We start from the raw sequence: 71,878 nt of genomic DNA, 5'->3' as shown, positions 1-71,878 counted from the left end.
CACCATACACTCACCATACACTCACCATACACTCAAAATACACTCACCATACAATCACCATACACCCACCATACACTCACCATACATTCACCATACACTCACCATACACTCACCATACATTCACCATACACTCACCATACATTCCCTATATATTTGACTATGGTGATCACATCTTAATGGGGTATCCATCCGATATCTAATATGAGAAGTGTGATTAGGAGAAGTAGGTGCTGGAAAGCAAAGCCCTGCTTGCGAGCGGAAGAGACGTGTCCAGCCTCAGTTCCTCGAGGCCCCTTGCCAATATTTGTTCATGTTCCCTCAACTGAGATCTCAGCCCGGCTGAATTTTGTATGAACACAAGCTGCGGGTGATGTCATTCATTGAGCCGGGGACCCGGGGTTTGAATCCCAGTAATGAATTGTGAATGGGAACAGATTAGTTGCAGGCAGCAACTCCCTAGCTCCCTAGCTCCATAGCTGGCTTCTTGAACGGTTGCCATCTCTCCTGGGGAATGGTGTGTGGAGCCGGGCGCTCTTTATTCTACACTTGTTAGCACGTGCACTTACCAGGTCAGTCAGCAGTCAGTCAGGCTGGAAACAAGGAAGGTTAATGAGTCCATGAGATGTTGGCTGAGCTGTTTTGGGAGTCAAAACCACCATTGTGAGTGATAATTATGCAAATAGATATAGGATAAATCAGCTATGTGCCAGTATCGGGTTAGATTTATTGCAAAAGCAATATAAGCTAAGAACACAGTGGTTCATTGTCTACATTGTCTTTAAATCTAGTCACCTACAGTATGTGCATTATTTCTTTGATCACAAGAAAGGTACTGTTTTAAGGGCAAGCATTGAGTAATTTTCTAAATATTTTCAAAATGGTCTGTTTCTGTCAAGTGTAGTTTCTGTACAAATAACTACTGAATGTCAATAATATACCTGTACATCTTTGATGCTTGATATGGTTCCTACCCGATTTACACTGAATGTATAGATCATGCTCATTCCATGACATTGTACCATGTAAACCGCTGTGAAATATCTTTACCATAATCCTAAATATTGTATTTTCAGCTGTTTGAAACTGGTGTAAAAAACCGAAAGTAAAAGACAAAAAAATTAAATTTAAGAACAGGAAGCATAGAAATAACGCACAGAGAACAGATCTACCGTATCTTAGACTTGCTTTCAATGAGAATGACAGATCTATAACATACATTTCTATATGAATTTGGGCGGGTCTGCCTAAAATGCAGCTTTAAGTCGTCGTAGTAAACAACTTAGTGACTCAGCTTAAAGAAATAAGGCGTAGTAAGTCCTCTTTCTTTAGGAACAAAAAGTGTGGCTTCAAAGCAAACATTCCAACATGAAATCCACCTAAGACCATAATAGCATTTTGGTATTCCCACACAAGTTTCTTTAAGCCCCGTTAATCATGTGCGTTGTACAATCTTTTTGGCGACTGCGTTCTTAACTGGTGAAGTCACTAATACCAGCCGATTAGTGGATTGCTTGTGAGGCTGTGACCCTAAAATAGCATGGCTGCTCTGCAGCTGACCCACAATAAACATGCATCAGATTGACCTATTGGTTGAGCTGCTTTACTATCCAGCGTGTGTATGGATTTCTATAGAGGCCATGCAACCTCGATGCACACAACGCGTCTTTATGTCTTTCACAGAAGCATACGATTACCAATAATTAGGAATGTGGAGTTAGTTAATAATCAGGTGGTAGAGTCAAATTCCATTACTCTTTCACACTGACAGGTCTTCGTAGATCCCTGGGCTCCGGACTGGTACACAACAACGACCCTGTGTGTGTGTGTGTGTGTGTGTGTGTGTGTGTGTGTGTGTGTGTGTGTGTGTGTGTGTGTGTGTGTGTGTGTGTGTGTGTGTGTGTGTGTGTGTGTGTGTGTGTGTGTGTGTGTGTGTGTGTGTGTGTGTGTGTGTGTGTGTGTGTGCTCCTATTCCCTATAGCCCCTTACATACATCAGCCAGACAGACTCTGCAAGACACAGTAATTGCTCCCCCTAAACGTTGAGGCAATCAGCAGCTCAATCAGGCCCCAGCGTTACTGCGTAGTACAATGGGAACTGCACTACTCAACACAGGAGGAGCACTCTGGGGGCCCCCAAATCTCTGGAACTAATGACTGTGAATATGTGGCCCAGAAGTATGTGCCCTAAAGAGATGCAGCTAGCTAAGCAGAAATATGGAATCCTGGGGTCGGATTCACAAAACCTTCTTAAGAAGACATTTCTTCTTCACTGCCATTTTTTCCCTAACTATAGACTTAAGAAGAAAGTTAAGCAAAGTTGCTATTCCTCAATAACGTTATTGGAAATGTTCTTAAGGTTTTTCCTAAGTTTCTTCCTAAGAAAAAAGTTAAGAAGAAATGGGATTCTTGAAAATAATGCTTTAGGATTTCTTCTTGGAAATGTACTTCAGGACAGCTAAACCCTTGTCTTGTGACGAATGGATACTTTTGGAACCATGAACGTTTTCTTGCGCCACAGACCCAGTTGGCTACCAGATTTTTAAATACAGCAAGAATACAAATGAAACATTCATTATCTAGCTAGCTAGTAATTAACAATATATTACACTATTCTAGAAGTGTTAAATAGCTAGCGCTATCTCGTCAATTTGCAAAGAAGCACTTGGCTGACTTAGCTAACGCTAACGTCGTTAGCTATGTTGGCTATAATGTCTTTACACGTTAGCTAGCTAACGTAGCTAACTAACTTACCGGTTTGTCCTTCAGCTCACCTTCTTCTTAGCAGCCGACTTGATGTCGGACCACTTGTTTTTTACTGCGTCACTGTCCCTTGCCATACCCCCGACGGCAGAGACTTAGCCACTCTCGCCCATCCTTTCTTTTTGGTCTCTGCAGTGACCCCGCAGTTATCAAGTCTCCCCAACAGCAACCTTTTCCTGGCTGCTATTTCCTCCACCATCACTTCAATCTCTTTTCTTGGTTATCCATGTTTGATTTTGATATAGCTAGTCTGATGGCTATAATGTGTGAAAAATAACGAAATAACCAAATCCGATCATCCCTGTCACATAGGCTTAATTATTGGTTTTAAGCATGCCACTAATGTCAATGCCACATAAGAAGATTTTTACTAAGTTCTTAAGAAATATATTTCCGAAGTTCATAAGAAAACTACGAATTCCGAAGAACATTTTGAGGAATTGCTTTTACGAACTATCTTATGACTTTCCTATTTTTTTCCTTAAGAAACTTCTTATGTTTTTTCGTAAGTAATGTTTTGTGAATCCGGCCCCTGGAGGCAGGCAGGCAACACCCTATAGAAAAAGAGAAAATCCCCCAGAAATACACTTGTTGGAAATATGAACCCCTCACGCCCCACCTAGCTACCCGGGACTCCAGGGGCATGCTGGAACCTGCCTGGGCAGAAGCCAGTGTGTACAGTACATGGAACAGTGCAGATCTGTATCTCCTCTGGGCCCTCTCAGTCAGTCAATGTTCTTCATTCTGCCAACGGAACACTGCAAATGGTTCTGAGGGATTCTAGAGCTTCTAGAGATGCCACACTGATACTGTATGTATGTGTCCTTAAATAACATGGATGTCAGGGTGAAGACATGTCTGCTGTGACCTAATTTGAGAGAATTATAGGTTTCAGGCTGCTTTTGACACCTCTCTGGTCGATTACTAAAATGGTAGTCCTACAAAACCTGACCAGAAGATACTGGAAAGAGCAATTAAGCCCCACTGTTATGTACTCAACGTATGTGCGCTGACCTAGATCTCCCTATATACAGTATAAAACAATGGAAACTTACAAAAACAATGTGTTGGTGATCTTCTAGTAAAACTAAATTATAAGTGAATGTAATATATGTATTCATCTTTACTAACCAATGAAATGCAAGTCATCAGTACAATCCTTGCAAAAAGAAAAATTATTGGTATGCCTCGTCTCGCTTCTCTGTGACCTAGAAAAGAGGAACAGCATCAGCCTTCATCAGGGAGAAAAATATCCGCTACTTCACGGTATTTTTATGAATTACTCTCATTATTTAAGGTTACTGATCTACCGTGAGAGACGTGTCACGGCGCAACGTACTGCATTATCTAAATCTTCATAGGACCGCTGGCATTAATATTTATGAGCAGGACAGGCAGACGTCATTCTCATGAGCTCTGAGCAATATTAATATTCTAATGAGGCTGGGGAGGAAAGGAATGGAGGGAGGGAGGGGGGAGGCTGTCTTCACTCCCAACAAGCAACAAACGTCCTGCATCAATATTCATGAGGGAAAGATGCTGCGACGCTGCTCCGTGTTTCCATCGGCACCCAGGCTGTGTGTGCGTACGTGTGTGTGTGTGTGCGTGCATGCACGTGTGTGTGCGCATGTTTGTTGCGGGGGGGGACAATTATCCTCAGTGGTCCCACAGTAAAAGCAACACACCATCTGTAGAATTTAGCAGAATAACGTTGTAGCTACTCTGCTAGGTCACAAAAGTAAAAGGACATGCTACAAGCCTCCAGAGTGGACCACGTTTCTCTGCCCATGCTTTTACTAGAACACATTGCACGACTGTCCTCGTTGACCGCCATATCCCCTGTTAGGATACAGTCTAGATCTGCACTGTCTAGGTCAATCACTTGGTGTTATTTCTCTATTCTTCATCCATGTTAATTGAATAATTGATCAAAGCTGCAGAATAGCGGTAAATGTTAGCCTGTTGTCATTCATTCCTCTGCAACGGCGTTTTCTCTCTTCTTAGATGCCCTCTTTGTCAAGGCTGTGGTTCAATAACAATGTGAAGGTCATCTGTTGGTTCATCATCAGCACAGCCCATGTGCTCTGAACAGACTAGTGCACACATCACGTTACCGACCACAGGCCACAGGGTTTGTAAGGGGTAATGACCTAAAGGTTATTTTCAGAGGTGGAGACATTAGCTATGCCTTTGAGATCATTCTTTTCTTATCGTACCAGCTAGCAACCTTCTCCCAACGTTATCCCACGTACAGCCAAGTGTTTGGGACGGGTTGGTTGAGCATCTGACTTATCATCTCATCATCTTGAGACCTGGGCTGAAGTGGGCTGAATGTGTGGAGCCTGACTGGAGAAGATAAGTGTGCAGGGCACTGATGCTGCGCGGGGATGGATGGCTGCAGGAAAGAAGCTTTGACTAACAATTTGATCATTGTGTGTGAATTCAGTGTGTGTGTGTGTGTGTGTGTGTGTGTGTGTGTGTGTGTGTGTGTGTGTGTGTGTGTGTGTGTGTGTGTGTGTGTGTGTGTGTGTGTGTGTGTGTCTCAGGTTTTAATGGATTGCAGTTCTTTTGTTGCTTTAATGAGTCTGTAAAAACACAGTCATTACAGGACTCTTCGTCTTGTGTGGCCTGACTGGCCTGTCTATGTGTCTCTTTAACAGACCGTTCACAAGTTAAACATTTTGTCTGAAAACATCACTGGGCTACGGTGGTCAGACAAAGACAGATCTGCCCAATGAAACTCAAAGAAGAGGGAACCGTTTAGATTTATGAACTATGAATCGTTGTGTGTTGATGCCTTGGGTAGAAATATCTAGAGATGTACATATTTTGGTAACTGAAGTGGAACATTCCAGTCATTCCCGGTAATAAACTCATGAGAACGAGAGCCAGAAAAGTGGTGACGCCGTTTGAAACAAGACACTTTACTTCTGCCCATAGCTAGTATCACTCTGTCTCTTTGAGATACAGTATGTCAATGGAGTTTGCTGGTATTTTTGGTCATGTGCAAGATGATATCATAGGAAAAGATAATCTTGTCATGTTATTGCCAAAAGTTATGCGTCAACCAATTCAAGCTTCTGTGAATTGGTCATGCTCCCAGCAGGCTTTGCGGTGCCAATGGGAAAAGATGAGCTTCAACCACTTGCCGCTTATGTCAATACATCACAGTCAATGGGAAAAGATAAGAGTCAACCAATTGATGCTTATGTCAATATATTGACGAGTGTCATAGGCTTGATGCGAATGTCAATACATCACAGTCAATGGGAAAAGATGAGTGTCAACCAATTGATGCTTATGTCTATGCATTGATGAGTGTCATAGGGTGTACGCACATGTCAATACATTTACAGTCAATGGGAAAAGATGAGTGCCAGCTAATTGACGCTTATGTCAATACAATGCATTCAACAGGAAAATATGAGTGTCAAAGGGTTGACGTTTACGTCAGTACATTGCAGCGAGAGGAGGGAGGGGAGAGAGTCAACAGACAGACAGAGGTGGGAGAGAGGAGGGATTGAGAGGAGAGGAGAGAGGGAGAGATAGAAAGAGATGAGAGGACGAGGAGGGAGGGGAACGAGAGAGGGATAGGGTAAATGAGGGAGGGGAAGAGAGAGGAGGGATGGGAGAGAAAGCGAGAGGAGGGAGATAGGAGGGAGAAAGAGAGAGAGAGGGAGGGAAAGAGAGAAAGGGAGAGAGGGGAGAAGTGGAGGGAGTGAAAGAAGGGGACAGAGAGAAGAGGAGGGGGGTAAAGAGGAGGTAGAAAGATAGAAACAGGAGGCAAAGAGAGGGAGAGAGAAGGGAGAGTGAGGGAGGGATAGAGAGGAGGGAGAGAGAGAGAATAGAGAGACGGGGAAAGAGAGAAGAACTGTCTGTCTGTGAGTCTCATCTTTTCCTCTTTTCATCTTTTCCCATTTTTTTTATTTTTTATTCAATTTAATTAATTTTTTACCTTTATTTTTACAGGTTTTTCTCATTGAGATAACATCTCTTTTCCAAGAGAGACCTGGTCCAATAGCAGCAGGGAGAACAGCGTTTCAGACAAAACAACTTACATACACTAACACAACATTAAACAAAACTACAAACACACATACAGTACAAAAAAAACATTTTACATTAAAAAATGAAAGTCTTGACTAAAAACAGCTGGCCTATTAACAATTACACTCTTCTATGATATATACATTGATCAAGTGTTAGATCAAACTAGATCATCAAATCAAACTAGATCATCAAATCAAACTAGATCATCAAATCAAACTAGATCATCAAATTTTAAAATGTTCAGGAGAGATTTCCAGGACCACGGAGCTAAGTAACTTAAACTATTTCTACCATGACCTAATTTTTGGTACTGTTAGAAGCAAATGAGAATGGGACCGTAATTGATATTTATTTACCGGCCTGACTAAAAATGGAATTGAATGGAATGTATTGACATAAGCATCAATTGGTAGACAGTGTCAACCAATTTCCCATTAACAGCAATGTATTGCTATAAGCATCATTTGGTTGACGCTCATCTTTTCCCATTGCTACCGCAAAACCTGATGGGAGCATGGCCAATTGACATGAGCATCAATTATGTTTTGAGGCTGATAATGGGCTGACATGGAATGTCCCATCTTCTTAAATCCTTTTCCCTAACTAGGAATTATGTTTATGCCTTCAGAATGTATTCATACCCGGATGACTTATACCATTTTTGTTGTGTTACAGCCTGAATTCAAATTGGATAAAATCAATTTTTTTCTCAACCATCTGCTCACAATACCCCATAATGACAAAGTGAAAACATGTTTTTAGAAATGTTTACGAATGATTAGAAAATGAAATACAGAAATATCTAATTTACATAAGTATTCACGCCCCTCAGTCAACACTTTGTAGAAGCACGTTTGGCAGCGATTACAGCTGTGAGTCTTTCTGGGTAAGTCTGTAAGAGCTTTCCACACCTGGATTGGGCAACATTTGCCCATTATTCTTTTCAAAATTCTTCAAGCTCTGTCAAATTGGTTGTTGATCATTGCTAGACAACCATTTTTAGGTCTAGCCATAGATTTTAAAGTAGATTTAAGTCAAAACTGTAACTCGGCCACTCAGGAACATTCACTGTCTTCTTGGTAAGCAACTCCAATGTAGATTTGGCGTTGTGTTTCAGGTTATTGTCCTGCTGAAAGGTGGAAAGCACACTGTACCAGGTTTTCCACTAGGATTTTGCCTGTGCTTAGCGACATTCCGTTTCTTTTTCATCCTGAAAAACTCCCTAGTTCTTGGTGATTACAAGCATACCCATAACATGATGCAGCCAACACTATGCTTGAAAATATGGAGTGTGGTACTCAGTAATGTGTTGAATTGGATTTGCCCCAAACATAACACTTTGTATTCAGGCCAAAAAGCTAATTACTTTGCCACATGTTTTGCAGTATTACTTTAGTGCCTTGTTGCAAACAGGATACAGTACATGTTTTGGAACATTTTCATTCCGTAAAAGCTTCCTTATTTTCACTCTGTCAATTAGGTTAGTATTGTGGAGTAACTACAATGTTGTTGATCCATCCTCAGTTTTCTCCTATCACAGCCATTAAACTCTGTAACTGTTTTAAAGTCACTATGGGCCTCATGGTGAAATCCCTGAGCGGTTTCCTTCCTCTTAGGCAACTGAGTTAGGAAGGATGCCTGTGTCTTTGTAGTGACTGGGTGTATTGATACACCATCTAAAATGTAATAATAACTTCACTATTGCTCAAAGGGATTTTTAATGTTTGCTTTTTTATTTTTAACCATCTACAAATAGGTGCCCTTCTTTGCGGAGAATTACAAACATCCCTGGTCTCTGTGGTTGATTCTGTGTTTGAAATTCACTGCTCGACTGAGGGACCTTACAGATAATTGTATGTGTGGGGTACAGAGATGAGGTTCAACTCTATTATTGCACACAGAGTGAGCAACGTATGTGACTTTTTATGGACATTTTTACTCCTGAACTTATTCAGGCTTGCCATAACAAAGGGGTTGAATACTTATTGACTCAAGACATTTCAGCTTTTCATTTTGTATTAATTTGTAAACATTTTGAAAAACTGAATTATGGGGTGTTGTGTGTAGGCCAGTGGCCAAACATCTCAATTTAATTATTTTTAAACTCAGACTGTAACACAACAAAATGTGGAAAAAGTCAAGCAGCGTGAATTATCTCTGAAGGCAGTGTATGCCGGTATTCACATGGAATGGTGTTTTTCATTTTTACATTCCTATCCAAGAAGGGGATTATCAGGTGAAGCCTCGTAATTCTGTCCCATTTTCTATGAAGAAGAAAGACAGAAAAAAGAAGAGAACGACAAGGGAAGTAGGAAGGCCAGAGCCCATAATCATAGTGCATAATCGACGGGCACCTGTGTTCACTTTAAAGTTGTCTAAGAGAGCGTTATCTCTCTCATAATAATAGTATTGAATCCTCTTTTGTTCCTGTGTTCTGTGAAATTATAGACATGTTTTATGTTACCGCATTCCATTGAAGGGCACTCATAGAGCGTGTATGGTTCATTCATACATACACTCAGGGATTTTCAACACCGCAGGCATCTCACTGACGTTCACAAGAATGTGTCTGTTGTTGTGTATAGATCAATCAAGTGTTTTGTTGAGAACTTGTTGTGAACTTTGACTGTCTGGCGAGAACAACATTGACTTGTCCTGTCACCCTGTCAAGGCCACACCCAGCCATCTCAATGAGGTTGGAGTGAGGAGGGGGGAGAGGAGGGGTTAGGTTGAAGTGACGAGGGTGAGTTTGGAGTTAAGAGGAATGAGAAGGGGTAGAGGAGGGATGAGGTTGGAGTTGGGTCAGGTCACTAGGGGTCGATGACAACGTGTTATGGCTCTTCAGCTGTTTCTTTGTTGTCTCTTGCTTTAGCTATAAAGCCCCTTGAGAGGGGAGCTGAGTCAATTCCATGAAACCGAAGAGCATTTCTACTGTACAGAAGAGGCCATGTGTGACATATTTGTGGATATTGGGGTAGTTTATAGTACTGAAGGGCAGAAAGGTCTTGTGGCATGCAAGGTTTTTCTGAGTGAAAATCACATACAGTATTTGTCTCTAGTAGGTACATTTTTCAATTTGGCATTTTGACAGTCAAAACCAATAAACCAAACAGTGATCACACCTTTATTCAGGACAGCCTTTCCAGGGCTGATGGGCACGTACATGTAAAAAGACGATCTGTAGGTTGTGACTGGTATACGGTTTGATGGGTTCAGCTAAATGAAAGCCTGTAGCTATTTGTCCAGCCACAGCTGAACCTATAACCAACTCGCTGAGTGATAAGTCTTGTATATAGCCCACAGATCAATTGCATAAGTTATGGCTAATAACTTCTAACTAATATATCTTCAAAAGTTATTGGAAAATGGAACGCCTGACTTATACAATAAATGTCTCAAGAGAAGGTTTAATTGACTGGCATGAGCTGGTGAGTACGCTGTCATAGAAAGTTATGCTGGTATGAATTTATGATCTAGAAATGAGATTAGCGAATCACCCATACCATAAATCAATATACCTGTAGCAGCATATGCTTGGCTTTAGCTGTATTCATGCCATGTGATTCTAATCGGATCATGCTGTCAGTTAGTGTCAAAATACAGCGCTGGCCTATCTCAGCCTGCCTAGCTCAGCATGCTTAGCTCAGCCTGCCTACCTCAGCCTGCCTAGCTCAGCCTGCCTAGCTCAGCCTGCCTATCTCAGCCTGCCTATCTCAGCCTGCCTAGCTCAGCCTGCCTGTCCTCACTTCGCTACAAGATGTTCAATTTAGCTAAAAGCATGTGGCTGTTCAGTCAGTCAGTTTTGTGCAGCAAACTAGCGTAGCCTGAAGCTCTGTTGTGTCATTAACATTCCTGTAGCTGAGGAGAGGTGGCTCCTTTAATGTTTTGAATGTTCTGCTACATGATAAAACAGCTCGGCCTGTCACCTGGGACCTGAGCGGCACACTCCATACCCCCCTCCTTGTCCCCTCCTTGTTGAACTGTTCCTGGAACTACACCTCTCAACACTCAACTCTAACAACTAGTTTGTGCTGCCAGTAATTTAGAAAACATCTCTCTTTCTCACTCCTTCTCTCTGCCTGTCTATCTTTCTCTTTCTGTCTCTATCTCTGTCCATCCTCCCCCCTCTCTCTGTCTTTCTCTCTCTGTCTCTCACTCTCTGTAATTTAGGAAACATCTCTTATTGTTATTTCTCACTCCTCTCTCTCTCTCGCCTTCTCTTCTCTCTTTCTCTTCTCTCTTTCTCTTTCTCTTTCTCTTTCTCTTTCTCTCTCTGTCCTTCCTTCCTTCCTTCCTTCCTTCCTTCCTTCCTTCCTTCCTTCCTTCCTTCCTTCCTTCCTTCCTTCCTTCCTTCCTTCCTTCCTTCCTTCCTTCCTTCCTTCCTTCCTTCCTTCCTTCCTTCCTTCCTTTCCTTCCTTCCTTCCTTCCTTCCTTCCTTCCTTCCTTCCTTCCTTCCTTCCTTCCTTCCTTCCTTCCTTCCTTCCTTCCTTCCTTCCTTCCTTCCTTCCTTCCTTCCTTCCTTCCTTCCTTCCCTCTCTCTCTCTCTCTCTCTCTCTCTCTCTCTCCACCCCCTCTCTCACAACACCAGATTATAACACTGACTCATCCCTTCACTGCCAGATTGATAGACGGTCTGTTTTTATCTGAAACATATTAATTCACCCGGCTGACAAAAACACTTAATTCCCTTGGCAGACAGTGCTAGATACATTTAAAGTGATTATCTTGTTGATGGACGTGAGAGACACAGCATAGTGTTTTCAAGAGGCCCGGGCTGTCATGTGTGGTCTCCTGGCATTGGTGTGTGTGTGTGTGTGTGTGTGTGTGTGTGTGTGTGTGCGCGAGCACATGTGTTTGTGCATGTGCAGTCCTGCCCTGTCTGTCGCTCTCACTGATTCTGATGTGTGAGGTATTTTGTTCACCCTCAGGTTAACACTGAGTGGCGTTCTTTAAAAACACTACTGCAAAACAAACGGGAGCCTATAGGTAACCAGATCTGATGCTATCAGCTAATGTTGTTGATTGCTTCTGTTTACCAATCACTGAGAGTGTGACCTAGGGCCAACCACTTGAGCCCTGGAGCTCTGCCCAGATTCACTCTGCACTAATTATTGTGTGTGTGTGTGTGTGTGTGTGTGTGTGTGTGTGTGTGTGTGTGTGTGTGTGTGTGTGTGTGTGTGTGTGTGTGTGTGTGTGTGTGTGTGTGTGTGTGTGTGTGTGTGTGTGTGTGTGTTTGTGTGTGTGTGTGTGTGTGTGTGTTCGAGTTTGAGTGGTCACACGTTTAACGACTAGATTAGAGTTGGCCACTCCTGCCATATCTTACATATTGAAGTAGCCCCCACAAAGACTCAAGAGAGTTCCAACCTAATTCAGAATAAGACATTTTATTTTTCAACAATTACAAAGAACAAAATATTTTAAAATCATATTTATATCTTACATCAGCTGTACAGAGATGACGTGTTTTTTCTAAATGATTCCGGAACAAGAACTGAACTAGAAAACCGAAGAGTATTTAAGTCGATGAAAAAATATTTGTCAATACAAAGTAGAAAAAAAGACGTTGAACTGATAATGGAATCCATAATATTGTATCCTGATGCAGTGTTTAGGCCTTTTAACTGGTCACAAAGTATTTTACAAAATAATACCATGGCCTCTTATAATAGCAACAAAAAAATCTTGGCCTCTTTGGTTCCATGATTAGGTATAATACATTTGAACAGAACTCAATTTGCTTTCTATAAAAATAACTTTTTTTCCAATGGCAGTTTCTTTATTTTTTAACTAATCACGCAACTTTTCAGTGCAAATATTGTAACTATCATTCACTTTGAAGAGGAAGCAAAAGATTACATTTCAAGTACTGGTAATAGTTAATAACTGTAACTAAAAGTTCAGTTTGTCTGGTGTCTGTGGGTCAGTACTATACATTGCATAGCTCATGCGGCACTTATATTTAAAAGGATTGTGAGCAAGGGTCGGTGTACCACATTGTACTCTTTAAAGGCATTTCAATCTGCAAGTGCTATTTAATGTGCATTAGGAAGTGCTATGCTGCACCAGGACTTTAACCAAGCAATATGGTAACTCTTCGCTTTTGATTTTCTGACTGAAATGAGAGGGAAACTGGTTGTGCTACAGCTGTTGAAGAAATTAAACTCTTCCCGTTAAAAGTGTGAACGAAAGAAGGAAGGATTCAGAAGGAAGTAACAGAAGGTAAGTGTTTTTCCCCTATTGTCACTGTTTCATATCACAGCCTAAACTCCCAGGTTTTGATGACAGCTTCAGCATTCGCATGGTGTGTTGGAATGTATTTTTATGTTCTGCTCACTCTGACTTGGAAGCCATTTTCATTTCTGGATGCTGGCCCGTAAAATGAAAACGGTTTTATATAAAAATGGAATCTTGTGACACATCAACAAGATGTATTTCTTGTTATAAGTGCTGAAGTTGTACAAGAGGTGAGTTATCAGGGCTTTCACTATACGTTTTGCAGTTATACTTTCTTGAAAGAGGCATGGTTGGGAATTGTCTATCAGCAAGTGCACCTCCTTCATAATCTCAGGCTCTTTTCCACCTTCGTCAGAGTATCGAAATAGAACTCTCCATTTTCAGGATAGAAATGGCAATCTTGGAAATATATATAATGTGAAGTACCAGTTAGTTCCAATCCCTCTGATAATGACACCTACATGATTTGGGATTGAATCATATGTTCACATGTTGGCAAAAGAAAAAAGGCTTCGACCAGAGAATATTATTAACAAACATAAATATATATACAAGTGTTTGTTCAGGCATATGTGAGAATGAGTGTGTAGGATATGCGTAAATGAATGAAGTTGTGTGTGCATGTGCGTATGCCTTATGTCCATAAATATCACTTTGATTTCTATAATTAATTTTGGAATATCTTTTTCTTGTTTACAAATGTTCATAAACGTCCACTTGAAGCACATGCAGTCTCAACTCAAGCACATCCACACTCCTCCACGATCATATTGGGTACGTCTCTCTTGACGATGTTGTATTCATCGTCGAAGTAGAGCATTGACATGGTGCTGAGCTTGGTGGGGATGCAACAGGAGTTCATGGAGCCGGGGCTCATGCCTCTCATCCGATACTGATTGACCACTGCAGTGTGGAAGGACGACGCCGACCCTGGCACTCCCGCCATGTACGCTGGACAGTTGCCCTCGCAGTAATTCCCAAAGTACCCCGACGGCGCGATGATCCAGTCGTTCCAGCCGATGAGGCGGAAGTCTATGTAGAACTGCTGTCTGCAGCACAGACTACTGCTCCCGTCACACTCCAGCCCCCTCTTCCTGATGCGGTGCTTGTTGTCTGCTTGCCGGGCCTGTACGACTAGAAACGGCCTGTGGGACTCGTCGTTCTGGTTCACAAGGATCGGTAAGACCGCCAGGTCCTCGCAGCCCTCACAGCGCACGTCCAGGTTCTGCCGCCGGCCGCCCTTCTCGAACACCATCTGGATAGCGTTGGTCAGGGGGAAGGTGTGCCAACCGCTCCTCTTCAGCTCGACACGCTTTTCCACCAGGTTCCACTTGCTGCCCAGGCCGGGCTCCTGGTAGTACACCTTGACTGTGACCTTCCTCCGCTGGCCCTTGTCCAGGGTGTTAGGAAGCAGCCTTAAATACAGCCACAAGGTGGCCTGGGTCACATACAGGTGCTGATTTCCCTCGTTAGAGATCAGGAAAAACAGGCTGGATTTAGATGATACCAGCTCATCTGGGAAAGACAGGAACAGAACAGGAAAAGTCAGTTAAAAGTCAGTTTAAACCTATAACGGTTAGTATGGCAATGCTAAAAGAGGAGACAAACACACAGATTCATTGGCTATATGGTGGTAACAAACATCTTTCAAAAACCTTACTGCTATTGGACAAAGCGTCAAGAAGATACTACCACACTGGGTGGTCCCAAGCTTGGATTGTTGGATGAATAGCTGGACAAGAACTGGGCACATTGGGAACAGTTCAACAGTTTGGGATTAAATTGAGATAGACGGTTACTATGGCCTCCCTGGTTATAGCCTGTCTTAATGTCATCTTTATCTGGCCTGGGATGTAAACAGAGTTTGTACTGGTACTAAAGGGATTTGGTGGATGGGTGTACACTGGGAGACAGCTCTAACAGAGACACTCAGCCTCTTCTTGGTCCAGGACCCGTATTCAGAAAATGTCTCAGGGTGCTGAACCAGGATCAGTTTTGTATTTTAGACCATCATGAATCCTAGATCAGCACTCCTACTCTGAGACACTTTATGAATACAGGCCCTGGTCTTGTCACATAGGCCTACATGAGGACTGCAATGACAGCGCAGCATCAGCAGGTCTGGAATCAGTTCCAGCTGGCCCTTGCCTATAGGGAGCCTTGACAGTGACAATGACAGTACAGATCTGGGATCAGGCCCACTTGAAGTTGCCCCTGGCCCTGAGTCAGGCTGGGTATGGGGAAGAGGGCTTATCAGAGCCAAGTACAAAGGCTCAAAGGCTTTGCTGTGAATACTGCAGAAAAACGAGAGCTTTGAGCCTAAATGCTTACACAATGCACAGTAATGTGATGTAAAGGAAGCAAATGCATGGTAAAGCCAGGCACATTGAGTGAAGAGGAGCACAGCTTCACTGTGGATTTATGACGAAGGAAAAAAGGAATTTACATGAAACTAGCTGGCCTTCCCAACAACCCAACTATCACCACAGAAACCTTTTCTGGCTGTACAGTGTGTGCCAATGTTTAGTCGTTATTTGCTTGTGCCATATTGTTTTCATGTGTGGGTAGGTTCAGGTTCGGGTTAGGGTCCGGGTCCAAAGTCAAATTCAAATCTAACTTGCACTTGTCACATGACATGACCAAAACAACTCCTACTCTTCCACACTCTTCAGTAGCTAAGGCAGTAACTGAAACAGATGGTTTCTCCCCAGTCCTCCAGTGAGAGTGAAAACGTCTAACCTGAGAGACCATCAGCAGCACTCTACATGGGTACTCTGTGACTGACTGAGCAACATGCAGCTGTCAGGTGGAGGAAAGTGGGAAAAACGCACACGTCAAGGGTCACCTCTCCAGCCTGAACACTGAGCTGTGCTGCCTGCCTATCTGCCTGCCTGCCTGTTTGCTTGCCGCCCAAAGTGAGGGGACCCGACCTGGGCGGGCCTGGGCCCCATCATCAGGCATCAGCTATAATGGAGGCTGCCCTGGCCTGCCCAGCCAGTCTCCATCTGCACTGCCTCACACATCACAAGACAGGTAATCTCCTTGTTATTACTCAACTCAAAGACTTAGTCAACAGACAGCTATAGACCACACTCTGACTGTACTAGCACCAGGCCATGGGTGGCAGCACAGCTGTCAAGACGTGACCAACAATAAGCAAAAAGCTAAGACCTAGTGTCTCCTGATTTGAAATGGATGTTCTATTTATCTTCTGTTTACCAATGGATGACTGTGATATATTACTGTATCGGTTATTTCTTCTTTCAACAGCGGAGGCGGGAAGAGGGGGGCTTTGTGGTCCATTTTTCACTCTGTGAGTAAAGAGGGAAATTGTCTCAGATGGAACAGGATACTCAAGAACAGAATACTCCCCAAAAAGACACATCCAATCAGAAAGTGGTTTGTCAGGTGATCTTATGAGAGCACCAATGCCGTATACAGCATTCTTTCTTTATCCTTCTCAGGAACAGAAACAGAGTTGCAGGGAAAGCGTCTTTAGATGCTATCACTATAGCTGACATCGTGGCATCTTTGTCAGGCAACTGCTGTAGTAACCGTACGCAACAACGGCAAATACAAGGTCTAACATACAAGCATGATGAAGTCAATGAGTACTGTGCAGGCAGTCCCACTCTAGGACTATATAAGGGAGATGGTCCCTCACACCATGCATTCTAATACGGAACAGTCAGTGGCAGTGAGTTCACCATTCCAGTTCACTCTACATTCAGCATGCATGGTCCTGACACAAAGCGCTGACCTTATGTAGATGTACAGCCATTCTAAAGCAGCCCTGATTTCAGGTCAGCTTGTCAGGGATATTCAGCTGTCCCCGTAGGAGAACCCTTCTGGGTTCCATATAGAACCCTCTGTGAAAAGAGTTCGACAAGGAACCCAAAAGGGTTCTACCTGGAACCAAAAGGGTTCCACCTGGAACCAAAAAGGGTTCTCCTATGAGGACAGCCGAATAACCCTTTTAGGTTCTAGATAGCACAATTATTTCTAAGTGTTTGAGAAGCACCAAACAGGGTTGGTTTTGATCAGCTAACCAAATCACTGACACTAAGAGAGATGCGCAGCCGGTTAGAGAAACTCTGGGGTGACTTAAACTGCTGTAAGAATAAGAGGCAATAAGAGGATTGATTTGAATACACGTGGGCCCAAGCAGGTGGCATCATTGATCATTTCCAGTCCCCCTTCAGCATCTCTAAGCAAATTGTTCTGTGAGCTCTTCTCAGTGCCACGACCAGCTGGCAGCAGCTACCACCCTGGGTAATACTGCCAACTGGCAAGGAGGGCAAAGAGGCACAAGGAAGGCAACCCAACTGAATCTACACAAATATACAGTACAAAGTTACAGAGCTTTTGTGAATAATGTGAAAATATTATGGGGCTTTTCAAATCTTTTTGGGATTGTCCATATCATTCCTTCTAATGTGAATGTGATATTATACCTACCCTTAATCTATTCTATGCAAACCATGGATTGTACGTGTTGTTTTGAAGATGAGTGCTATGAGGCTGTTATGGTGACATTATTTATGAGTCTCTGGGGTGTGAACCTAAGCCTGAGGACACACTTTTTCTATGCTCACACTCTAACAAATGCTTGGATGTTTGGTTGACCTAACTGCTGGGTTGCAGGTGTTGGGTCACGTTCTTTTCTTTAGAAACCGCTGGGTTATTGACGCTGGGTTATTGACGCTGGGTTATTGAGATATGACCCAGAGGATCAGAAGACTGGAGGCATCGTTTAGTAAGGGGCGTGGCATTCAGATAGTTCTTTTTAGCCACCTGAGTAAATGTCATTCCTGTTCATCTGTTCTGTTGAATAGCTATCACATGCTATGGTTAAACGTGGACTTCTTTGTAGCTTTAATGATGCGTATAGAAGTGTACAGTATATAAGCATCATTCCCTGAGTTCCCTAAAAGCCTCTGTAAATCCCATCGTTGAGATACAACAAGGTGGTATACCTTATTATAATATGTCATGAATAAAAACATTCTTTGCAGTATGATGAACATGATGAACAGGAAGGACATTTATGATGTTAGATAAGGTCTCTGACACTAACAGTTGTCCTCTCAAGAGGAAGCTTCTTACTGTGACCAATGCCTGTAGCATGACCCAGGTTATCACTCAACCAACTGGAGCGCATACCAGTAGTGTTGGATCTGTGACATCCGCTTGTATTGATCATCTCTTCGCTAACGCTACAGAGCTTCGCTCTAAAGCAATATCAGTTCCCATTGGCTGTAGCGACCATAACATTGTGGCAATAACAGGGAAAGCTAAATTAGCAAAGGCAGAGTTATTTATAAGAGGTCATACAAAATGTTTTGTTGAAGAAGTAAAACATTGATGTTGGTCTGATGTGTATAAGGAGGAGAATCCAGATGCAGCACTTGGGAGTATTTGTAAAATGATTCTTGCCAATTGTTGACAAACATGCACCTGTTAAGAAACTAAGTGTGAGAACTGTTAGAGCCCCCTGGATCAATGATGAATTGAAGAATTTTATGGTTCAAAGAAATTATGCAAAAAAAGTGGCAAACAAGTCAGGCTGCTCATCTGATTGGTTGACATACTGTACATTGAGACATTTTGTGACCAAATTTAACATTGAAGTTGATGGGTCATTTATAACGAAACCTTTTGATATAGGCAATGATTTCAATGGCTATTTCAACCTGTAAAGTAGACAAACTGAGAAGTGAAATGACAACATTGAACAGTGAACCATCATATTTGTGTATTGAAGATCTAATATTGAAAGAGAAGGATTGCAATGTTAAATTTGGTCAAGTTTGAGTACAAGAGGTTGAAAAGCGGTGGTTATCCATCAATAATGATAAGGCACCAGGTACAGACAACCTAGATGGGAAACTATTGAGAATTGTAGCAGACTGTATTGCCACCTCTATTTGCAATGTCTTTAACCCAAGCCTAAAGGAGTGTGTCCACAGTCGTGGAAGGAAGCTAAAGTAATTCCACTGCCTACAAATAGTAAAGCACCATTTGCTGCCTGTTCTTAGTAAACTAACGGAGAGAATTGTGTTTGAACAAATACAATGCTATTTTTTAAAGAACAAGTAAACTACTGACTTTTAAAATACATATAGGGAAGGGCACTCAACTTGTGCTGGACTGACTCAGGTGACTGATGATTGAATAAAATAAATGGATAATAATATGATAGTTGGAGATGTATTATTAGATTTCAGTGCAGCCGTTGACGTTATTGATCATAATTGGTTATGAAAAAACTCACTTGTTATGGTTTTACATAACCTGCCATTACGTGGTTGGAGAGTTACTAATTCAATAGAACTCAGAGAGGATTTTTCAATGGAAGCTTCTCTAACATCCGATATGTAAAGTGTGGTATCCCTCAGGGCAGTTGCCTTGGGCTGTTAATCTTCTCTATTTTTACAAATGATTTGCTAATTGTCTTACAAGAAGCTAAAATCACTATGTATGCTGATGATTGCACACTCTACGCATCAGCACCTACAGCCAGTGAGCTCACTGAGACTCTTGGCAAGTAGTTACAGTCAGTGCTAGAATGGGTAATAAACAACAGACTGGTCTTAAATACATCTAAAAACCAAAAGCATTTTATTTGGTTGAAAGTATTCTCTTAGACCTAAACCTCAACTGGAGTTGTGCATAAAGGGTGTGACCATTGAACGAGTTGAAGAAGCTGAACTCTTAGCAGCAACATTGGATGATCAGTTATCATGGTCAAGTCATATTGACAAAGTTGTTGTGAAGTTGGGGGGAGGTATGTCTGTTATAAAAATATGTTCCTCATTTTCGAAAACAAAGATCAACTGTACTAGTTGTTCAGGCTGTGGTCTTGTCCCATCTTGATTACTGTCTGGTAATATGGTCAGTTGCAGCAAAGAAAGACCTAGAAAAGCTGCAGCTTGCTCAAAACAAAGCAGAACGCCATACCCTTAAACTGCATACACAGAACTAACATCAACAACATGCATGATAGTCTTTCATGGTTGAGGGTTGAGGAGAAATTGATTACTTCTCTTGTAGTCTTTATAAGAAACATTTGTGTGTTGAAAATGCCTAACCACTTGTATAATCTATTTGCATACACTTCAAACAGACATACCGCACCAGACACACAACTATGGGTCTCTTCACTGTACCCAAACCAAACACAGATTGAATGGATAGCTCAGGTATGTATAGAGCCGTGTCATCATGGAATGCTCTGCTACCAGAGGTTACTCAGGCAAAAGAAAGTCTAGCTTTAAAAGACAGATTTAAAAGACATATCGTGTCACAACGCCTCTCCTATTTCTAAATATCTAATTTAACTGTACTCCATATAAGAATATTGATATGTACAGTTGAAGTCGGAAGTTTACATACACTTAGGTTGGAGTCATTAAAACGAATTTTTCAACCACTCCACAAATTTCTTGTTAACAAACTATAGTTTTGCCAAGTTGGTTAGGACATCTACTTTGTGCATGACACAAGTAATTTTTCCAACAATTGTTTACAGACAGATTATTTTACTTATCATTCACTGTATCACAATTCTAGTGGGTCAGAAGTTGACTGTGCCTTTAAACAGCTTGGAAAATTCCAGAAAATGATGTCATGGCTTTAGAAGCTTCTGATAGGCTAATTGACATCTTTTGAGTCAATTGGAGGTGTACGTGTGGATGTATTTCAAGGGCTATCTTCAAACTCAGTGCCTCTTTGATTGACATCATGGGAAAATCAAAAGAAATCAGTCAAGACCTCAGAAAAAATGTGTAGACCTCCACAAGCCTGGTTTCCAAACGCCTGAAGGTACCACGTGCATCTGTACAAACAATAGTATGCAAGTATAAGCACCATGGGACCATGCAGCCGTCATACCGCTCAGGAAGGAGACGCGTTCTGTCTCCTGGAGATGAACATACTTTCGTGCGAAAAGTGCAAATCAATCCCAGAACAACAGCAAAGGACCTTGTGAAGATGCTGGAGGAAACGGGTACAAAAGTATTTTTATTCACAGTAAAACGAGTGCTATATCGACATAACCTGAAAGGCCACTCAGCAAGGAAGAAGCCACTGCTCCAAAACCGCCGTAAAAGAGCCAGACTACGGTTTGCAACTGTACATGGGGACAAAGTACTTTTTGGGGAAATGTCCTCTGATGTGATGGGAAAAAAAATAGAACTGTTTGGCCATAATAACCATCGTTATGTTTAGAGGAAAAAGGGGGACGCTTGCAAGCTGAAGAACACCATCCCAACCGTGAAGCACGGGGGTGGCAGCATCATGTTGTGGGGGTGCTTTGCTGCAGGAGAGACTGGTGCACTTCACAAAATAGATGGCATCGTGAGGAAGGAATATGATGTGGATATATTGAAGCAACATCTCAAGACATCAGTCAGGAAGTTAAAGCTTGGTCGCAAATGGGTTTTCCAAATGGACAATGACCCCAACCATACTTCAAAAGTTGTGGTAAAATGGCTTAAGGACAACAAAGTCAAGGTTTTGGAGTGGCCATCACAAAGCCCTGACCTCAATCCTATATAAAATGTGTGGGCAGAACTGAAAAAGCGTGTGCGAGCAAGGAGGCCTACAAACCTGACTCAGTTACACCAGCTCTGTCAGGAGGAATGGGCCAAAATTCACCCAACTTATTGTGGGAAGCTTGTGGAATGCTACATGAAACGTGTGACCCAAGTTAAACAATTTAAAGGCAATGCTACCAAATACTAATTGAGTGTATGTAAACTTCTGACTCACTGGGAATGTGATGAAAGAAATAAAAGCTGAAATAAATCCTTATCTCTACTATTATTCTGGCATTTCACATTCTTAAAATAAAGTGGTGATCCTAACTGACTGAAGACAGGGCATTGTGAAAAACGGAGTTTAAATGTTTTTGGCTAAGGTGTATGTAAACTTTCGACTTCAACTGTATATGTGAATAGTGTGTAAATTGTGTTTTAGTTGAATCTTGGTGTCTTTCCTATATATAAAACTATTTTTGTTTTGAATTTATTGTAATATTTTATGTTATTCTTGTCTATTACTGTTCTGTACTTTGTCATGTATTTGTAGGTTTCTATGTGGACCACAGGAGGTTGGTGGCACCATAATTGGGGAGGATGGGCTCGTGGTAATGGCTGGAGCAGCATAGGTGGGATGGTATCAAATATAACAAACACGTGGTTTCCAAAAAATGACAACTGTAAATTTGACAAAACCTGGATCCCTTTTAGCCATGACCATAGCTAATGGTGATCCTAATAAACTAAACTCATGGGTGGCCAATAAGATTTAGCTGAAAGCCATGCCCATAATAAGACACGCCTCCTGAAAATAACCTAAGGGTTACATTCAAAAAGGCCCAGCTGCTAGGTACACCCAGCATGAGAGTAACAAATACCCAACTGATGGTTAAATTAACCCATGTTTGGGTAATCCCAACAAACCAACATGTTGGATTATTCACCCAACCCATCTGGCTGGGTCAAAATAACCCAACATGTGTTCTGTCCACTAGTTAACCAGCGCTGGGTTACCAAATAACCCAAAGTGTTTGCAGAACAGCTTGGCGAAAATAATCATTTAAAACATCTATAAATGATAAACACAAGCAACATTTGGTTTTGTTTCGCTTTATAATTCAAGCTATTTGACTGAATTTTCCTGTGTGCATGGAACCCGCATCAGATTATTTCTGGTTTCATGCTCCCTACCCTTTAAATACAAATACACAATATTTAGAAAGTAGGCGACTACTGTGCCTACTGTAAGGAATTTGTGAATGTATTGTTTTCAAAACACAGACGGCTTTCTGCTCTTAGCGGGTCCGGGGATGATGCGCGACATCACCTTGATCAACTGTGTGGTCCAAACTTTACGCACCAGACCCAGCTTGGTCTTTGCGTAAAAGTGGTTTTATTTGTTGTTTTTTCCCGTAATACAATAGAGTAAACGGTAGCTTGCCTATAATATACAATATTTACACACCTGTCTCTGCGAAACTGATTATCTCCGAGCTTTCCTCCAGCACGTCATTGGCATTTCTGGTCGCGTGTCCATCCAGATTCGGGATTTCTACTCTCCCATCCTCGCGGACTTTACCGGCGTGGAGTTTCCGAAGCGCAGTCACCATCGCCGCCTTCGGGATAGGATGGGTGATGTTGGGTCTTACCCTCATCTGTAACCTGCTCAAGATATGCCTTTTCACCGCCTCCAGAAAGTCAATGTCCACCCGTCCCGATTCCTCGGGCTGACCGATGCCACACGAAGTGCAAGTTTCCTGAGCTACGGTTTGCGTCTCCGTTCCCGGCAAAGGGTTCAAGGATCCCGGCGCCGCTTCTTTGCAGCGGACAGTCAGCACACAAGCCACAAATAATGCCACTTTGATTATACAGTTAATCATTTTCTTTATGAAGAAAAAAAGTCGTGATATTTCAAGTGCAAGTGCCTATAATTCGTTTTCTACAATAAAAAGGTATGCAAAATATTGATGTCAAATGTAGACTTGGCGTTTTTAAGAAAATACGATTACGAATGAAAATAAATATAAAGTTGTAGAATCCCGTTAGTCCGTATACATTTGCAAGGAGTCCATGCAATAATAAATATTTCACTCAATTCAGGCGTTTTGATGGAATTAAATATTCCTTTCACCGTAACTTGAAATATTCCCTTTATTTCGTGTCTGTGTTCATTCCCGATGTCTGTCACTCAGTTGACTTCACTTCAGGGGCACATTGGGAGTCAAGTCCGTTCTGCTTGTCTCAATGACTTTTCTTCACCCTTTCAAGGTAACACAATTTAAAAACCAGTAGGCTACCATTATCCGTCAATTGAGTTTCAGTTCAATGCCTGACGTATCATGCCATGGTTTAATTGAACTGCAATCCGCAATAACCATCATTTAGAAACGAATAGAAGAGGACAAACTAAACGAATAGAAAATCACCCATTGGTTGATAAACTCAAGTCAGGATATTCCATAGATGGAAAAAGCTGAAGGGTCGGTCAAATAATAACTTATCGCATATTGTAGCATCCAGTTTGTCATTTGCTTTGGACTTATTCCTTCAGTTTTTGTTCCTGTGTATCCTTATTAAAATGCATCTTAATTGGTTTTGAATTCCCGATATGAAATTGCCCTGATATACTTGAGCGCAAAGAGGTCTGATGATCGGACGAACCTTTCTCTTGCTAGGTCGATGTAGGAGCCCTCCATAGACTGAAAGTTTTTATACAAGGAGTTGAAACCACGTGGGACGTCCCACCAACTAGACAGACTCCTAGTATTTGGTAGGAGATTATGCATAGGCTTAAGGTAAACTATCCTCCTTAGCTCTCCTGTCCAGAGAAAATGCTTATGGCCTATGGAAAACGAATTAGGAGAGATAAAAAATGACTTAAGAATTCGAGTAACCAATTGTTTACCAGACTGACTGATGACTTGTGCATAATGCATTGATTTGCGCACAATATATAGAATCATTAGCATAGGCTATCTTTACAGTGGAAACGATCTACTTTAGAAATAAGAACGAGGATTACATCAATAAACTTCCATTATATAATTAATTAACATTTAATATGTTCCTTATAAAGCCTGTAGGTCTAATAGTCTAGACAAGGCCATGTTTTAATATAAAACATTTCCATCAACACATGCTATCCAAATTCACTTTTTATGGGGGGGCTTTTTCATGAATTAAAAAAACAGAAAACGTTTCCCCTGTAGATGCTTCTAATGATTTTTTTTTAAATGACTGGTACCGACAGATTTTTGACAGGCCTTTCTTGTTGTGGCTCAAGCATGACAGCATGGCGACCATAAGCATCTCCCAAACAATACTGGTTGTATTGGAAACAACACCAAGGTAATACAGATTTAAGCTCCAAAGATGACACTACCAAAGGCACCACTTTTATTATTTGAAGTGACACAAAAACATTGAGCAATTCAAGTCAGAGCTCTGTTTTGTCGTCACTCAAGTGAATTATATGCCTAATACATATATCACATAATACATTTGACCTAACATTGGCAACACCGCAATTTGTGAATGCCCAACATACTTTAACGCAATTTTTTTTAGGTGCGCTCTCCCAATAGTATAACAAACAGATCAAGTTGAAAGTTGTTAAATGCTGCCACCCTTCTTCTAAATATTGCAACTACACATTGCATGAACCGCACACATTTTTTTGAAATCTGCATCCAGGCAATACACCGATAGGCCTGAGCCATATAGTTTATATAGGCATATCTAACAGTTAAAAAAAACATTAATTTACAGCATAAATCATGAAATATGCTGGATAATATTGAGGGAAAACAATGCACATACAATGACTGTGTAGGCTACTATAGATAATTAGGTGTGATAAATTAAAACGTTTGCACTGTTTCTAATTGCCATAGGTCTACAGGCCTACAGACCTATAGCCGATGTATTTGTCAAATGCAGGTCTGTGCAATTCCGGTCCTGGAGAGCAGAAACACTTTTGGATTCTGTTTCTACCTGTAGTTAATTGCAATTACCCATAGTGCCTCATTTATAAACGTTGCGTAGGCCTACATACAAAATACATAGGCTACCCATAAACAAAACTGAACTTGACCTGCGAATATTCTTAGCTTCCCGCAAAGTTAGACCATGCGTACGCACAGTTTCTAGTGGTTGAAGTATTGCGTTGCCAGCAGACAAGCAGCCGAGTATTTCGTGCAAATGTGGGATATGATGAAGTGCTTCTTCATAACAAAAAACCCTATAATATAATATATATGATTCAGTTACTTGCTGTTAGTGAGAAGAGTGAAGATCAATTTCTTTGAAACTTTGCATTCTAAAATAGCTATTTCCTATGATCATTGCAGAATCAATTATTCACCTTTTCTGACTGTGATGGTTTCATAGTCACGAAGTACTCGCTAGGCAGGGGCGCAACTTTGGTTTTAGAAGTCGGGGACATAATTTATTTTTATAATATTTTTTTTTATCCAGTCGGATCAACAGTCCAAACAACCTAGCCAACCTCTCGGAGGCGTCTGCATGGTCCTAAAGCACTCTGTTGCCTCATTTTGTATTACATTCCAATGATAAAACCTGGGACAAAAATGCAATTTCAGAATATGGGAGGGACGTCCCCCCTGTCACCAGTGAAAGTTACAGCCCTGCTCATAGGCCTATTAGGCCTACAACCCCCCATCTCTAATTTAATTGGATCCACTTTATAGTAGTAATTAGATTTCAAGTAGCCAATTTTGCTCCATGCGATCCGATTCGGAGCGCAGTTTAAGGATAGAACAGGCGGTTCACCTTTTCCATTTACGTTTTTTTAGGCTAGGCTACTGTATATCTGAATACCCTACTGTAATTTCAAATGCCTCAAGTAAACAACATTTAATTTATAAACATAATACATAATACATATTTTCATGCAGAATAAATTCCTCCCCACCTTTCCTGGCCATGTTAGGTTCATATTACAGAAGAAGTTTTAACCTACAACAAATTACCATGCGCATCTCTCATTTAATTGGGCCTATTAGTTAGGCTATTATTTCAAGTGTTTTGCTCTATGCATCCAAAAGGGAGCGTGGTTTATAATATAGCCTACAGTAGAATTTAAGAGATGAACAGACAATCTTTTGCTTTGAAGAGTGTAGGATACCACCGTAAATAGGCCTACTAGGTTTTACATTTCGTCGAGCATACTAGACAACGTTTCAGAATTTGTGGGCAGTGCAGCATATTTAGGTTTGGGGAAAAGTAAATGCAAAACATTATTGAATTCAAACGATCTGTTTACAGGTCCACAACAATTTGCAATTGTTTTTTTTCTTTCAGAAATTGTCAGATACAGCAAATGTCACTGTAAAGGTTTTAAACATTCTGCCAACACCTCCAGAGACATTTGATCACATTCACCATTGCCATTTCCTTTAGAAACTGCCCTGGCCTGATTGCAATAAAGAGAAATAGTAGCCTAATGGAGTCTTTTTGTAGGCACTAACTCCGCCATGGTTTTCCTATGAGGAAAATGAATGGTGTTTTTGGAGGGTTTTTGGATAAACCCCGAAAACAAGGACACAAGCTTATGAGATCTTATACGTTTCGCTCTTTGAAATAATCTTCACTTTTTGTGAGTTTAAAAGAATTGATGTTATAAAAAAAGCACATAAAGAACATAAAGGATTCATAATTCATAAAGGTTATGTTAACTGCTATTATCTCATAGAACAAAACGAATAAGATCTCCTAAGCCTGTGTTAACTTCTTATGGCTGCAGGGGCAGTATTGAGTAGCTTGGATGAAAGGTGCACAGAGGTGCCCAGAGTAAACGGCCTGCTCCTCAGTCATAGTTGCTAATATATGCATAGTATTATTAGTATTGGATAGAAAACACTCTGAAGTTTCTAAAACGGTTTGAATTATGTCTGTGAGTATAACAGAACTCATATGGCAGGCAAAAACCTGAGAAAAAATCCAAACAGGAAGTGGAAATTCTGAGGCTGGTCGATTTTCAACCAAGATCCTATTGAAATCACAGCGAGATATGGATAAGTTTGCACTTCCTACGGCTTCCACTAGATGTCAACAGTCTGTAGAACCTTGTCTGATGCCTCTACTGTAAAGGGGGGCCGAATGAGAGGGGAATTAGTCAGGTCTGCCATGACCTGACCATTCTTTGACCATTCACATGAGAGAGAGCTCTGTTCCATCGCTCATCTGAAGTCAATGTAATTCTCCGGTTGGAACGTTATTCAAGATTTATGTTAAAAACATTCTTAAGATTGATTCAATACATCGTTTGACATGTTTCTACGGACTGTTACGGAACTTTTTGACATTTCGTCAGGTTTTAGTGAACGCGCTTCCCTGACGTTGGATTTGTTTACCAAACACGCTACAAAAATAGCTATTTGGACATAAATGATGGACATTACCAAAAAATACGAACATTTCTTGTGGAAGTGGGAATCCTGGGAGTGCATTCCGACGAAGATCAGCAAAGGTAAGTGAAGATTTATAATGCTTTTTATGAGTTTTGTTGACTGCACAATTTGGCGGGTAACTGTATGGCTTCCTTTTGTGGCTGAAGCTGTTTTCAGATGATTGAATATTGTGTTTTGCCGTAAAGCTTTTTGAAATCTGACACAGCGGTTGCATTAAGAACAAGTGTATCTTTAATTCTATGTAAAACATGTATCTTTCATCAAAGGTTATGATGAGTATTTATGTTATTTGACGTGGCTCTCTGCAATTTCTCCGGATATTTTGGAGGCATTTCTGAACATGGCGCCAATGTAAACGGAGGTTTTTGGATATAAATATGAACTTAATCAAACAAGACATATATGTATTGTGTAACATGAAGTCCTATGAGTGTCATCTGATGAAGATCATCAAAGGTTAGTGATTAATTTTATCTCTATTTGTGCTTTTTGTGACTCCTCTCTTTGGCTGGAAAAATGGCTGAATTTTTCTGTGAGTTGGTGGTGACCTAACATAATCGTTTGTGGTGCTTTCGCTGAAAAGCCTATTTGAAATCGGACACTTTGGTGGGATTAACAACAAGATTACCTTTAAAATGCTATAAGATACATGTATGTTTGAGGAATTTTAATTATGAGATTTCTGTTGTTTGAATTTGGCGCCCTGCACTTTCAAATAAGGGCTGTGTTTCGTGTAGGCTTAACCTGGCGTGACGTTTTGATAACCATGTAAATCTCTCTCGGACAAGGTGACACCACTTGGGAGGCCCTAGTTGTAACAACTTGTGAGAAAATCTTACACCTAACCCTGAGTAAAACTGAATGTTTTTGGTACATGTTTTCTTATACTTCCAGCATGCCTAGATCATGGAAAAGACAGACAGTGGAGTACCTCTCCATACTTTGGAAAGAAATGTAGCAGATCATGTAGCAGAGCAGGGGAAGTCTATCAGATCAAAGTTGTATGGCACATGTCACGTCACTCTGTACAGATTCTGTAAAGAGAGAAAGAAGCTACTGGACAGGAGCGTGTACGGGCCATTGAAGAAAATGGTGAACTCAGCCAGTGATGCCTGTTTGAGGATGAAGCCCGGAAAGACCATGACCCCTGCTCCAGCTGACACACTGGTCTTGCCAGCTGCCTCCCAGGTCACCTCTTCAGACACCGCTCAGGACACTGTGCCCACAGCTATCCAGGCCACCTCTCCAACTTCCTTCCAGGCCACCTCTCCAACTGCCTTCCAGGCCACCTCCCCAGCTGCCTTCCAGGCCACCTCTCCAACTTCCTTCCAGGCCACCTTTCCAGCTGCCTTGAAGGCCACCTCTCCAGCTGCTTTCCAGGCCAACTCTCCAACTGCCTTCCAGTTCATCTCTCCAACTGCTTTCCAGGCCACCTCTCCAACTTCCATCCAGGCCACCTTTCCAGCTCCTTCCCAAAAGCAGGGTTCAGGAAAATTACAACAAGGGTTAGGAAGAGGAGAAAACTGTGATTTTGACAAAAACAATAGCTGGAAAGAAGCAAGCCAAGACAAACCACATTGAACAACAACAACAAAAACTATCCTGCCTAAGAAAAAAGGCAAAACAAAGCAGATTGAACCAGAAGATTCAGATTCGTCCAACGAGGAAAACATGTGTGCATGGAGCACTTAAACAATTCCAAGGAGGTCTGGATGCAGTGCTGAGAATGCAAATTATGGGCCCACCAAGTCTGTACCCCAGGACAGATATACAACTGTCACAACTGTGACTCTGATTAAGTGAGCATGTCCAACGGTCACACACACAGACACACGCACAGACACACACCACAAACGTTCAGGTGTAGGTGTTTCGTTTAGCCTCGTTGTTGTTTGGTTGAGAAATACCATTTAGTGGAGGGTAAAATAATACACATTTTATTATTTAAGGTTATTATTATTTCTGCCCAACAAAATGTTAAACATGGCAATGTTGCTCTCATGGTCTCAATAAAGGCACTTAATAATTAGTTGCATGTCCTGATTTATGCACTTTTTCATTCTGTTACAATTCATCCCAAGCACTGTTACTAACCCAGACCATGGGGTAAATTGTAACACTTCAAATCAAGTTTAAAATCAAGTTTATTTTATATAGCCCTTCGTACATCAGCTAATATCTCGAAGTGCTGTACAGAAACCCAGGCTAAAACCCCAAACAGCAAGCAATGCAGGTGTAGAAGCACGGTGGCTAGGAAAAACTCCCTAGAAAGGCCAAAACCTAGGAAGAAACCTAGAGAGGAACCAGGCTATGAGGGGTGGCCAGTCCTCTTCTGGCTGTGCCGGGTGGAGATTATAACAGAACATGGCCAAGATGTTCAAAATGTTCATAAGTGACAAGCATGGTCAAATAATAATCAGGAATAAATGTCAGTTGGCTTTTCATAGCCGATCATTAAGAGTTGAAAGCAGCAGGTCTGGGACAGGTAGGGGTTCCATAACCGCAGGCAGAACAGTTGAAACTGGAACAGCAGCAAGGCCAGGTGGACTGGGGACAGCAAGGAGTCATCATGCCCGGTAGTCCTGACGTATGGTCCTAGGGCTCAGGTTCTCCGAGAGAGAGAAAGAGAGAAGGAGAGAATTAGAGAGAGCATACTTAAATTCACACAGGACACTGGATAAGACAGGAGAAGTACTCCAGATATAACCAACTGACCCTAGCCCCCCGACACATAAACTACTGCAGCATAAATACTGGAGGCTGAGACAGGAGGGGTCAGGAGACACTGTGGCCCCATCCGATGATACCCCCGGACAGGGCCAAACAGGAAGGATATAACCCCACCCACTTTGCCAAAGCACAGCCCCCGCACCACTAGAGGGATAACACTTCACTCCTTGTATTTAATATATAATAACCACACCAATTTGTGTGGACAGCTGTAGGTTGTTTGTATCAAGTTTCGAATACACCACCATAAACAATCTCTGAGAAACTGACGAAAAGGTGAAAAGTGTTACAACCACCCTATCTCCCCTACTCTATACATCCAAAGCATGCAGCAAACGAGGGCATTATTGTCACCATAAACGTTGAATGGTGGGCGTTTTTCAGGCGGAGTTTTAATGTTAGTTTGATTTATAAAGGCAAGAATGCATATGTATGGTGTGCGCCAACTTTCTAAACATTAATATTTTTTATATGCACAGTCTTTAAAAAAATGGCGCATGCCTTTCGAACGGTCATCCAACTCAGAATTCCAACTCGGGAACTTGGGCCTCTTTCTAGAGCTTCGACATTCCGACGTGAAGATCACTGACACCATGGTTTGTTTTTAACGCGGCATCAATGTCGCCATGACATCGCCTACAAGTGTGATCGGAGAGAAGCAGTCCTAGCCCATCTTGTTCATATTGTACTGTCTTTGGTGGCACAATTCTATATGACGTCACATCCGGTTCATATAATCCTTATCACACGACGTCCGGGAGTGGTCAAAATATCCGCATTTGCGGCTGGTAAGTGGAACCTGCCCTCTACTTTAGCTTTTCCATGGTGTATACCGGATAACAGCAAAGAACGACACCAAACCCATTACGAGGTGAGACGTTTGCTATCTCTATGCACTTTTGTAGAAGTATGTACAAGTGGAAATCGATATCAGAAGCGGATATTTATTTATATTTTTATCTTGGTCAAACATACCACTGTTTGCGCAACGTCTGTTGATTGACAGATTCTCATCCAATATTCGGTTGAACACATCTTTGTAATTTGTATCTATCCAATCGAGAGCTGCTCCTTGAGAGAAAGTGGCAGGTAGAAAGTAGCAGAAGTCTCAAATCAATTTATTTGGATCTATTTTGATTTTGGCAGGGGTGCAGTCGGCTAGGCTGTTGGGAGTGTTTATCTGACTGGATAATACATTTTAAAAAAATGCACCCCCCCCCCCCCCCCCCAAGTTTGCCCCCTGGATTTTGGGGCAGAAGTTCGGGCACTTAAAAGGGACATATGTTTAGCTGCATTGTTTTTAAAATAGCCAAACGTTATGGGGAAGTTATGGTCTTATAGTTCCTATGAATGGTGTTTTATTATGATTTTAGTTTGTTTTGGAACTGACGATAAGGCCTATTACGTTGTGGGAATGTTTCTTCGGGTCTTGTTGCAATACATTGTTAATTTAATAAAATAAAAAAATCATATTTGGATCCTCATTAGCTTTTGCAGAAGCAGCAGCTACACTTGACATGATGCCAACATTCAGTTGATGACACTTACAAGAGGTTCTCTCTCACTTTCTTCTTCTGCTTTCTCCTCTTGTTGTTTGCCTGATTTTATAAATCCATTAAAAAAACAAACTATTGTCCTTGCTATCTGGGGTCCTTGGGACGTCTCTACTCCATAAAAATGTTAAATGGGGGGGGTTTCAGCAAACAAAGACACGCTTCAACAGATGACAAACATAGGTACAGGGTAAGGGTTTAAGAATATACACTTTTTTACGTATCGACTGCATAGCGAGTCAGAGGTTCATAAAAAAAACTGCTGTGAAGGTGTGTACAGTAGGCTAGGTAGTAGTAGGCTACAACATGCCTGTGTTATCATTGTAACCTACATAATTTTGCCCTTGAAGGCTGCCACACCACTGCTGCCCACATGAATTCAATTATAGGGGTCAGTCAAATAGGATTTTTCCACAGCCTATGTTTCAGTCAGCTGCCATTTTGAGATTGGCTGGTTTGTCAACCTTTTAGGTCCATGTGGATCTGTTTTGACATTAGATGTACATACGTATACAAAACCCTGCCTTCTTTATCTGAACACTTTTCTGCAACTTTTTTAAATGTTTGAATGTTTAGTTTTGTAGGCTAATTTACATGTTTGTGTCCAACTGTAGGAAGTTCTGGTGTTGGTGGAGGCAGTTTCCATTAGTGTAGTAGCTGTGGACAGTGTCCAAATCCAAAGATGGCTACTGGAAAGAGTAAGAACCAGAGCTCTCTGGTGCTGCACAAGGTGATCATGGTGGGAAGTGGAGGTGTTGGGAAGTCAGCCCTCACTCTGCAGTTCATGTATGACGAGGTAAGAGCGATAAGTCTGGTCCTTACCAGACTCTGTACATTGCTCCCTTTGTAGCATGTGGTGGACGCTGAGGCTAAAGAGAGACTTGGGCAAGCTGCCACTCAAACCTCCAATACTGCTTTTCCATTAAAGAGTTTACGATTCTGTAAATAAAATAATTCCTTCCCACCTTCTAGTTTGTAGAGGATTACGAGCCCACCAAGGCAGACAGCTACAGGAAGAAGGTGGTGCTGGATGGAGAGGAGGTCCAGATCGACATCCTGGACACAGCTGGACAGGAGGACTATGCTGCCATCAGAGACAACTACTTCAGGAGCGGAGAGGGCTTCCTGCTAGTCTTCTCCATCACCGAACACGAGTCGTTCACTGCCACCTCAGAGTTCAGGTACGTCTACGCAGATAGGTACGCCCACCAAATCTTACGGACCAGGCAAGGAGGGCATTAATCAGAGAGGCAATAAAGAGACCAAAGATAACCCTGAAGGAGCTGCAAAGCTCCACAGCGGAGATTGGAGTATCTGTCCATAGGACCACTTTAAGCTGTACACTCCACAGAGCTGGGCTTTACGGAAGAGTGGCCAGAAAAAAAGCCATTGCTTAAAGAAAAAAATAAGCAAACACGTTTGGTGTTTGCCGAAAGACATGTGGGAGACTCCCCAAACATGTGGAAGAAGGTACTCTGGTCAGATGAGACTAAAATTGAGCTTTTTGGCCATCAAGGAAAACGTTAAGTCTGGCCCAAACCCAACACCTCTCATCACCCCGAGAACACCATCCCCACATTGAAGCATGGTGGTGGCAGCATCATGCTGTGGGGATGTTTTTCATCTGCAGGGACTGGGAAACTGGTCAGAATTGAAGGAATGATGTATGGTGCTAAATACAGGGAAATTCTTGAAGGAAACCTGTTTCAGTCTTCCAGAGATTTGAGACTGGGATGGAGGTTCACCTTCCAGCAGGACAATGACCCTAAGCATACTGCTAAAGCAACACTCGAGTGGTTTAAGGGGAGACATTTAAATGTCTTGGAATAGCGTAGTCAAAGCCCAGACCTCAATCCAATTGAGAATCTGTGGTATGACTTAAAGATTGCTGTACACCAGCGGAACCCATCCAACTTGAAGGTGCTGGAGCAGTTTTGCCTTGAAGAATGGGCAAAAATCCCAGTGGCTAGATGTGCCAAGCTTATAGAGACATACCCCAAGAGACTTGCAGCTGTAATTGCTGCAAAACGTGGCTCTACAAAGTATTGACTTTGGGGGGGGGGGTGACTAGTTATGCACGCTGAAGTTGTCAGTTTTTTTCCGTCTGGTTTGTTTCACAATAAAAAATATTTTGCATCTTCAAAGTTGTGTAAATCAAATGATACAAACACCCCAAAAAGCCATTTTAATTCCAGATTGTAAGGCAACAAAATAGGAAAAATGCTAAGGGGGGAATACTTTCGCAAGCCACTGTACATGTATTTAGTTAGAACATTATGTGCTTTATATATGTTAGCATTGAGTGATCCACAATCCACGAGATCTCATGGATCTCGTATGTAGAAGGGCAATTCCATGGTAAAGGAATTAGGCTTTGGCTCAGTTTTTTCACTTAATGTATGCCAAACAAAAACCATTTAAGAGTTTAAGAAACCATACAACTTTATGCACAAGGACTATTTTGAACAATTTCCACTGAAAAATGTACAAAAATTAATCTCCCTCCGGTTTTTATGCGACCACGTTTGGCAAAAACAGTTAAATATCTGCTCCTAATTAAGATTCAAAGATGTTTGCAGAAAGAATGTGGTGTCAGCTATGACATGGCATCTTGCGTTGGAAAAAAATCTCTTTTGGTAATAGAACTACAGTAAGTGAAGTGGATTTACACCCGGTAAAGGAATTACATCATGGGTCCTTGATCTGTACTACACAGAAATGCATAATTATGGATATGTCATTCTCTTCATGGTTTACAAGTTTGGACATCACAGTACAGTAGAGTGCAGTATAATACAGTAAGGTAGAATTCAGTTACAGTAAAGTACAATATAGTCTACTGTACTTTACTGTACTGTACTTTTTTATTTTTTATGTTATTTATTTAACCTTTTATTTAACTAAAGCTAATGTGACCCATGTTATTGTACTACTACTGTACGCTCTACTCACTGTACTATATTGTACTGTGCTATCCAAACTTGTGAAACATACATCTATGATAGGTTCAGATTTGTTCCGTCTGTACGGGAACATAAAGTACCTTCAGGAAGTATTCATACCCCTTGACTTATTCCATATTTTGTTGTTACTGCCTGAATTGAAAATGGTTTCAATATTTTTTTGTCACCAATCTACACACAATACACATAATGACAAATTGTAAATGTGTTTTTATAATTTTTTTGCCACATTGATTGAAAACTACATACTAAAATATAAAATGTATTCACACCCCTGAGTCAATACTTTGTAGAACCAGTCTTTCTGGGTGAGAGTGATTGAGCCTCTGTCTGTCCAGAATTACTGTTTTAGACTCTTGGTTTGATCACCAGACAACAAAGGAAAGTTATGCGCTGAACATACAGTAATAGTATGCCAGTGGCAGGGAGGACAGTAGAAGGTAACCCAACTGTAGTTTGTGACTTATGATTTCCCATTGTAGCCAATTCATTTGCAGTAATTCAGTTACTTATAAAAAATGTTTTTAAATTGTGGTAATTCCGTTACCAATTTGGTAACGAAATTACGAGTTTTAATCACTTAATTCAAACAAAATGTGTATCAGTAAAATCACTATAACTAAGTGTTTACTTGTTACTTCTGTGAACTGTCATTCTCCTCTCTCCTGATGAGGGAGCAAAATTAGAAAATACCTTAAAGATGTGTTTTTGGTAACGTAATCACAAGGCAATAAATATGTTGATATTAATTGGCAGGGGTCTTTACGTCAACTTTGTGTTTTGATGTATTTCTGATACTTTTTAAAATACTTTCCCCATCTGTTTATCCACAAATCAAAGCCTTTTACTTATACCATTTTTAAAAAAAAAGAAGGGGAAAAAAAAGACATGCCTTAATTTCCCAAAAATATACTCTTATCTTTCATTTGAACACCTAATTTGATATGCTCTTATGTACTTCATGTTGCTGCTCATGGTCCCTTTTATATGGAAATGCCCAGAACAAAAAATACACCTGCACACTGCTAATTGCGCCCCAGTGCTAAGTTAAAAAAAAAAAGTGTATATATATATTTTTAAGGATTTTTAAATTTTTTAAGGTGTTTTAGATCCAACTGGGTCTTCATCAGGACTAATGTATTGTGTCTTCCTAGGGAGCAGATTATGCGGGTGAAAGCAGAGAACGATACCATCCCTCTGTTGGTGGTGGGAAACAAGTCGGATTTGGAGGACCGCAGGCAGGTGTCGTTGGATGAGGTCAGGGCCAAGGCAGAGGAGTGGGGGGTGCAGTACGTGGAGACCTCAGCCAAGACACGAGCCAACGTCGACAAGGTATGTAACCAAACTTTAAACATACTGTCCACTTTGCTACAGTAGGACTAGGAACAATATACCTTCATGTAATTTCTTACGTAGGATTTATACTTTTTTAGATGGGGGATTATGTTATCAAAATATGTTTCCGGACAAGAGATATCAGAAACTACAAGCAAGCATGATTAAAAACAACCTTTACAGTAAATCAACTTCCATTGTCAATGTAACTATAGTGTTGAATTAACAACTGTCCATTCTTTTCAGGTGTTCTTTGATCTTATGAGGGAGGTGAGAAAAAAGAAAATGTCAGAGAGCAAAGACAAGGGTGGAAAAGAAGGCAAGATCAAGAAGGCTTTCAAATGTTGTCTGCTTTGATCTAGACCAGACCTTTCAGTGAGACACACAGAGCCAAACCAGACCAGAGCCTCCGCAGCACAGTGGCATTAGACAGGGACATGTTCATTAGGACATACTGTAGCAAAATGTTTCGAAACCTTTCTTATTGGACAATATATTACGTCTCCCTTTGGAGCATTTTCTTCAGTTCCTTGCCTACTGAACACAAACCAGATCTACAGATCCTTCCCACTGAACTGAGCCTTCTGCCATTTTAACACACGCATATCAAATCCATATATAGTACCTCTCACATTGTGGCAGTCAGAGGGGTGGCCTAACCTATGTTAGTTATGCAAACCATCCTTTGTGCCACTGTTGGGGACGGGTCCAGAGGGGACTGTTTAGATGAAGTGCCTCGACATTGATCGTGAATATATAGGTTATGGTCGCGGACAATCACTCACTCGCACACTACTTAAATATGGCCTTGGTTTGATGCTCACTTGTAGGAATAGGTAGCCTCATCACCAAGAGAAATTGGCTATGCTGTTTGATGTCTTACTGTTGGCACTGCAATCAATTTTATATTCTTACTACCACTACTACAACATTTTTTAAAAACCTTTTTATTTATTTATGGTCCACCGCATGAAAATCAGTCAGATAATTAAGTCACCTTATTCATAATCCAACATATTGTCCACATGTACAATCCAACATGTACTATATCCACATCATATATAATACCAGTCAAAAGCTTGGACACACCTACTCATTCAAGGGTTTTTCTTTATTTTACCATTTTCTACATTGTAGAATAATAGTGAAGACATCAAAACTATGAAATGACACATATGGAATCATCTAGTGCTGAGCACTTGTTGGCTGCTTTTCCTTCACTCTGCGGTCCAACTTTTTCCAAACCATCTCAATTGGGTTGAGGTTGGGGTATTGTGGAGGCCAGGTCATCTGATGTAGTACTCCATCACTCTCCTTCTTGGTCTAATAGTCCTCTACGCAGCCTGGAGGTGTGTTTTGTGTCATTGTCTCGTTGAAAAATAAATGATAGTCCCACTAAGCGGAAACCAGATGGGATGGCGTATCGCTGCAGAATGCTGTGTTAGCCATGCTGGTTAAGTGTCTTGAATTCTAAATAAATCAGTGTCACCATCACACCACCTCCTCCATGCTTCACAGTGGGAACCACATATGTGGAGATCATCCGTTCACCTACTCTGCGTCTCACAAAGACACGGCGGTTGGAACCTAAAATCTCACATTTGGACTCATCAGACCAAAGGACAGATTTCCACCGGTCTAATGTCCATTGCTCGTGTTTCTTGGCCCAAGCAAGTCTCTTCTTATTGGTGTCCTTTAGTAGTGGTTTCTTTGCAGCAATTCGACCATGAAGGCCTGATTCATGCAGTCTCCTCTGAACAGTTGATGTTGAGATGTGTCTGTTACTTGAACTCTGTGAAGCATTTATTTGGGCTGCAATCTGAGTCTGGTAACTCTAATGAACTTATCCTCTGCAGCAGAGGTAACTCTGGGTCTTCATGAGAGCCAGTTTCATCAAAGCGCTTGGTCTTTTCGACTGCTCTTGAAGAAATTTTCCGGCTTGACTGACCTTCATTTCTTAAAGTAATGATAGACTGTTGTTTCTCTTTGCTTATTTGAGCTGTTCTTGCCATAATATGGACTTGGTCTTTTAGCCCTAGTTGGTATATTCTGCATACCACCCCTACCTTCTGATTGGCTCAAAATAATTGAGGAAAGAAATTCCACAAATTAACTTTTAACAAGGCACACCTGTTAATTGAAATGCATTCCAGGTGACTATCTCATGCAGCTGGTTGAGAGAATGCCAAGTGTGTGCAAAGCTGTCATCAAGGCATAGGGTGGCCACTTTGAAGAATCTCATGAAATATTTTGATTTAACACTTTTTGGTTACTACATGATTCCAAATCTGTTATTTCATAGTTTGTCTTCACTATTATTCTACAATGTAGTAAAAATAAAGAAAAGCCCTGAAATGAGTAGGTGTGTCAACTTTTGACTGGTACTTTGTTTTTTTAATGAAAATCTTTTGTCGACTGCACTTTTTCTCCACAAAAATGTCAACGTTTCAGTGTTGCCTTTTTAATTCTACACTTGAAACTGAAGCGTTAAACTAAATTACTGTTTGTATGCACACTTATTATGGGTTATATACAAACTGTTTTTGTGTTACCAAATAAAGTTCTCTTTTGTAATGAATTTGTAGTGTGGCTCAGTTTTTAAAGAAGCACCTGTACATCCTAAATTGAAATGGAATTGACCCCAACGCTGCTGTCCAACTTCTGGGTCTGTCACCTCCTGAGTATCAGTTTCCAGTTATTCAAGGTCAAAGGTGCTGTTCAAAATTTGCATGAAAAGAGTGCAGTAAAGAATTGCGTCCTTGTCGGATGTGCTGGACTTTTTGTTGCTGGTGTGGTTTGACTAGTGCCTTTGATGTGTTTGAGGGCAGCAGAGCACCAAAAGGTTTTATGTTTGAGTGTCATAAAACACCATTCCGGTGCTGTACAACTTGACTTTGAATGAATGGACGACAGAGGCCTTATGTGGCCTTCAGTCTGTTAACACTCTGTTGCAAAGCGGCAGGTCAGGGACATATTCATTAGTGCACATTGTAGCAAACCATTTTTGCTGCATAAAACTAAACCAAACTAAAGTCTCTCTTATTGGACAAGTCCAGGTAGTTCCTCCCTGTTTTAGCCTGTTTTCTTCTGTTTGGTGCTTAATGAATATGATCCAGGTCAGCCTTAGATCCAGTAGCACACAGATGGCATGTCCCATTGACAGCTGGCTAACCTCTTCCCACACCCCAAGTACATCCTATCTCACTTACACTCTACAACACCTATGGCCTGAGAAACCTCAACTAGTTCTGAAGACCCTTCAGGCTTGGCAAGAGAGCCCTCTACTGGCTCAAGTCATTCAGTCACTAAACACAGAATAAGAGACAAGCCACAGCTTCATCAGACCTATAGCCTCTCTGTAGATGTCAGGATTTTGCAATATCATGTCCTCCTGCAGTCAGAGAGGAATATAATACAACATCTTTGGTATAGCCTAGTTGAGTCGATTGCCTCGATCATCAGCCACAGCAGTCTGAAATTGAACACTAGGTGGAGGCAGAGAATCTTGATAGAAAGGTAAGAATTATTTTTGTTTCCTTCTGCTGAACATGGACAACTAGGCCTGTCTGCCTCCTTCCACCTGACTGCCCTATCCTGACCTGGTTATTAGTGTTACTGTAAACATACTGTGATAGAAAAGACCGTGTATACAGTAGAAATAGAATGGCCAGAATTCTGATTTCAATGGATGTTGATTCTATGGTGGTTGTTGCTGCAGTGTTGAATCTAGAATGGTGAATGTGGAAAGGCAAATGAGTGTGTTGTTGTTGCTGTGTACATATTCAGTCAAGGCATAGAAAGAAAGGACCATGCCAACAAAAAAATACAGCAGAAATGTGACTTTACTTACAGAACATTGGCACTTCACTGACATGATATGGCTCCTATTTACAACAAAAACACAGAGCAGGTCGCAGACCAGGCAGAGCCCAGACTGATATTTACCTGCTTTTACAAGTACAGTAGTATGAAAAATATTTCCCCTCAAAAGTCAAATTGTACATCCCTTAAGTTTTCGAACAACTAAAAGCTTGAGATGGATACATTCAATTTCTGTACAGCTTCACCACAAACATTACATTTGTACATCCTCCTGATTTGGATCTTTAAATATATTTCACTAGCTCACAGATTTAAGCTTATATTTACATCACAGTTGTGCAGAATGTTGTACTATTACTAAGTGATGATAAGGTAGAAAAGCATCGTGCAAAAACGAAACAAAAAAACATACCACCCAGGCCTCCCTTGAAAAAGAGGTGTTTGACCTTAATGGGGACAACCTGGTCAAATTAACATTCCAGTGCCTCAGTCTATTTCATGGTGAAGTGGTTGACACCGTCTGAGTCTCAAATGGCTCCCTATCTAGTGCACAACTTTTGGCTAGAGCCCGGTCAAAAGTGCCGCACTGGGAATAGGGTGCCATTTGGGACGCGGCGGGGAGTGATCTGATTGGGCCGAAGTTCCCCGTCGCACAACAGCTATTTGTAAACACGCCGACTTTCAGTAGATACACGTCCTTTTTAAATCACAAAACCAACTCACGAACCACTGTAAACATTGTCAGCAATAGTACTGCATAAATCCACTGCAGAAGTATCAGCAAAATGAAGTTTGACCAAGCCAACCAAGCCAGCTTTCTGATTTCAAAAGCACAATCGCATCTATCGATTCAACCAGAAATCATGGGAATAAAATCACTTTGTGAGTTTCAATTGTCATAAAAAAGAACACTATTAATGGTGATTAATCTATTAGTCAGTGTACAGAGCTTCATGTTGTCGGTCCCAATTCTTTCCACTGCCACTGGATTTATGGAGAGCACTTTTACACAGCATACATCTATTGCAATGCTTTCCCCTAACAATCATTTCTAATTCCAGCAGGACTTTACACGAGTGGAAAAGTGTGGAACTTTTCTTCTCTTATAAAAATAACTTTGTCTCACAATTTTTTAATTTCATTAAACCTTATAAATTAACATAGTAAATGTACACTAGTTACATTACACAAATCTAGATGACACCATATAGCTTACATTTCCATAGAGGTGTTTATATCCAACAAATATTAAGAAAATGCTAAATACAATTCCAAAAGAATTTTTGGGGGTCTAATCATACATAGCAGCAAATATGCTACAAGTTCAGCTGAAAAGTGCTGTCCATTCCCAAGAAGCAAAAAGGGTCTCTTATAAAAAAATATCAGAAGCAAATCTATAGCTTGAGCCTTAGAGCTTTTCAACACAATTTGAAAACTTTTTGTTTTACTCACAAGGCTAAAAACCTATTGGTCCCGAAAGCTCAGTCTTTTTATATAATGTATGTACCGTCTGTATGTACTGTACACCAACTGCCTACAATCCTGATGTACAGTACCATGGTAACAAATACCCCAATGCTCTTAATCAGACAGCTCTGAATACCTCATATTCAATTTCAAAATCTGATGCAATGACACTTGATAAACCACCTATGTACTGTACCAACCCAATCCTGCATGGCAAGGTCATTCTATGTTACTAGCAATAACAAAACCTGCATTAAAATACTACCCGTTTTGGGCTAGTGGTATAGCATCTTCGAGAGACCGATGTACCGTCACATGTTGAGCCATCTAAATCAAAGTTGAATAGCTGCCTCAAAAACAACAACAACACCACCACATAGTGCAGAGCTCAATGACAGGTAATCAGCTAATGAGGTTATGGTAAAGGAGGAGGGAGGCCTCTCCTAACCAGTGGAGGCTGCTGAGGGGAGGACGGCTCATAACAATGGCTGGAATTGAGTCAATGGAATGGTATCAAACACGTGGTTTCCATGTGGTCGATGCCATGCCAATGATTGCACTCCAGCCATTATTATGAGCCGTCCTCCCCTCAGCAGCATCCACTGCTCCTAACCTACACCGCCTTTTACCTTGGTTTGGGAAACACCTTCACAAAGGACTTGGAGTTGTAAGACCTTGCCCTGGAGATGATTCTAATCTGTAGACTAATAAACATAAAAGCCCAAAAGTAACCATCTGACAACCTATAGTCTCAATGAGAGAAATAATGAGATGATGAGTAGTACAATAGAGTAGAAGTCAGAGTGCTTTACCAGGACCTTACATAGAGGGTTAACCCACTTCTGAGTGGATCTTTAGTTGATGTTGAATAGTTTTGATTTAAAAAAAGAAAATGGACTCTTAAGTCTACGGAGTGATCAAAGACAGAAAGACTAGTCTGAAGAAACCACTGATATGACACCTGGTGATGATGCACTGATGGGTTGAAAACAAACGCAAGTCCACTTTCCATTGAGTTGTCCGGTTCATTAGGAAGGTCTGTCTGAAAGTAATGACACTACAGCAATATTATCCAATCCAGCTACTGTTCTGTTTCTCACTTCTCTCTTGATCCTGGACACTTGCTAACATCCCGAATTCCAGTTGATCATCGTAACTTTGTTTCTTTTAATTTCTTCTTCCGTTAATTCTCCAAAGTAGCGGGTTTTGTCGTCATAAAGTGCAACAGTGCTCTATTTCCGCTCCCCTGCCAGTTCGAGTGGTTGTCGGTAGTCGTCTCCATGGTTGTGACTGTAGTTTCTCTTGCCAGACTCAAGATGGTGGATGTGGGAAGAAACTATTGTGACTGAGGGAGTCAGATAGACAGGCTCTAAACAGACAGACAGGCTCTAAACAGACAGATAGACAGACAGGCTGTGGAAGAAGAGGGTGGTGCTTAGGCCCATGCAGCCCTGTGTCAGTCAGTCAGTCCCAGGAGGGATAAAGCCGACTCTCTCTGTCTCTACCTCTGGCTCTGTGGGTGTCAGGGGCTCTAAGGTCGTCAAGGGCTTTGTGGGTGTCAGAGACTCTACGGGTGTCAGAGACTTTGTGGGCGGCAGAGACTCTACAGGTGTCAGGGGCTTTGTGGGCGGCAGAGACTCTACGGGTGTCAGCGGCTTTGTGGGCGTCAGAGACTCTACGGGTGTCAGAGGCTTTGTGGGCGTCAGAGACTCTACGGGTGTCAGGGGCTTTGTAGGTGTCAGAGATGCTACAGGTGTCAGGGGCTTTGTGGGTGTCAGAGACTCTACGGGTGTCAGAGACTTTGTGGGCGGCAGAGACTCTACGGGTGTCAGGGGCTTTGTGGGCATCAGAGACTCTACAGGTGTCAGGGGCTTTGTGGGTGTCAGGGGCTTTGTAGGTGTCAGGGGCTTTGTAGGCGTCAGAGACTCTACAGGTGTCAGGGGCTTTGTAGGCGTCAGAGACTCTACGGGTGTCAGGGGCTTTGTAGGTGTCAGAGACTCTACGGGTGTCAGGGGCTTTGTAGGCATCAGAGACTCTACAGGTGTCAGGGGCTTTGTGGGTGTCAGAGACTCTACGGGTGTGAGGGGCTTTGTAGGTGTCAGAGACTCTACGGGTGTCAGGGGCTTTGTAGGTGTCAGAGATGCTACGGGTGTCAGGGGCTTTGTGGGTGTCAGAGACTCTACGGGTGTCAGAGGCTTTGTGGGAATCAGAGACTCTACAGGTGTGAGGGGCTTTGTGGGCATCAGAGACTCTACAGATGTCAGGGGCTTTGTAGGCGTCAGAGACTCTACGGGTGTCAGGGGCTTTGTGGTTGTCAGGGGCTTTGTAGGCATCAGAGACTCTACAGGTGTCAGGGGCTTTGTGGGCGTCAGAGACTCTACAGGTGTCAGGGGCTTTGTGGGTGTCAGAGACTCTACAGGTGTCAGGGGCTTTGTGGTTGTCAGGGGCTTTGTAGGCATCAGAGACTCTACAGGTGTCAGGGGCTTTGTAGGCGTCAGAGATTCTACGGGTGTCAGGGGCTTTGTGGTTGTCAGGGGCTTTGTAGGCATCAGAGACTCTACAGGTGTCAGGGGCTTTGTGGGCGTCAGAGACTCTACAGGTGTCAGGGGCTTTGTGGGTGTCAGAGACTCTACGGGTGCCAGAGGCTTTGTGGGCGTCAGAGACTCTACGGGTATCAGGGGCTTTGTGGGCGTCAGAGACTCTACGGGTGTCAGGGGCTTTGTAGGTGTCAGAGACTCTACGGGTGTCAGGGGCTTTGTGGGTGTCAGAGACTCTACGGGTGTCAGAGGCTTTGTGGGCGTCAGAGACTCTATGGGTGTCAGGGGCTTTGTGGGTGTCAGAGACTCTACGGGTGTCAAAGGCTTTGTGGGTGTCAGAGACTCTACGGGTGTCAGAGGCTTTGTGGGCATCAGAGACTCTACAGGTGTCAGGGGCTTTGTGGGCGTTAGAGACTCTACAGGTGTCAGAGGCTTTGTGGGCATCAGAGACTCTACAGGTGTCAGGGGCTTTGTGGGCATCAGAGACTCTACAGATGTCAGGGGCTTTGTAGGCGTCAGAGACTCTACAGGTGTCAGGGGCTTTGTAGGCGTCAGAGACTCTACGGGTGTCAGGGGCATTGTGGGCGTCAGAGACTCTACGGGTGTCAGGGGCTTTGTGGTTGTCAGGGGCTTTGTAGGCATCAGAGACTCTATGGGTGTCAGGGGCTTTGTGGGTGTCAGAGACTCTACGGGTGTCAGGGGCTTTGTGGGCGTCAGAGACTCTACGGGTGTCAGGGGCTTTGTGGTTGTCAGGGGCTTTGTAGGCATAAGAGACTCTATGGGTGTCAGGGGCTTTGTGGGCGGCAGAGACTCTACGGGTGTCAGGGGCTTTGTGGGTGTCAGAGACTCTACGGGTGTCAGGGGCTTTGTGGGCGTCAGCGGTTTGACCAGCTCCTCCTCGTACACCTTGAGGATCGCCTCACAGACAAACCTGTACTGGCTCTGGAAGCAAACAGAGCAAAGAGACCAAGGTTAAATGGGAGTGAACAGTACTGATGACAGCAAGGTCATAGAGGAACTAGATTCAACTAGAACAGCAGAAACATAGCTCAGGCCAACACAGTCCTCTCTTGCTAGATGCGCTAGAATTACACACAAATCCAAATTTGTTAGTATTTTTTTGTCTTCGGATGTGATTTAGGCACTGACATGGACTTAGAACATCGATTTCCGTTGTTTGTCTATGAATAATTGTAATAGTGAAAGTTAAAAACTGAAGATTTTTTTTATTTATTTGGGCCCCCTTAGAATTGTTTATTAACCATTATTTTACCAGGTATATTGACAGAAAATACATATCTTGTACACCAAGGACCCGGGGTAGAGTTGCTGTGTAGAGAAGAATGTGCCGATTTGAAAGCTATAAAATAAAAAATTAGCAGCTCGCGACATGATCATTTCTTTTTAAGTAGCTCTTATGCTAGAAAAGTTTGGAGACCCCTGGTCTAAGCCAACCCCGTCTGTTTTGCCCCATAGTCGCGCACGTGTCGGCTTTGTTGCTAAACAACCAACCTGTCTATTGAGGAAAGAGCCTCTGCTCTTCTCTTAGTCTCATCTCTATTGCATGACAGATCAGATTACCGGAGTCTGGATCATCATGGCCCTCTGGTCTCTCATTGTCCTCACGATATCCAGCGGATACACGGGCTGATTGCACTCAATCAAACACATGGCTGTTTCCATGGTGATGAGCACCCCCGTCCGACCAATCCCAGCGCTGCAGAGACACAGAGGACGAGGTGAGTGAGATGAGGCTGAAGATGGCAGCAATGACAGAAGAGGATTCAAATCCTCATTCCCGCTACTTACACTGCAATCAACCACTGTTGCTACAACAACATGCAAAGTGTCTTAAGTCTGATTCTAAGAAAAAGGGAACATGTTTTTCTTTAAGCCAGGTTATGAGGCAGATGTACAAAGGCTTATATTTTTCAAAGATGTTGTGTAAAATTCCTTAGACCTACTTCAAAGCTGTATCAACAGCGAGATGGCTTACAGATGTTAGTTGAGGGGATAAGAGCTTACTCGTTAGTGTATGCAGTATTTGTGTAAGAACTAGACCTTACCTGCAGTGTACTATCACTGGCTCCTCCTTGCCCCCCCTCTTTCTGCGGACCAGACTGACAAAGTCCAGGAAGTCAGTGTAGTCGTCTGGAACACCGTGGTCAGGCCAGGCCATGTACTGGATCTGAGTCAGCGACCTGCTCTCCTCACTCTGGATATAATCAATCAAATGTATTTTTATGTTTTTATACTTTTTTTCATACAGTTTTCACTAAGTGCAAGAAGTAATCTCGGTTAACCCAGAAATAAAATCTCAAGTCCTTTTGGTCAGATGCTCGATGTTTACATAGTCTGTCCTGGAGAGATGATACAAGAAATGGTCCTTACCTCCAGGTGTGTGAGAGTTATCTCTCTGACCAGGAATGCTGATTGCTCTTCTTCTGTCACACAGGACACCTGGAAGTCCCCATGGGTAGCGATGGCACCAGGGTTGGGCCAATACTGATGACACTTCACCTGGGAATGAAACAAAAGGATCATTGGAGATAAGAGGAGGAATAGTTTGTCTATTTTCTTTGTGGGGAATGGAAACGTCTTCAATTTTCACCTCATACGTTACCACAAGAAATTCCAAAACGAGACCAAAAGCATTGGGAAGGGGCTGAAATGGAGAGAGCGAACCCTGGTTGGGGACGTGACATACCCGTCCTCTCTCCACCTGCGTGGTGAGCATGACCACCATGCTGGAGCCCTGTTCCCAAGTCATCCTCCAGAAGTCAGAGCAGGTGGCGGGCAGCGGGCCCTGGCACGCGATGTAACGGTTTACAGCACTGGGCGCTGGGATCACCATCTATGGGCCAGGAGAATGGCATGGGTTGGCAAATATACACATACGTATAGCTGCATATTGGCAAATTCATATATGTAAGCATAATCCATGTTTCAGTCTATGTACACACACTTTAAGAAGTGTTGAGTATCTATCAAGAAAAGTCAATCTCTTTCCGGGGGTGTTTTTGTCAGTGTGATATTCATTACCTAGTCGAAGGAAGGTGTCCGGTCTTGGTAATAAAATCAAAGATTGTGGCGTATATATCAAAGAGTGTTGAGTATCAAGAAAATAAGAAGGGAGAAGGCCCTCACATTGATGTAATTTGCATTGATATAGTCCCCATCCTTGCCCTTCAGAATAACCCTGGTTGCATCATCTGTGAGACGGCAGATACAGGAAGAGAGAGAGGATGAGAGAAGAAAGGGGTGGCAGTTGAGACAGACGGCATTTACTTACGTCATTGTATGAGGAAGTACAGCATATGTGACAGAAGATGTCAGTTCTGATGGTTCAGTATACTCACACGGTGAAATGTCTCGATATCGATTTTTGGAAATGTTCTGAGGTAATTTGGCACATGACATTGTCAATCCGGGCCTTTTCCGGTAGAGTTGCTGAGAAACATCACAACAAAAAAAACAATGGTTAACATTTGTCCTAAGTTAACTGAAGTTCAGACCGGGCCATGACATGAGCTTGGTTTCTAGGTTACACTAAACCACAATTCTCACTGATAACCCATGAGTGGAACACAAACAGGAAATGTTTCAGACAGTGTGGAGCAATAACAGGAAGCAATAGACTTTCAATATTTCCTTACATCTCTCTATTTCACTCTCGTCCATCTCTCTTTCTGGTAAATGACTTATATGCTATCTGATCAGTCTTAGCCATGTGCAATGTGAAATACATTCTAGAACCAGTGGAATCTTTGAATAACCAACTGCATTTAATAACATCAAAGTGGACTGGGAGCAGTTCAGAGACACAGGGGCCATGGGGCCACAGAGGTAGCGCTAGTTATTTGGCCCATGTGAACAACAAGCATAATACTATAGTTAGGATAAGTGGACTAACATCACAACACAGATAGAGCAAGGAACCAGATGTTACACTGGATGTATAAATCTGAAGCATCCTGGTGGCCGGCAGTGGGGGAGTATGGAGTGAGATGGATCTGGGCCTACATTCTGTAGATTTTCTCATCGAAGAAGCATCTCCATACAGTTTTCTGTTCCCAAAACAAGAATCTGTTTACGGACAGAGTGGACTAAGTTTGTGAACTTTACCCTTTGCCAACGTTTCCAAAAATGGCTTTGTTTAGAAGGAATGCAAGGGCAAATGTAGTTATTGCACACGAGCACTTCACAGAGTAGGCGTTCCCCAATGGAATTATGCAAATAGTTATAAAAATCTTTGAACAAACTGTGCCTGTATGGACCCAGTACTCACAGGTTGGCATTTAATTATAATATCATTTGGTGGGTTCTTATATTAGTCCTATTTCATGTGTTTTCTTGCATATCCCAACTCCCTCTGAGACACCTCTCGGAGAGTGAGGTCACGACCAGGGTCAGCCATTGTCAACGACGACCCTGGAGCAATTAGGGTTAAGTGCCTTGCTTATTGGCACATCGACAGATTTTTCACTTTGTCACTCTAACCACTAGGCTACCTGCAACCCTCATTAATGAAATCTCTTATTGGGATGACTCATGTATTGGAGGCAGCTCTTCAGGGAACCAGCTGGCACAGGGACAAAGTCATAAAATCTGATTTGAAACCTAACCCTAATGTTAACCCCACATAACAAAATAAATATTAACAAAAATATATAATAATAATACCACACTGCTAACCTTATGCCTAACCCTAACCTTACATTAAGACCAAAAAACAAATTTTTGTTTTCATACATTTTTACAATATAGCCAATTTTGACTGCAACTGGCCCATCTACCAGAAATCACTCAGCTCTGCCTCCAGGACAAGATTCATCCCAATAAACGTCAACCTTCCAAGTACTCAGGCCCTCCTTCAGCTTAACATAAACTATATTTTCTAGTATATGTGGACTAACATCAAACTGCTGCTGTACGGCCCCAGTGCTCAAGCCTTCTTTCAGCTGTAGTATGGAGTCTCTCCAGCAGGATGGGTGGTGGTCTGGCTGGTCCTGGGGCTGGTCCTGGGGAGCCCTCTCTGGGGAGTACTGGTAGTTAGACTCCGTATCTCCATCCTCCAGCTTCTCCTCCTCCACCAGGTCATACATGGCTGGAGGAACGACAGGAAGGATGACAGCGTGATTGAACATTGCACATCCATTGCAGGTGACAGGAACTCAGAAAACAAAGAAAAGGGAACGGCAGAAAGGCAGCAGCCAAATGAAAAACGTCCCTCCCAAGTGAATACACTGTCAGACTGATGCTTTGCCTTAAAGCTGAGATCCGCATTAGGCGAGACAGCGCCACAGGCTGCCCCAGGCGCATTTGTTATTGTTTTGGTTTTGAAAAGGAGAAGAGCATCCGGAAACGTAATAAAAAATATATATATCGTAGTACATACTCTTCTGTTGTATCGCGCGTGCAACGATGTCCGAGGGAATAAAACAGTGTTTGCTATTAGAAGTAATGTCTTTGTTGTTGTAATATCAGACGGACGTGGCCATTTCACCGCAAAGGACTCCAACTTTAATCAAACCAATGCCCATAGTATAGTGGATCTGTATTGACCCAATATAGGACAGGCAAGCTATGGTCCCTCACTCCCTCTTGTTTCAGGGACAGGCAAGCTATTTGGTATTTTGTATTTTATTAGGATCCCCATTAGCTTTTGCAAAAACAGCAGCTACTCTTCCTGGGGTCCACTATGGTCCCTCACTCCCTCTTGTTTCAGGGACAGGCAAGCTATGGTTTTACAAACACTGCTGTAAAAAAATGGAATAATAACACATGCCATTTAGCTGAAGATTTTATCCAAAGTGACTTTTTATGTATGGATGGTCCCGGGAATCAAACCCACTATCCTGGCGTTGCCATGCTCTACCAACTGAGCTACAGAGGACCGCAAAGGATCATAAATGACCGTAAAGGACCACAAGGCCCGTTAGAGGGCTGTTCTGTTCTCTCCTCACCGTTGGGTCTGACCAGCAGGTTCAGCTCTCCTGAGTCGCTCTCCTCACAGCTGGCCTTGATGAACATGACCACCTGGTCGTGGGTGTGCTCTGAGATGTCCTGACCGTTAATCAGAACCACCTGGTCTCCCTCGTTCAGCCGGGGAACACACAGGTCAGCCTGGGGAGGGCATTAAAACAGAATAGAACAGTGTGGTTTTTCATTATTCATTACCTGTGAAGGTCATTTGAGAAGTTCAGGGGTTTGGCAGTGATGGTGGCCCAGGTAGTAGGACACGTACCGCTGTTCCCGGGGCCACTCGGGACACGATCACAGGCATCTTCTGGTCCAGCCCACCCTTCACATTGAATCCAAATCGTCCTTGTTCGTCGGGGCACATTTTAATGAACACCAGATTGTCATGAGGAAGCACTCCATTGGGCTGTGAGAGTGAAGAAGAAGAAACACAGAGGACAAAACAACGTTCAAGTAAAACGAAATCACAGTGTGTGTGCGTGAGTGTGTGTGCGTAGATCTCTCTCCTACCATAGTCTTGTCTTCTGACAGAGGCGTGTCATACAGCTCATTGATGTGGTTGTCCAACTCCTGCTGAGAGTGGGACTGGGACTGGCTGGACAGAGGCCTCCTAGTCTGCTTAGGGGGCAGAGCGGGCGGCTGGCCGTCGATGGTCGAGTCTGGTGACCTGGACACAGCCAAATCCAAATGAGTCCTTACGGCAAAATACAAATACAGTATTTATCCAAACATCAACTGGCTTTATTGAGAACAAGTCAATAAATACATAAATTAAGCGTGTTATTGCGTGTGCTTTCCCCTTTTTGAGGGTTATACATGAACCTGGAAACACACTCTGACTCAACATGAACTACACAGTGGAAACTGTGATGTTCCAGAGCTTAACCTCTAAATGGAATATGTTCCTTTCACGTGACCCATTTCTCAGAAGGCAATGATCATCTTCTGTGTCCACTGAATCATTACAGGGCTCAGTCAGAGTAGAGGGTTTTCTCAGTTCATAGGAACTCTTCCCCCTATGTCCTATCATTGCTCAGTGCTATAGCCTCAACCTGTGGACTAGAGCAGCTTACGAGCCCCCTGGGAGAGGCGCTGTGTGTCCTACCAGCATATTACCCTCAGCTTGATGTGTTCATGTACTGTTCATGTACTTCCCCCAGTCAGAGAACATCCATGTTGTTTAGCCTGCTGTTTGCCTCGGAGCAGCCCTGAGCAGACCCTGGTGGAGGTTAACTGGTTGCGACAGCACTCACCAAAACAAACAGCGTCTAGCCCTATGGACTGCTCAAAAGGAGTTTACACAGAGGACCACAGAGAGCGATAAGGAAAAAAACGACATGCACAGTTACACTGAAGAAGTGCCTATCCAAAGAAAGAGGGAAAGAGAGAGAGAGAGAGAGAGAGAGAGAGAGAGAGAGAGAGAGAGAGAGAGAGAGAGAGAGAGGTGAGAGAGAGAGAAGAAAAAAACGATCCAAGCCCGAAACAAACACACCAAACCACTTCAAAGAATTCTGCTCTTTCTCAAATTCACATGCAGAGAATAGTGTCTGTGTGTCACCATCCTTCACTGTACATGAGTGAAAGAGAAACGGGGTAATGGCATATTTCCTTGATGTTATGAGAAGATTTGCAATGGCTCAGCCCACTCTATCTGTGTTATTAACATAACAAGCATTCACCATTGTGATGTGCCTGCAGCCCCAACCTACCGCTGCAGTTCTTTGGCTTCGGCCAGCCTGCCAAGCTCCAACCTCATTATGGACGCTTAAATGACAGCCATAAAAGAGGCCTATTTTGTAGTCTTCAGGCAAGCAGAGCTTGGTGCTACAGCCCCGGGGTATTTACATAATAAAAACAAACGGTTTGTAAAGACATAGAAATTAGAGGGCGGTGTGTGTGTGTGTGTGTGTGTGTGTGTGTGTGTGTGTGTGTGTGTGTGTGTGTGTGTGTGTGTGTGTGTGTGTGTGTGTGTGTGTGTGTGTGTGTGTGTGTGTTTGCGGTATGACGACATTCAACCCAATCAAGTCTCGATGAAAGAGATGCTCATGGCCCGGTCTTTTGGTTTGAAAATTCAAAAGGCACTCGCACATCTGAGCTGATCTTTGTTGCAGGTGCATGACAACGGCCTTGAGGATCGATATGTAGAGATTATTAAAGAGCAGTGATACCATCAAGAGCAGTGATACTATCAAGAGCAGTGATACTATCAAGAGCAGTGATACTATCAAGAGCAGTGTGCAGGTTTCTTCTTTTTTTCTGTTCTTTTGGTTTGAAATGACTCAGGGCTGTGTGTCCGTGGGCGTGTGTGGCAGACAGACTTACGGGGTAGAATCTAGGCTGATGGAGTTGGCCTGGGTTGAGGAGGCTGACTTGTGATTGGTAAACGTTTGGCAGGGCGAGGCATGGTCGTGGTAGTTCACATGGTCCAGCAGGTGTCCCACGGAGGACGGCCGCAGGCGCTCTTGTGCAAACTTGGAGTTCCTGCTGAGACAAGAGGAGAGGAGGAGGGAGATGTAAGGTACCCGAGTGTACTGTCACCCAAGGTTATTTAGAGTTACTTGACATCGCTCCTCCTCCTTAACTGTAGATTAGCCCAATTTCCTTCCCCATCCGTCTCCCCGAAGTGTGCACTTGTTCAGTCCCGCTCATTGATTCGAAACTAAGGAATGTACTGTTTGCTTACTTTACGGGTTAGGGCTACTCACTGGTTGGGGGTGCCTGGTGGGGAGCGTGTGGGCAGGCTCTGGGTCTCCAGGCGGTCGTCAGACAGAGAGGCCCTGGAGTTCCGGCTGACTGACTCCCAGTCCATCCCTCCATCCATCAGCCGCCGCACCAATGGCTTACTGGGAGACCTGATGGGTTAATGATATGGAGGTCATTGTTATTGTTAGATTGGATTGCAGCAGGTAAAAAGTTCATCAGATTTCAATTTAGCAGGATGAAAACGGCTTACAACTCATTAGACTTTTGCTCCTTATTCAGTGTAAGATTCCTCCGTCCCCGTCTCTTCCTGTTCTCACATTTCTGACGTCATTCTCTTAGTATCAGTAAGCAATAGTGTCACTTCATTTGGGCTTCAGAATGTGTCTTACCTGGCGAACACCCTGTCCTTGATGCCCTTCTCCTTGCCGTACTGGACAGACTGCACCTCTGTCCTACCACTGCATATAACACAGAAACACAATCTTTTTAACATTTAACGGAACACATTCGTACACCAACCTCTGCCCTTACACTTTCATATCCTGGAGTAAGAGGGGACCAAACCAGTGTTGCACCTCCTACCATTTAGACATTTTAATGTGTGTAGTGAGCCAGCAGGAAGTATTAATAGGGACACGCCCCAGTGTGTGAAACCACAGCTCTCTGTACTCTGTCACACTATTTGTCAGTCACTCATACGGCGTGACAAGGCATTGGCAAAGCTGAGAATACTGGTGCTTTGGGTCTCTACTGGCAGTTGTAGGAGGCACAGTAAACATATTCCTGTGTTATGCAAACCAGCCCACACGATTTCTGTGATACGCGGCACAATGGGTCAAATGGCACCGTCGTGATTGGTACAAAAATGTAAATATGCTTCAGCAAAACGATGATGGTGTTATCCTGAGGGCAACACGAATTAGGAAGGACTGGATCTGAACGGAGTGAGTCAGAAGAAATTGAAAGGATTAGGTAATGTGTAGCGTGCACTCTTAGAAAAAAAGGTGCTATCTAGAAGCAAAATGGGTTCTTCGGCTGTCCCCATTTTGGGAACCCCTTTGAAGAACCCCTTTTGGTTCCAGGTAGAACCTTTTGGGGTTTCATGTAGAACCCTTTCCCCAGAGGGTTCTATATGGAACCAAAAAGTGTTCTACCTGGAACCAAACAGGGTTCTCCTATGGGGACAACCACAGACCCCTTTTTTCTGAGAGTAATGTTTTCTCTGGTGAGGTTTAGACACCTTTAGACAGCAGCTATACAGTTACACACACTATCATTGACAAGACTCATGTAAACATTGACAAACAAACATAATCTTAGCGGGAAAAGCTGGTTCTGCCTGCTGGGATCCCAACTTGATCACTGACTCTCTTTCAAAACACATTTTAATATGCAACCTCAGCACCAAGGACCAAATCGGCTAAAGGCTAACGTCACCAGAGACTATGCACTTCCAAATGGCACCATATTCCCTACATAGTACACTCCGTTTGACCAGGGCCTAGTCTAAAGTAGCGCACTATATAAGGAATAGGGTGCCATTTGGGACACAGTCACACATTCCCCAGGCCCACTCACCAGTAGCGGTACTTGGAGCCCAGTTGGAAGACATGTGCAAAGAAGTTCTTCTGTGGTGGTAAGGGTCGGTCCAGTCTGAAGAAGGTGTGGTGCTCTACACAGGCCTTCCATAGGTTCTTACAGGCTCGGTAGTTCACCATGTTAAAGGCTAAGAGCGCCTCACGGCTCTCATTCTGGAGAGGGAGGGAGGGAGGGAGGGAGAGAGAGGACGAGAGAGGGTGAGGGCAAGAGAGAGAGGGCGAGGGAGAGAGGGTGAAAGAGAGACGGAGAGAGGGCAAGAGAGAGAGGGCGAGGGAGAGAGGGCAAGAGAGAGAGGGCGAGAGAGAGACAAAGAGAGGGAGAGAGAGGGAGAGAGAGCGTGAGAGAGAGAGAGAGAGAGGTTAGTGGTGGGCTCAGCACACTTAGGCGTACAGTACAGCATGAAGCATGGTACAGTAGGTGTGTGTGATTATCACACATGATCAGCATGATCACTAGGCACTTTAATAATGCCACTAAGAATGTTTACATATCTTGCATTGCTCATCTCATATGTATATACTGTATACTGTATCCTTCACTATCTATTCTTTACTATCTATTGCATCTTAGCCGCTCTGTCACTGCTCATCCATATATTTTATACTTATATATTCTCATCCCATTCCTTTGCTAGATTGTGTGTATTAGGTTTTGTTGTGGAATTTGTTAGATATTAGGTTTTGTTGTGGAATTGTTAGATATTAGGTTTTGTTGTGGAATTGTTAGATATTACCTGTTAGATACGGCTGCACTGTCGGATCTAGAAGCACAAGCATTTCGCTACACTCGCAATAACATTTGCTAACCATGTGTATGTGACCAATAACATGTGATTGGATGATCACACATGATCAACTGATGTCACACAGATCTAGCTAAAAGAACACGGATACAGAGGAAGAAATCCCCCTTCGACTTGCATAGCTGGCCATGAGATAGCTTCTTCTGGGCCAGACACTATGGTGTGCTCTGTAGGACTGCTCTACTTGGATACATGAATTATCGCGCATGACATCACTTCATCTCGATATCAAGTACTGTACAACTGCTTTCAAAGGTCTCCTTGGCTTGCATTATTCAACCAGGTGTTTTTGTGTGTCTCCCACTACTAGACGCCCTAGTTGGGATCAAATCATTTTAGATTTAGTTTCATATGACCAGCCTAGCACACACACACACAACGTGCATTATGTATATTATGTATATTATGTGTTATTCATAATGACGAGAGAGAATTTGAGCTCGCACAAGAGTAGGGATGTAAATCCCAGTTGAAACCAGGACATACTTACCAATTCTCTTCTGAGTTGAATAAAAAACTGTCGACATTTAAACGAGATCTTTACAATCTGTAGCCTGAAAGAAAGAAATAGAAGCTTTTGTCACCCATAGGATGGAATCTCTCCTTTATTTCCTACATAACAGCGAACTTCTCCAGCGTTCTGAAGCCACTGGATAAGCTTAGAGAATACATACTCCCCATGTTATCATCCATAAGAATCCCCTCCATTCTTTAAATCAGAAACAAATCATTTTCAGGTGTTCTATAGTTCCATTGTGCCTGCTGGCCTATTTCCCTGGTTCCTTAAAGCATGACTCAGAGAGAGAATCTAAATATAGACCGCACTGTTTCCCAACCTGACACAGTTACGCTATTACTCATTTCTACAGAAGTCTCTTTTCATGAAGATAAACTCTCACTGTGCTGTACCATCAAAGGGAGTAGGGCAAGATCAAACAGCGGGGAGGGGGCTCATGTTGTCACTTTACAGTAGAGCTAGAGTAAGTTATGGTTGAATCTGGGCCATGAAAAGAAGTAGAGCATCGTAAATGCTATTGATTCATAACCACTTTCATGCTATGTTTGCTACTACTGTTTGTTACTTAAGCAGTAAGGCCTGAAGAGGTGTGGTATATGGCCAATATACAATATTCTTATACACGATGCAACGTGGAGTGCCTGAAAACAGCCCTTGGCCGTGGTATGTTGGCCATATATCACAAACACCCGAGGTGCCTTATTGCTATTATAAACTGGTTACCAAAGTAATTAGAACAGTAAAAATAAATGTTTTGTCATACCCGTGGTATACGGTCTGATATACCGCAGTTGTCAGCCAATCAGCATTCAGGGCTCGAACCACCCAGTTTATAATACTCTTTAGGTTCTGTGTGTCCCATCCAATGGCTCCCCTTTATGGAGAATGTGGCTGAACGTGGAAACACACTCAATTGATTTGACTCACCATGGAAAGCAGTTGATTCGTACCCTGTTCTTATAGACGACAATCCCAGTTGACATCACTCCGATTAAAATCTCAGTGTTGCTTTGATCCTGTAACGGAGGAGGGAAAAAAGGACAGGGAGGATTGTAAGGTGCCCAGACTTCCTGTGGATGGGTTCTACTTAACAGAAACCCTATAGTTGGGCAATGGAGGAGGGCGCTAACCGGCACACTGTCTAATGAAACCACGTTGAAGAAGGTTGATTGGGGAGCATAGTATGCATGCATCACTCCATTTCACACCTGAACACTTACCCTCGCATAGTGCAATTCTACTCCATAGAGCTCTAGTGTCCGTGCTGTGTTTAGATAATTGAACTCTGACTGGGCAGGAGGCAGTCCCCTGAAAGGAAAAAGAGTGAGAGTGCGAGATAGGGAGAGAGAGCGACTTTAGTTGGCTCCACACAGGCCATTCAGAGAGCCGAGAGTAGGACACCCCACCATCTACGTGAGAGGCTAAACAATGACAGCCCTTGTTCTGACCTGGGCACAAAGTCTGAGCCGCCTCAACCTCAGCTTCTGTGAACGAGCAGAGTCCATCCCTGTTTAATCTACAAGTTATTTGATATTTTCTGTGCATTTCCCGTTTTACACCAATGTATCCACACACTCACACAATATCAGTTGAGAGATTGCTTCTTACTTGTGTTGCTGATGCTGTTTGGCAATCTCTTTCTCAAAGTCATGTGGTGCGTTGGGGATGAAAGAGTATCCGGAGAGGTAGCCGGGCAAGTTCTCGTCCTGACTGTAGTCCCCTAGCTCAGCTGCAACACAACACAAAGCACACAGTGTGTGAGTGTGTAAGTGTGCGTGTGTGTGTGTGTGACACAAAGCACAATGAAGCCTTTACTCCTCTTCTTCTCTCCCTCCTGCACAGCTCCCATTCATTCACACATTTTCTGGTCAAACTTCTCCTTTGTGTGCAAACGGAAAGAAGCAGGACTGTTGCAGCTTGAGAGGAACCAAACACTTGCCTTTTTCTGTCAATGTTTAGAAAAGAGAGACAGAGAGACGAGTCCTCCTGCTGAGTGTCTCAGTGTTTCCATACTGTATAAACAGTCAGCCTTCTTGCCAAATCGCACCCTATTCCCTATATAGTGCACTACTTTTGACCAGGGCTCATAGGGTTCTGGTCAAAAATAGTGCACTATATATGGAACAGGGTGCCATTTGGGATAAGACACGTCTTCCATAATGAAAAGGGAGCAGACATGAGGAAGTTGGGGGTTAAGTGCCTCTATTTCCGAAGCACTTTAAGAAAAGTATGTAGCACAATAATGTGAATCAATTAATAAAGAGCCTTGCTCTTTCATTTTAACAGAAACGACATCAGTATGTGAAAACAGTGGGAAAAATGAACAGTAATAGCCCAGTATACACTAACTATCCTGGTCAGACCTGTGACTGACAGACAGACTGGCACATGTGAAATGTCCTCCATTCTATTGTTGTTATTACAGTAATTGCGGTGAGACCACCTTGGCCACTTTCCATTTCCTCCTGTGACCTCTATACCTCCCATATAGCATGATACGTTTACTACAACCCCACGAGAGAGTCAGCCAGCCAGTCAGCCAGCCAGCAAGCCAGACAGCCCCAGTCAGTCAGCCAGCCAGCCAGTCAGTCAGTCAGCCAGCCTGTCAGTCAGCCAGCCTATTAAGCTAACAACCAATGCTGCCAGCCTGGTTGTGGCAATTGTTCTGTTACTCCTCCCCCCTCAGCAGCGTATTGGGGTCAATGTGTAAACAAAGACCCGCAGCAGCCAGGCCACATGAAAGCAGCATCATTACAAGACAAGTACAGTATGAAGTAGTATTACGGTCTGGGGTTTCCAAGCTACTGTAATAGCCTGATCCCCCCCCATACTCTCAATGCTTGAAATCCCATGGTGGATATTAGGAGAGAGATGGGGAACATACACTACGGAACATGTTCTATCAACAGTACAGTTAGGGACAAGGTTTCAGGCAGAATTTATGCGACCATAAGTCAGTAGTACAGTTCTCGTTGAATAGCTGAGAGGAATAATTGAAGTACTTACACTGAACAGCGTATGAAGCAAGAAGAGTGGCTGTGATGTATGGACACGGCAGCCTGCGAGCCGAGGATTCAGTTATTACTCAAATTCACTACATGAAGATGATTCACATGTTTGAATAAATCAACCAAATACAGAGCTGTGTGTTTATCAAATCCACACTCACCTTCCACTAAGTATGTCCTGTTTAATCTGCAAAAAGTACTGGTACCTAAAGGGGACCCAAAACAGCAAGATCAATACAGAGCTTTTAAGTCCACTTTAATCAAACTGTATGGAGAATAGCATAGAGGAAGGCCTATAGTGTACTGCTTATTTCTGTCACAATGCCACCCATTAAGCACTTACCTTGTATACTCCTCCTGAAGTTTATTGGGGTCGGTTACAAAGAATTTAACCCTAAAATTCAAATTGTGTGGAGACCGACCTGAAGAAAAACAAACAACCAGATTAATGGAACTAAACCTAGCGATGAATATAATATTGAATATACTAAAGAATATTCCAAATGTGTCAAACATACTTTTTAATTGCTTTCTAATCGGTTTGATTGGATCCAGCCACCTCTGTAAAATATGGATAGAGACAACCGCAGACACAGTACGGGACAAGAGGGAAAATAGGTCATACAAAAATTAAGATACATTTTTACTCAAAACATTAGAGTAAGTTCAGAATAGAAATCAAACTGTCCTGCGAGATAGCATCATCAAAAATATACATACGTATCAAAGTCTGAATTTCAGCAGTCACAAATTAATATTTGCATTGTTATTTTGTGAACTTTCAGAAACACAATCTGTAGCCTCTAAACACTGTATTCTAGCCGCTGTTTCAACTCTATTGTTTGCAGATCATGGCCCATAACCTTCTTAGTATCTCAAACTGTTTGCTGCAGAAACGCCACAGTTTGCTGACAGGGCTGGAGAGAGCCTATTCATGAGATGCTGCTATGCTGCCAATCAGAGTGTTTGAGGGGATCAGCCAGAGCAGGGCTCTGCGTAGATCCGCTAATCCTGATCACATAATAATTAGTCATTTCGGAAGCCAGTTGATTTGGAGATCAGTGATTCTGCGCCGTCCGACTGCAATGTAGTCTAACGTGCACAATCTCAGGTGGCCTCACCTGATCTGTTGCGACAGCCTGTTGAAATAAACGAGACAATCAAGCAGCTCGCTAATTACCGAGCGTACGCAAGATTTGGTTCTGGGTTCTGATAAGAGGCCTCACCTGACTGTCTGAGGAGTCGTCGGCCAGCTGTAGGCCGAAGTAGTCTCTCTCCGTCAGCTCCAGGTGTTTGAACACTACATCCAGCAGGACCTGTCCTTGATCGTGCTTCTGCAGGGAGAGAAACCAGACAGACCGTCACAATCCTGCAGTACAGATATATGACTATCTCATAATACAGATGACTGAAGCAACGTAGGACTGAGAAATGTGTTGGCCATAAAGTGATTGACACCTCCAATACAGAGTAGCCTAAAAATACTTCATTGATAGAGGGCTGTTGCAAAACTATCACACAACTAAGTGTAATCCTTACCCTACTGGGTTTCTAACTGGAGGTTGGGCATTGCAAGGCCTCACAGCTGCTTTCTAGAAGTGTCAGGGCAATGTGCAACCACAGGCATCCGGAACACAGAACCAGACCATCTATTATTTACAGAGAGCTGGGAGAAGGAAGGAACACAAACTATACTACACACAGTGACTTCTCTTTGCCTGATTTGATTGGCCCATGTCATATAGGCTACCCACTAGGCTACTAGTAGTAGGAAGACCATTGGTCCGCACATGGAGCCTTGAGGAACACCATACTTCTCAATCTCAACTGAGGCTCCACAATCACAGTCTACCTTGTAATGCCAACCAGGCAGGAAAGCAGAAAAAGCACGTTTCAATCACCTAACTACATACGCCAATCTCTCAGTAATGTAAAGAAACTGGACCAACCAGTTGACTGGCATGTTTCAGTGAAACAGTGATTTCCATGGAGCTTCACTATGACCCCCATGCACTGAAACGGAAGTACTTCCCTGACTGTGTTTGACTGTGTCACTGGCGTTAAGTGATCAATAATGTTGAGGAAGGTAATAATAACTGAAAACCTTCAGTATCTGCATAAATAAGTAAACACCACAAGGGCTGTGGCAGTCATGACATTTTGTCAGCCGGTTATTGTCGTGCAATAGTAAGAAGGATGTAATTGAATTTAGCTGAATGAAATAGAAGGATATTTTTCCTATTAAGTGGATATGTTGAGGGTAAAAGTGATCATTTGAAACAGGTCCTATACACTAGATTTTGAGTTATTTGGCAACCTTAGTTGTGAATGATACAAACCTTAATGTCTCAGAAATCAAAACATATATGGGATGCATGATGCGACTATAGGATATTGATGATTTGAGAGAGTCGCTAAAAAGAAAGAAGCTTGCGCTCTGTCCCTTGCATCAGGCTGCACAGCTGTTCTCTCATCAAGTGATCATATTTTCACCCGTCAGACTATTCTAAATTTAATCTTGTTTAATGTGTAAAATTAGTTTCGATTTAGATTGGCCCATTATCAAAAGGGCGGGAACAGGGGCGAGGGGGGAAAAAATGCAATCCGTATGCACGCGAATAGACTTCTTCGGTTTATAGCGGAGCTGTGCTAAATACAGTTGAAGTCGGAAGTTTACATACACCTCGGTTGGAGTCATTAAAACTCGTTTTTCAACCACTACATATTTCTTGTTAACAAACTATAGTTTTGGCAAGTCGGTTAGGACATCTACTTTGTGCATGACACAAGTCATTTTTCCAACTATTGTTAACAGACAGATTATTTCACTCATAATTCACTGTATCACAATTCCAGTGGGTCAGAAGTTTACATACAATAAGTTGTCTGTGCCTTTAAACAGCTTGGAAAATGTTATTTGACGTGGCTCTCTGCAATTTCTCCGGATATTTTGGAGGCATTTCTGAACATGGCGCCAATGTAAACTGAGGTTTTTGGATATAAATATTAACTTTATCGAACAAAACATATATGTATTGTGTAACATGAAGTCCTATGAGTGTCATCTGATGAAGATCATCAAAGGTTAGTGATTAATTTTATCTCTATTTCTGCTTTTTGTGACTCCTGTCTTTGGCTGGATAAATGGCTGTGTTTTTCTGTGATTTTGCGGTGACCTAACATAATCGTTTGTGGTGCTTTCGCTGTAAAGCCTATTTGAAATCGGACACTTTGGTGGGATTAACAACAAGATTACCTTTAAAATGGTATAAGATACATGTATGTTTGAGGAATTTTAATTATGAGATTTCTGTTGTTTGAATTTGGCGCCCTGTGTAACGGATGTGAAATGGCTAGCTAGTTAGCGGTGGTGCGTGCTAATAGCCTTTCAATCGGTTACGTCACTTGCTCTGAGACCTTGAAGTAGTGGTTCCCCTTGCTCTGCAAGAGCCGCGGCTTTTGTGGAGCGATGGGTAACGATCCTTCGTGGGTGACTGTTGTTGATGTGTGCAGAGGGTCCCTGGTTCGAGCCCGGGTATGGGCGAGGGGACGGACGTAAAGTTATACTGTTACATTGATGCTGTTGACCCGGATCACTGGTTGCTGCGGAAAAGGAGGAGGTTGAAGGGGGGTGAGTGTAACGGATGTGAAATGGCTAGCTAGTTAGCGGTGGTGCGCGCTAATAGCCTTTCAATCGGTTACGTCACTTGCTCTGAGACCTTGAAGTAGTGGTTCCCCTTGCTCTGCAAGAACCGCGGCTTTTGTGGAGCGATGGGTAACAATGCTTCGTGGGTGACTGTTGTTGATGTGTGCAGAGGGTCCCTGGTTTGCGCCCGGGTCTGGGTGAGGGGACGGACGTAAAGTTAAACTGTTACACCTGCACTTTCACTGGCTGTTGTCATATTGATCCCGTTAACGGGATTGCTGCCATAAGAAGTTTTAATAGGCTAGACCTATTATGGACCAAAGACATCTTAAATCTGTTTAGTTTTTTTGCCATGCGTAATATGCGGTAGGCTAAGTTGTATAACGGCACAAATATAATTTTGGTTCATAAGCTCTTAATATGCGTATGGGTATTTTGAATGAATCATCACCTTAGAAAGTGCTGTCCATTTCGTTGTTAGGCTTGGAAACAACATCCACAACGACCATGTTTCACACTCAGTTTCAACCTGCTGTTGAACTCCTTTCTTCAAATTGATCATCACAGTGAGGCGAGTTTAAAAGCACATACTGTTTTGATGATAAGTGTTGGATGTGATTTTAGATTGCATTTGCATTGATGTCAGAGTGGTTAGAGGACCAATAAAGCCCTGAGTTCCAGGCCATTAGGACCTGATGGATGGACAATAGAGCCCTGAGTTCCAGGCCATTAGGACCTGATGGATGGACAATAGAGCCCCGAGTACCAGGCCATTAGGACCTGATGGAGGAACAATAGAGCGCTGAGTACCAGGCCATTAGGACCTGATGGAGGGACAACAGAGCCCTGAGTACCAGACCATTAGAACCTGATGGATGGACAACAGAGCCCTGAATACCAGGCCATTAGGACCTGATGGATGGACAACAGAGCCCTGAGTACCAGGCCATTAGGACCTGATGGCCACTAGGCTAATGCACAGCAGCCACGTTGGGGAACCAAACTACCAGCTAACGACGGGCTTTACTGAAACACTGAAGCTCTCCAGCTCCAGAAGTTAAACAGATGTTAGAAGCCTTCTTGTAGATTCCCTGTGCAGTGCAAGTATTGGAGGTGGTGCATGCATGGCAGTAGAATGCCAGTGGGCATGATGAAGGAGCTGTCAGTTGTCATTCAGTACTGACTTCACCTGTGTATACATGATGCGTGTCTGTGCACTTGTCATCTCCCGTCTGGATTACTGCAACTCGCTGTTGGCTGGGCTCCCTGCCTGTGCCATTAAACCCCTACAACTCATCCAGAACGCCGCAGCCCGTCTGGTGTTCAACCTTCCCAAGTTCTCTCACGTCACCCCGCTCCTCCGCTCTCTCCACTGGCTTCCAATTGAAGCTCGCATCCGCTACAAGACCATGGTGCTTGCCTACGGAGCTGTGAGGGGAACGGCACCTCAGTACCTTCAGGCTCTGATCAGGCCCTACACCCAAACAAGGGCACTGCGTTCATCCACCTCTGGCCTGCTCGCCTCCCTACCACTGAGGAAGTACAGTTCCCGCTCAGCCCAGTCAAAACTGTTCGCCGCTCTGGCACCCCAATGGTGGAACAAACTCCCTCACGACGCCAGGACAGCGGAGTCAATCACCACCTTCCGGAGACACCTGAAACCCCACCTCTTTAAGGAATACCTAGGATAGGATAAAGTATTCCTTCTGACCCCCCCCCCCCCCCCACTTAAAAGATTTAGATGCACTATTGTAAAGTGGCTGTTCCACTGGATGTCATAAGGTGAATGCACCAATTTGTAAGTCGCTCTGGATAAGAGCGTCTGCTAAATGACTTAAATGTAATGTAAAAATGTGCACACTGGATGGTTCCCAGAGGATAGAACCGACATCACCGCCAACAAACCATATGAAACACATATGCACACAAACATGAGGGCCTGTATTCACCTAATCCTGACTGGCAGTGAAGCGTTGACCTAGTTTAGCCCTACATGGCACTAGTAAAGACAAAGGACTCCATAATGGCAGCTCTGTAGTCCCTGAAATGGACTCATCTTAATTCATGACCAGGGGATTAGTGGGCAGCAGCAGAGTAGATTTGACCCAGAACAGAACAAAGAGTATCGGGGCAACAGAGATGGTCGGGGGTTAGACTGAGGTGCTGTGGGTGTGTGTTATAATTAGGGGGAATGCACTAACATCGTGCCTCTCTGCCCCCGTTCCCCACAGTACACCTCACGGGCCAGATATCCCCCACGCTTGGCTTGGAAAAGCCATTGTGATGTTTGCAGTTCAGTCCTGGTAAGTGTTTACTCCATTGGCTAGTGACCCCTGGAGTCTCCTTTAAAACCAGAATGCCAGACATTCTGCTATGTCTCTGCTATGCTGCTATTAATGACAGATATCTAAAATTACCCAGGCTCCTTTGGTCCATACTACTACAATGCATCTGTACTTTAATGTGCAATTCCACCACATTTCAGCCACATTTTCATTATCTCCAGCACAATACCAGTGTCTATATACTATAGTGAATTCGGAAAGTATTCAGACCCCTTGACGTTTTCCACATTTTGTTACGTTACAGCCTTATTTTGAAATGGATTATATTAAATGTTTTTCCTCATCAATCTACACACAATAGCCCATAATGACAAAGTGAAAACAGGTTTTTAGAAATGTTTGCACATTTATTTAAAAAAAAGAGAACATAAATACCTTATTTACATAAGTATTCAGACACTTTGCTATGAGACTCGAAATTGAGCTCAGATGCATCCTGCTTCCATTGATCATCCTTCAGAAGTTTCTACAACTTGATTGGAGTCAACATGTGGTCAATTCAATTGATTGGACATGATTTGGAAAGGCACACACCGGTCTATATAAGGTCCCACAGTTGACAGTGAATGTCAGAGCAAAAACCAAGCCATGAGGTCGAAGGAATTGTCTGTAGAGCTCCGAGACAGGATTGTGTCAAGGCACAGATCTGGGAAATGGTACTAAAAATGTCTGCAGCATTGAAGATCCCAAAGAACACAGTGACCTCCATCATTCTTAAATGGAAGAAGTTTGGAACCACCAAGGTACAGAGAGATCCTTGATGAAAACCTGCTCCAGAGTGCTCAGTTTCTCAGACTGAGGCGAAGGTTCACCTTCCAACAGGACAACAACCCTAAGTACACAGCCAAGACAACGTAGGAGTGGCTTTGGGACAAGTCTCTGGATGTTCTTGAGTGGCCCAGCCAGAAGCCTGACTTGAACCCGATCAAACATCTCTGGAGAGACCTGAAAATAGCTGTGCAGCAATGCTCCCCATCCAACTTGACAGAGCTTGATAAGTTCTGCAGAGAAGAATGGGAGAAACTCCCCAAATACAGGTGTGCCAAGCTTATAGCGTCATACCGAAAAATAATTGAGGCTGTAATCGCTGCCAAAGGTGCTTCAACAAAATACTGAATAAAGGGTCTGAATACTTTTGTAAATGTGATATTTCATTATTTGTAAATGTTTTAATATGCAAAAAATACAAAAAACCTGTTCACTTTGTCATTATTGGGTATTGTGTATAGATTGATGATGAAAAAAAAAGATTTAATCCATTTTAGAATGGCTGTAACTTAACAAAATCTGGAAAAAGTCATGGGGTATGAATTAGGGATGCACGATATATCGGTGAACATTTGTCTAGTTTAACGAGGAAGTGCAAAACCGATGTCAACGCTGACATGCATACCTATATAACGTACATGAAGTAATGACTGCAGTGTGGATTGAGCAGTCAACAAGTCGAGCAGTCATTTGAAAGAGTAACAAGATTTCAGAGAGATAACTCAAAGGCGAAATCCATTAAAGACCAGATAATGGAATTCATTGCCCTTGACAATCAACCGTTCTCTGTCGTGGGTGATGTTGGCTTTTGAAGACTGGTCGAGCACCGGTACACACTACCAAGTGCGCTATTTTTCAGATGTTGCCCTACCAGAGTTACACAGTAATAACGTCACTGCTATTAGCTTCACGACATACATACTATGGAACGTCGTTTGGGTCTTTGCGTGTCAAAAAAGATACAGTAGCACTGTCAAAGCTGTACAAAAAAGTCTGCAAACACCGGCCACGAACAATGTGTTTACAATACCGCGTTGGTAATAAAGCATCATTTGTTCGACCGCAACTTCTGGGGTAGCTAGCTTTAGCTTGGTACCTAGCTAGCACCAATACAACCTGCCTGAAAACAATGACCAGTAGAAACTGCAGTCATTTTCATTATTCTTAGCAATGATTTAGGAATCCTTGTAAGTATTAGCTAGGTTGCCACTTGTTGTTCGCCTATTGAAATTTAAGTTCATGAAAATAAATAGCTAGCCAGCTACTTAACCCTGTTGCCCAAAGCAAACGTTATAAGCGGCCAGCTAGCTTTATCTGGCTAATGAGGCTCGACCGCACCGGGTTATGTGTTGTGAAGCTAGCCACAATACGGATTAGGCACAATAGTGTCATTTGCGGGTTGCCTTCAAAATAAAAGTATGTCATTGACAGTGATGCAAATGAATACAAATAGTAGAATTGTCATACTCTTATTTCGAAGGCTAACAGCAAAGTCTACTATTGTGGCTAATCCTTATTGTGGCTAGCTTCACATAGATGGGTCCGATTGTGACAGGTTAAAGGAAATACTAATAGCCTGTTATACATTAAAAAGTATTAGTAAATTCATAGTATGTGAGGATCTTAAAACATCTAAGGTTAAGAAGATAATGCATTCAGTATTAGTTGATAGATTGATAACATTTATATAATTGTGTTAAAATCCGTCAAGCATACAAAGGGTACGAATTGTGAGAGGAATGTGTAAACGTTATGTTGATTACTTTATGTTGTCGTGGGTAAAAGTGTTAATCTGTGATCTACTAAATGCTCTTAATCTATGAGCCTGAGATCGATTGCTCTGGTCTCCACTCAAGTTCACGGAGAATTCGCGGTCTTTTTCTCATTGCACTAAAAGTTCTCATGAGTAAACATTCCGTATCACAATTGTGATTCTTTCCCCCCCTTTTTCAGGTACGTTATTGATGATTAAAAAGAGTAATTTAAATGTAATAACTTGCTAACATGTCAAGAGTGTTTAAGGTTTGTTTTAGTAACATATTGAGGAAGTTAGTTAAGTTTGCAGAGAGTAATATGAACCGTGCTCGGTTGCAGCTAGCTTCGTACTGCTAGGTACTGCTACGTAGCTGCCATTTTATGTCGATTGTGAATGAACAGGTGCTTTGTTAATAAGAGATTTTGCGGCGTTATTTGTGTAATGGTTTTTCAAACACTTTATTGCCTGTTGATAAATTGAGTTATGGTTTACTGAGTTAAAGCTTATATTATTATATTATATATTGAAAATAGTATTTGTTTCAGTGATGTACAGTGTATACTGTTGTGACTTGAATAAGCCTTGTACCCTACAAAACTCTATTTCCTGTAGATCTGTTATTCTGTAAAATGTGTTACTTTTGTAAAATGATTGCACTAAAAGTTCTCATGAGTAAACATTCCGTATCACAATTGTGATTCTTTCCCCCCCTTTTTCAGGGGTGTAACACGATCACCATTAATCAAATAAGAACTGTCTCATATATTAGGGTTATTTTAGATGATAACACCTAGCTATATAGTTAACTAGCTAACTATAACTACTGAAATATATTATGTCGTTTTGCTGTGTTTTTGGGGAAGAACATTGTTTGCATCCATGAGCTATCTAGCTTTTTTATGACCAGCACTGTAGGTGTGCGAGACAACTTTACCAGCATCATAGCAGACGTATCAATGAATCGTCGTGACATATGAAATACGAGTGATAGTGTAATCAATGTGTAATAACTACGTAAAAAATGTATGAACGCGTTAAATTATTAGGTGACGTGCAGTCATATTCAGGTCCTGATTGGTCAACAAGCTTATTTGACACGTCTAATAGTGTTAAATAGTATATTTTTTGACACGCAAAGACCCAAACGGCGTTCCATAGAAATCCCGGTTGAGAATGAAACAACTTAACAAATAAACCACAAAACAGCACAGCAAGTAAGTGAAAGAAATATGTCTTGATGTTTTACTGGTAATGGGGACATACGTAAATGCCAATAAAATAACTTTTTGGTCAGTGTGGTGTGTGTGTGTGTGTAACCTTTATTTAACTAGGCAAGTCAGTTAAGAACAAATTCGTATTTACAATGACGGCCTACCCCCTGCCAAACCCGGACGACGCTGGGCCAATTGTGCACCGCCCTATGGGACTCCCAATCACGGCCGGATGTGATACAGCCTGGATTCGAACAAGGACTGTAGTGACGCCTCTTGCACTGAGATGCAGTGCCTTAGACGGCTGTGTCCATGTGTGTGTGTTAACTATTTAACTGTACTAGAATGCTTAAAAGGGAGCTAAAATGTTAAATATCTGTATTGTTTTTTGGGCAAGGAAAATATTGGATATCGGTATCGGCCAAAAATGTCATATCGGTGCATCACTAATCTGAATACTTTCCGAATGCACTGTATGTGAAAAACATTTTGTAGAAAAATATTTAAGTTAAAAACTTCTACCCGATGACATTTTTAAACACTAAGATTTGTGGGGAAAAGGAAACACCCTCCCTCTGGCGAGAAATTCACTGCAGGTTTTGAAAATCACAATTTTTCTTAGTTTTAATCTTACTCTGTGATGTCACAGAGAAGCATTTTTTTAGGACCTTCCTTATCTTTTTAACTACAGATCATAGAATCACGCCATTTTCACATATGCAGACACTGGTATGGTTCTGGAGGTAATGAATATGAGATTGAAAAGTGGCAGAATTGCCCTTTAAACAAAGTCCAATTTATCTTTATAGGCCTACTTGGTTATTGCGTAGCCTATTGATAGACAACTGGTCTAGAGAAGAGAGAGAAGGCCCTAACCCAGCCATTCTCTATGGTGAGATGTATGGCTGTAGAGTCAGTGTAGATGCCGGGAGTAGTATAGTACAGTACTTACATTAACTTTGAAGGCTTGAACTGTGTTATCCAGCAGAAGAACATTACAGACCACCTCTGTGTGCTGCCTGTCTTGTGCCAGCTCTGATGCTCGGACATTGTCGTTACTGCCAGCTGGCAACCGGGAGCGTGAGGTCATTACTGTCCACACTGGGTCTGCAACACAGAGAAACAAAACAGCAGGGTGAGGGACCTTATATTATACTGCATTTAAATACATTACATTGTTCCAGAGTGGCGCAGCGGTCTAAGGCACAGCATCTCAGTGCTAGAGGCGTCACTACAGACCCTGGTTCGATACCGGGCTATATCACAACCGGCCGTGATCGGGAATCCCATAGGGCGGCGCAAAATTGGCCTTGCGTCGTCCGGTTTAGGGGAGGGTTTGGCCGGGGTAGGAATTTGTTCTTAATTGACTTTTTTAGTTGAGTAAAGGTTAAATAAAAATAAAAATTCTGCAATGGAGAATGGTTAGCCTCCTCTTCAACACCAGTATAACATTTTGAAAAATGTTGTTCATTTAAAAAAAAAAAATTAAACAGTCGGCAACAACATATTTGAGTCAAGTAAAAAGAATAAAGACAACGCACTCCTCCTTAAATCTGTGACTGATGCTGATGATGTCATACTTCATTCTAGTATTATCTAGAAAGAGATCCCCGTCAGATGCAAGGCCCTTGGTCCTTTATGGTCCATGCTCTTACAGTCAGGCTGCAGTACAATGAAAGGATTCAGTGAGGCATGACCCAGTTCACTACCGCTGGGAGGAAGAGAGCTGCACACACTAAAGAGGACTTCCCCAGGAGGGTTAGCAGTCTTCACGTCCCCACCAGAGTTCCCACAGAGACACACACACACACACACACACACACACACACACTCTCTCTCTCTCTCTCTCTGATGGATGCGGTTAGGCCTAATTCTGAGTTATAAAGTTGTAATAACAGGGGGAAGGGTGATAAATACTTACCTTTTTCCTGCATGACATCATCCATTGACTACACACAGAAAGGTCCCGAAATAAACAATGGCCACACCAGCAGCAGAGCTTTTGTCAGTGACAATGGTGTTCCTGTGAAGGTCATAGTGCAACACACAAAGACACGCCGAGTCGCTGTACGGTGTTGTCACACTGGACCCGTCTCCAGAACTCCCACATGGGTCAATACCCTGTCACGGGTCTCAACTTCTCACAGTTAGAGAGAGGTTAAAGCAGGGGGATCAGGGATCAGATGCTTCAAAACCTACTAGCTATTATTCTATCATGTTTATCCATTATTTAAACGTGTTTTTAACAGTTCACATGCACTTTGTCTATGTTTTCCATGTTCTGAATTCTTGAATGAAATGGTCAAACTAGGCCTAAACAATATCTAGGGAGTGGAGCTGCCCTGGCCTGAATCCTACCTTATTATCTATTCAAGTCTATTCAGGACATGACCGTTTTTGTTTACGCCTACCAATAGAAAAAAGCCAAACGTCCCAATGAGTCTCAGGTTTCGACTAAGGTTATTTACAACGCAGGCCCTCCTTTGAACAAAGTTGCAGTCCAAAAACATCACCTCCAGTGTGCAGATGTCAACACATGGAACAGTCACAGTAGAATCCTAATAAACATACTGATCCATAAATACCTACGTTGACCTTTACTGTCTATCACTGTGTTTGTTTGCTGCACTTTCTGTCACCATAGCATCCAGGACAACTACACAAAGTTGGCAGTGAATGGCCATGGCAGCTAGCCTTGAGTGTGGGGTGGGTCCATCCAATAACCATGAACTTGAGGGATGGGAACAGATAGACTGTGTGACAGTGTCAGTGTAGCCCGCTTCCAACCTGGCTCGCCTGCCAACACCACCACCCACCATAACAGAGTTCAAATCATAGGCTGAGTCTCTGGGGCTGAGTGACCTTTCAGTAATAGAGCCACAGCTCTGGATTACTGGAGCTGGGTGGAGAGACTAGACAGACACCATGTCAAATGCAGAGGAGCTAGCCTACCTTGAATCCCAATGAAACTCCTAGGCCCTAGACTGAAGTTAGTAACCTAGCTCCTGAATAAAGTAGGCTACACATTGCTTTACAGATCAATCAGGTGATATAATGGCCTACCGTTGTCTTAGTATTTTCACACCAAGTACAACAGGACAGCATTACCTATCTGACACA

At 42.6% G+C, this 71,878-nt stretch overlaps 3 protein-coding genes across 3 annotated transcripts; 1 reads left to right on the top strand and 2 right to left on the bottom strand.

Annotated features, from left to right (window-relative positions):
- Window positions 1-13,763: 13,763 nt before the first annotated feature.
- LOC120033189 (inhibin beta B chain-like) lies at window positions 13,764-29,462 on the bottom strand. Its single transcript, XM_038979470.1, has 3 exons — window positions 29,316-29,462; window positions 23,049-23,466; window positions 13,764-14,558 (listed from the first exon to the last, which is right to left on the bottom strand). The coding sequence occupies exons 1-3, from the start codon at window positions 29,460-29,462 to the stop codon at window positions 13,783-13,785; spliced, it is 1,341 nt and encodes a 446-aa protein (XP_038835398.1). The 3' UTR covers window positions 13,764-13,782.
- A 2,033-nt stretch (window positions 29,463-31,495) lies between these two features.
- Window positions 31,496-37,760, top strand: LOC120033596 (ras-related protein ralB-B-like). Its single transcript, XM_038980014.1, has 5 exons — window positions 31,496-31,615; window positions 32,912-33,093; window positions 33,270-33,478; window positions 36,415-36,592; window positions 36,842-37,760. Exons 2-5 carry the CDS (start codon window positions 32,980-32,982, stop codon window positions 36,950-36,952), a joined length of 612 nt encoding a protein of 203 aa, XP_038835942.1. The 5' UTR covers window positions 31,496-31,615; window positions 32,912-32,979; the 3' UTR covers window positions 36,953-37,760.
- A 2,659-nt stretch (window positions 37,761-40,419) lies between these two features.
- LOC120033398 (tyrosine-protein phosphatase non-receptor type 4-like) lies at window positions 40,420-69,850 on the bottom strand. The gene is made up of 25 exons (XM_038979739.1): window positions 69,711-69,850; window positions 60,259-60,366; window positions 59,551-59,593; window positions 59,376-59,454; window positions 59,194-59,238; window positions 59,031-59,083; window positions 57,633-57,753; window positions 57,245-57,332; window positions 56,952-57,040; window positions 55,998-56,061; window positions 54,685-54,857; window positions 53,496-53,564; window positions 53,109-53,255; window positions 52,726-52,887; window positions 50,914-51,070; window positions 50,669-50,809; window positions 50,388-50,547; window positions 49,338-49,528; window positions 47,781-47,871; window positions 47,569-47,633; window positions 47,129-47,275; window positions 46,813-46,941; window positions 46,488-46,636; window positions 46,003-46,138; window positions 40,420-45,363 (listed from the first exon to the last, which is right to left on the bottom strand). Exons 1-25 carry the CDS (start codon window positions 69,846-69,848, stop codon window positions 43,345-43,347), a joined length of 4,764 nt encoding a protein of 1,587 aa, XP_038835667.1. The 5' UTR covers window positions 69,849-69,850; the 3' UTR covers window positions 40,420-43,344.
- Between the last annotated feature and the right edge of the window lie 2,028 nt (window positions 69,851-71,878).

Source organism: Salvelinus namaycush, chromosome 40 (assembly GCF_016432855.1).
Source record: "Salvelinus namaycush isolate Seneca chromosome 40, SaNama_1.0, whole genome shotgun sequence".
NCBI classification, from domain to species: Eukaryota; Metazoa; Chordata; class Actinopteri; order Salmoniformes; family Salmonidae; genus Salvelinus; species Salvelinus namaycush.
This window is presented reverse-complemented; position numbering and strand designations above follow the sequence as displayed.

Bases quoted from the DNA above. Each gene is read 5' to 3' on its own strand.
- LOC120033189 (XM_038979470.1), bottom strand. From the start codon at position 29,462: ATGGAAGTTGGAGAGGTGGCCTGGAAAGCAGTTGGAGAGATGAACTGG. The intron at 23,467-29,315 runs GCAGCTGGGGAG...TTCTTCATAAAG, and splicing joins TTGGAGAGGTGGCCTGGAAG to AAAATGATTAACTGTATAAT. The intron at 14,559-23,048 runs GTGTGTAAATAT...TGTCTTTCCCAG, and splicing joins AATCAGTTTCGCAGAGACAG to ATGAGCTGGTATCATCTAAA.
- LOC120033596 (XM_038980014.1), top strand. From the start codon at position 32,980: ATGGCTACTGGAAAGAGTAAGAACCAGAGCTCTCTGGTGCTGCACAAG. The intron at 33,479-36,414 runs GTACGTCTACGC...GTGTCTTCCTAG, and splicing joins ACTGCCACCTCAGAGTTCAG to GGAGCAGATTATGCGGGTGA. The intron at 36,593-36,841 runs GTATGTAACCAA...CATTCTTTTCAG, and splicing joins CACGAGCCAACGTCGACAAG to GTGTTCTTTGATCTTATGAG.
- LOC120033398 (XM_038979739.1), bottom strand. From the start codon at position 69,848: ATGACCTCACGCTCCCGGTTGCCAGCTGGCAGTAACGACAATGTCCGA. The intron at 59,594-60,258 runs GTGAGGCCTCTT...CATATTTTACAG, and splicing joins ACGACTCCTCAGACAGTCAG to AGGTGGCTGGATCCAATCAA. The intron at 56,062-56,951 runs GTGAGTCAAATC...TCTTTCTTTCAG, and splicing joins CGAATCAACTGCTTTCCATG to GCTACAGATTGTAAAGATCT.